Here is a 72,089-nt window from a genome sequence, read left to right as displayed (position 1 = left end):
TGCGCCTACGGCGCGAAAACCCATCTCTACGTCGACAGTAGCATCAGTCCAGTACCGCACAGCATTTTGCAGAAACTTTAAAGGCCAAAAGGAAAAAAATAACACAAAATCACATTTTTTCCACATAGGGGGGCCCTTCAAAAGTCGGTGGGCCCGGGGCAACTGCCCCCCTCCTAAATCCGGGCCTGGGTGTATGGAATGAAGCGATGGCAGTGCCCTCAATGTATTTCATGAAAATGTTAGCCACGACCGGGAAAATGCAAGAACCTATCGGCGTACCATAAATTTGGCGATTAAGAACGTTATTATAACAAAATGCAATGGACTCAAAACACATTATCAAAGCTTCTATGACGTCATTCATAGAAAGTTTAGTGCGTTCGTGTGAAGACTTATCTTGCGAAAGTAATTGAGAGATAATCTGCAAACATTCTTTGAGAGGAACGTAAGTAAATAAGCTCACAACATCAAAAGAAACAAAGCAATTATTGTAATCAACAGAGGTGTTTTTGATTACTTGTACAAACTCAAAAGATTTTTTTACGGTGTATCCTTGGTTCAACAATGGCGATTCAACAAATTCAGGTTCAACAATGACAATGGCGAAAACCACGCTGAGATCCACCAAAGCAGCGGCTAAAATCAAGAAAGCCATTTGTACGCGCTGCACAAGACCTTCTGGCAGCCTCTGGTGGAAATCCTAGCAAACAGTGGTGCCACGCGGCGTGGTGTGAACAATGGTCAAGCAGCACATCCCCACTTCGCCAAGTATTCAGATCCACGCCCGAGAACCAGCTGGGCCATGGTCTCTCTAGACTTGCCTCATCAAGGCGTAACCGTTTGCTCACTGGTGTTGGACGCTATGGTGCAGACATGCTGCGCTGGGGCTTGGCAGAAAGTGCTACTTGTGAGTGTGGTGAAATGCAGACGGCAGCCCACATTATCAAGGATTGCCGGCTATTCAGACCACCTCATGGTATGGAAGGCCTAGATTCTATCGACGACGACACCAGGCAGTGACTAACCAACGGATGCCCTGACATATAGCGACAACACGAGAGAAGAACAACGGCGATGAAATGTCAATTAAAAATTTCAATAAATTATAAGTAGGCGAACCGATAAAGGACAAACAATAAAACAAAAGATATTCATAAAAAAAGTTAGCTGCTTTACGACAATCACAGCTCTCAGAAAGAAATGACACATCATAGTTGACAAACCGATGGGTGAAAAATCTAAGCCAGAAAGAAATCACTAAACGTCAAGTCAAAGTGTTGAAAAAGGATCACAATTTTGCCATTTAGCCCAAATTGATTCCGAAATTGGATATTGTAGCAGCAACAGAGAAAGGATACAGATTACAGAGGTGTGAATGACGCAGCTGGTGTTGCAACGGTCAGATCAAAGATTACTCAAATTCTGAATTCGGCAAGACCCCCTCCACCCAATCTTCTTCCAGAAGAAATGACAGCTTTAAAAGAACAGAAATTTGACAGCTCCATCAAAATAATAAAAGCCGATAAAGGGAACGCTACGGTAATTATGGACAGTTCTGAGTATCATAACAAACTCTCTGAACTTTTAAATGACAATACTACATACAAAATTTTAAGACGTCAACCTAATCCTATTGCATCTATTGAAAAATCTGTAAACAAATTAGTTTGGCGATTTGCAACTAAACGAAACATCACTATGCCAGTTTATCATCGTCTTAAGTATAATAAGAGTGTAACTCCGAAAATTTATAGATTGCCCAAAATTCATAAAAACCACACCCCTCTTCGACCTATCGTGTCCTTTATCGGTTCGCCTACTTATAATTTATCGAAGTTTTTAATTGACATTTTATCGCCATTGTTGAACCAAGAATACACCGTAAAAAATTCTTTTGAGTTTGTACAATTAATCAAAAAGACCTCTATTGATTGCAATAATTGCTTTGTTTCTTTTGATGTTGTGAGCTTATTTACTTCCGTCCCTCTCAAAGAATGTTTGCAGACTAAACTTTCTATGAATGACGTCACAGAAGCTTTGAAATTGTGTTTTGAGTCCATTGTATTTTGTTATAATAACGTTCTTTATGGTCAAATTTATGGTACGCCGATGGGTTTTTGCATTTCCCCGGTCGTGGCTAACATTTTCATGAAATACATTGAGCGCACTGCCATCGCTTCATTCCATACATACACCACCGCAAGTTTGGGTGATTGCCATATTACTTTAGGCCGTCTGTCAGGGGACACCCACCATCAAATTTGTCTGTCAGATACATTTTTGTGAAGCTTAACACTCATACATTAATTTTCAATTGGTTTTATCCGGTAACTATTTCAGCTGACCTAGCTCAAGTTAGGGGGGGCTACCTACTTTAGGTCGTCTGTTAGGGGACACCCACCATCAAATTTGTCTGTCACATATACTTTTGTGAAGCGTGACACCCACAGATTAATAATCAGTTGGTTTTATTCGGTAACTATTTCAGCTGACCTAGCACAAATTTTTTAGAGGGTATAAAACTTGTCTGTCAGAGCCCCCCCACCACCGAAAATGTCTGTCACATACCAGACAATCATGTAGAAACAATTTACTGTACAACCAACTAAGTTTCAAGCGGTCACTTTTTCAACTAACCTAGCGCATTTTTTGGGCCATGAAAATTGCCCCCCATTCCCATACCCACCACCGGCGGCCCGGCAAACTTCCAGATTATGAGTACCCACATACCACCGGACATCGCTGTATGAATAGAAATTGGTAACTTTTTCACCTAGAGTGAAGGTCGCGGGCTCCCGGTCTAGTAAGCGCAGAAAACCCCCTCTCTCACACAGGCAGGTAGTAACAAATGGCTGGAGAGCTTTTACTGCGTGCGTGCAGTGGTGCCAAAGTAAGGGGGATGGGGGGATATATCCCCCCAATATTTTGACAGCATCCCCCCCAATAATTCAGAAAAAAATAGTTGCTATGAAGTTGTACTTCGATTTAGTTGTTTGCAAGCATCTCAAATTGCTGTTGCTTTTCTTTTATTGATGTTTGATCACAGTTCTAAATTGTTTTGGATTTGACGCTAGACAATGAAGGACCTTCATTGAAGGTATTAAGGACGAGTTGGACCAGGTCACTGGCCACGGCACTGCAGTAATGAAGAAACTGCAGAAACGTATTTGGGACTTGTGCTGATTTTGTAGCCTTTGGCACTTATAGAGCAATTTAGTATCACGCTGCAAGGAGAAAAGCTCGACATTGACTCTTGTGAAGAGCTGTTTCAGACCCTGAAAATCACTCGAAAGAAATATTGTGATTTGGAGTTTGAGAACAATTACAAAAATGCAGTTTCACTTCCGGAAAAAATTTGCTAGTAATTTTATCACGCCTTTGCAAGCACCACGGCAAAGAAGAGTCTCTGAAAGATTGGGTGGAGGCTCGATGGCAGCTCCTGCAGACACTCAACTGCATTAAGTTATAAAATACTTTACAATCAGTTCATGGATAGAGTTATCTCTGAACTGACCGAACGGTTTGAAAGTAGCCTGAATTCCGATTCTGCAAAGTATAAAGAACTTGCACGAATTTTCAAGACCGCTTAGTTCCTGAAATGGTCAAAAATTATCCAGAGCTGAATAGACAATCGATGAGTTATCAAATTGATTCATTCAGCAAGGCAACAGGAGCAAAATCTCTGTAGGCTACGATGCTAAAAAAGCTTACCAGGCATTGTCCGAGTTGGAAAAACCTCTCTTTATTCTCAAATTTAATACTCCAGCTGATTAAGATCCTCTTTTTGCCTGGTAACTCTGCTGCTTGTGAGAGGTCATTTTCCAATCTTCGTAGATTGAAAACCTAGCTGAGAAATACTTTGGGACATGAAAGGTTAAATGCTAGCATTGTTTGCAACATTCACCAAAATATTTTAAATGACATCAGCATAAATGACAGTGCTAATGTATTTTCAATGTGCACTACCGTAAGACGCGAATTCGGTTGTAACAAGTTCTTGTGATGTGTTTGAAAGTTAGCATTTTTGTCATAAATTTGCAGATGTTCTTCTGTTGCTTCGATTGCTTTCAATCTCCTGACTAGTGACTTTGTCCTATAGCGCACTAAGTGTAGTGATTCTAGTGAAGGAGAGCGCAAGAAGAAAAGTATAACTTCTGTTTTTTTTGGAAAAACAAAGTATTCATTGTAAGTTCATAGGTTCGAATCCCGCTGGAGGTACCAATTTTTCTTTGCTTGTTTCTTAATCTTGCAGCAGTCATTCACAAGAGCACTGGTAGCGCTTTTATCTCCACGATTTCTTGTCTGTATATTATTATTAGGCTGTTAGCAGCTAATTTACCGAGGTCCGGTGATTGTTTAATAAACTTAATACCAGAACCACTAAAATTGTGTATAAAGGTATCCATCCTCCCCAATGTTCAAAATCGTCTAAACTTTGATAAAATTTTGATTTATCCCCCCAATCCTCCACTAACTTCGGCACCACTGCGGGCGTGCCAACAACAGTTTTTTCATTTGTGACTTTTGTCCAAAATTGACCAATGGTTTCTTTCTTAAAATAGTTCATCAATACACTGTCGCACTGAATGTCAATAAACTCCTCTTGAAACTCAAAAATGCATAGGTAGCCTTTCTGTAGGGTATCTACATCAATAGCAAATGGATTGCGCACCCATTCCAAGGCAAATCCTTTGCATTTTTAGGGATAATCAAATGAAATTATCGCATCAATGAACCCAAATGCCTTTCTAAGACAAGCTGAACATCGTCAAAGCCAAACTCCGTCTTGCAGTAACTGTTTCAAAACAGTAGCCTAAATGATGCTGTTTTCTGGGACACGATCTTCTTTCACAAATTCAGCTTTTCTGTAAAAGCAATCAGTTTTTCAAATACATCGACCAACATTATATTTGGTCCTTGCAAAGATTTATTCAAGATAATCAGCTGCGAAAATATATCAGAAAGATACACCACAAACAAAAGCCACTTTTGATCAGCAAACTTTTCTACCAAGCTATACTTCTTGTTTATTAAAAATTCCTTCTTTGAAGAGGATGTGGGAAATGCATTAATTTTTCATTTGATAAGGTTTAAAACAATTAATTGTCCAAGTTTAGCAATTAGTTGTATTTGTTTGGGGTGGTTTTTGAAGCAACTAATTGTTACAATTCCCTAGTCTAGTGTTACTGTAGGCTACTGTTGTGCAGGGAATGGGATGGAATGGAATGGAAGACGTTTTTTCCATCTTCCATCCTGAGATTTTCTTCCATTCCATCTCCATTCCATCTTAGAAATCTTCCATTCCATCTTCCATTCCATCTCAGAAATCTCTTCCATCTTCCATTCCATCTTCCATCTTCACATTTTGTGATCTCCGCGTTGAATATGCCACAAATAAACCTAAAAACCAGAGGCTAAATTTAAGCTAAAAATTTAACAGCAGTATTTTCCTAAAGATTACGTACCATTTGGTGTTATAACTAGAAACGTAGATTGATTCTATAAATACAGAAAGAAACAACACCTAGCAAAGTTAAAGAAACTGTTGTAGTAGTCTACGTTGGCAGGCCCTGATTTAGGGGGGGGGGGGGGGGGGCAGAGAGTGCAGGTGCGCCGGGCCCCCGACTTTTGAAGGGCTCCCCTACGTGGACAAAATGTGATTTTGTGTTATTATTATTTTATTCTTTCAGCCTTTGAAGTTTCTGCAAAGTGCTGTGTAGAGCAGTATCGGATTAATGCTACTGTAGTTGTAGAGGTGGTTTTTCGCGCCGTAGGAGCGAAAATTTTTTTTTTGCACGGGGGCCCCCGATCTGAAAGTGCCCCAGGCCCCCCATCAGCTAAATCCGGCCCTGTACGTTGGAGAAGATAACAAAGTACCTAACGAAAATACTTGAGAAGCATCGCAGACAATTGGTGTAATAAAATGCATGTCTTGATAAAGCGTTAGAAAGTTAATGATGGAATTGGGATGGAATGATGGAAGATTGTCTTCCATCCCATCATCAAGATCTTCCATTCCTTTCTATCCTTGACATTTTCCATCTTTCATCCCAAAATCTGTCTTCCATTCCATTCCATCTTCCATTCCATTCCATCCCATCCCATTCCCTGCTGTTGTGTACACTTCACCGCAAAATGCGTGTGGCAAAATCATCTAGTGAAACCCGCAGCGTAGATAGAATAGCAGAAATTACGAAAACTAAATTAGTGGTAGGCAGTTTTAACTTTGCTCAAGAGACATTATTTTTTATCATCACATCTTACAGCGACCCAGCCAAATGAAACGGCGAACCAGTTTTGGGTCGGGACCCAGGAGTTGAGAAGCACTGCCTTATGGGGAGTTTCTGAAAAAATTCGGCGTATCTTAAATAAAATTAGTGTAAAAGTCGCTTTGAAACCTTTCTTGACAATAAGTAAATTTTTGCCGTTTTTAAAAGACAAAGCGAAATCTCAAGTTTGGTGTACCAAGTTTCTTGTGATGATTGCAATTTAATTTATGTTGGCCAAACCAAACGAGATCTTAAATCTCGCATTAATGAACACAAAAGAGATTTCAAATATCAACGCCCGGAACATTCTGCTCCTTGCATGCATGCCATAACTTCAGATCATAAAATAACTTGGAGCAATTCTAAAATTCTAAAAGTTGAAAGTGATTATAAAAAGCGAATGTGTTCTGAAAGTTGGTTTATCAATCAAAAGCCTCATGTGACGAATCGCAATGATGGCATCTCTTTTCCTGCGATCTACAAAAAACTATTGTAAGATCTTATTTTACGTTGTTTAAATTGGTTTCATGCTGATTGTAAAACTGTGCAGCAGTGCGTACAAAACTCGATTCATCATGATGACTCATGCCGTTCACTCTCCTCTCCTGTTGTTATTTAAGTTTCTTGTTGATGGTTAACAATCAAGACCCTTCTTCTAAGTTATTTCAAACTTTGCGCGCGATAATTTTTTGTCTAGAAGCTGAATTTTCTTTTTGCATGTTTAGTTGATTTCAGCAACATGATCCTGTGTTTTGCCATGCTAGACTGGTAGTCACTACCTGGTCTAGCCCCCTGAAGAAGTCAATCGTGTCTGATTGACGAAACGTCGAAATGAAAGCAGATTGTCACTGTATACATCTGGTGATAGTTTAGCTTAATTTGCACCAGTAGAACACATATTATTTAATTAAATGCCTGGAGAACAGCCTCATTCAATTTTCAGCAGAGTCCAGAGACTGGAGTCGCATGGAAAAGCATTGGTGAGTACCATTGTTGTTAGCATTTTTGATAAAGCATTAGATGATTCAATTAGTCCGATGTAGTACTATTAAATGCAATATATAATTATTCATAAAGTTAGATTTTAGGACACACCTGGGCATTGGCGTAGCCAAGGGGGGCGAAAGGGGCCATGCACCCCCCAAATTTTCAAAGTTTGGATTCAGAAGGTGAGCTTTTTGTTGAAAATATAATAAAATTTATATCGTTTTCCAAAACGTCTGGCTATTAACACCCCCCAGGACTTGTTTTTTTAGACACACAGAAAGACACCAATAAATTTTGCAAATCGCGCAAAGTTTGCGCGATTTACGCTTTTTTTAACTAATCCATGGAAGCAATTTCAGAATCGCTTGCTCTGTTGGGTTTTTGTGTAGCTGAGTTTTTGGTGTTCTCTAACTTTAGCCGCAGTTTTTGCCCGTTTGTGTGTAAGAGTTACCTTTATTAAGTTAATAGCTGTTTATCTGCTAATAAATTTCATACAAATATTACCCTAAAAGTGTTTCCAGAAAGCGCTATAGTCCATTATTTGAGTGTAATTTTGCAAAAATTTTCTGGGAAGCATGCCCCCGGACCCCCTAGAATACGCGTGCCTGAGGCACGCTCTAACCCCTCACCACTTTTATTGCTTCCCTTGCTCAACCCACCGGAATACGCCACTGCACATCAGGCGGCAATGTCTCAAATCAAACACTTTGTCGTTCTCTTGAATTCATCAAATATTTGGCCCCCTAATTCTTTTTCTGGCTACGCCACTGCATGACCTGGGTGTGCAGGGTAGTGATTTTTAAGTTAGTTTCGATAATACTACATAGATAATCTACTGTCTTTTCAAGGAAGTCAACTTTTTGTAGCAAGCTCGCGCGGTGCGTTTTTTTTGTAGGGAATATTTGTTTTGTTTTATATCGCCAGTTTTGTGGCTCAGACTGCTGTGTTGTATCGCAATTTTGCAATTGTGGTAGGCTAAGATATAATTAACCAAATCGATTAGTTTTCACATAAAATCTCAAAAACACACTAAATTATTTGGTCAAGTTTTTGTTAGGTCAATAAGGTCATTTTTACATTTTAAAGTAAATTGTTTTGAGTTTTCAGGTCGATGAAAACTTGCTCGAGCTGTAAGGAATGGGCTACATCAAATTTTGACAGTCTTTTTTTACTCCAAGCACAAGCATGGTCTGAAATTGAACAAACGATGGATTGCGTGTAAATTAAATGTGATTAAATCCAAAACGTCTATTACGAGATAATTTATTTTTGTGGCCCGGCAGCAAATGCACCGCAAACTTGTGGTCGCTGACCTCTTCTGTACATCACTGTTAAGTTTAAGCGTTGAATGAACATGGACGTCGCCAGTGTTTTTTTTAGGTGTTTTGGGGGACCGAAACGGTCCCCCAAATTTCTCCAGCGGTTTCCCAAAATTTGGACTTGCAACTACAGTAGAAAAGTAATAGTTGTTTCTCGCTATGTCTTAAGCAAATATGGCTATTTTTTGTTATTTAAATGAAACACTTGCGGTCTCTTAAAACTACTTAGCGGTCGCCCAAACCAAACCTTAAAAAAAAACCTGGACGTCGCTATTATAACATCACGGACAGGAAGCTAAAAGCTGCCGTGCAAGATGAGGCTCAACAAAATTGTCATATTGGAGTTTTTAATGCCAAGTTTGAGAAATTTGGCGTTTTTTTTAATGCAATTTTTCTTTTTCAGTTTGGCCTTTTGACATATTTTTGGCGTTTTTGGAATTTTTTTAGCATTCTAAATAGAAGTTTAAAAAACTTCGGTAGTAAAAATTGAAAAATGATAGAAATCATGCTGTTGACAAAATCAGCTAGCTCAAAATGTAATAGGATAATGAAAAGCATTATCAGGATGCGGGCTTTTCAAACCTGATGTTTTATAATTAATCACTGCGAATTGGTAAAACAGAGTTTTTACACTTCTATTTCAAATGTTAAAACAATGCAAAAAACGCCAATATGGCAATCCTGTTCGAGCCTGATCTTGCACGGCAGCGTTTGGCTTTCTGTCTATGATGCCAGGCGCGGATCTAGGATTTTATTTTGGGGGGGGGCTAGAAAATTTGAAAATGAATTAAAAAGTAAGAAAAAGATAAAACAGATATGAACAATCAGTGGCGTAGCCAGGAATTTGGGGGGTTTGACGGCCGGCGGGCGAAGCCTGACGGCGTGTTCGCCGAAGGCGACACCCAGCGGCGGGGGGTCTGGGGGGCCTCCCCCAGAAAATTTTGAAAAATTACTTTGAATTTGGTGCATTCTGAGAGCATTTTCAACAAAAATATGGGTATAAATATTCCTGTAAAATGTTGCTGTCCGGTGACATAGCAAAAGGATAAGATCATGTTTTCTTCGGTATTTTTTCGGTAATAAAGCTAATTGATCTCTATGTTTTCTTGGGTGTCCGACAAATTGTTCGTAAGCAATTGTTCGTAAAACAATTGTTCGTAAAATTAATTCTTCGTAAAACAATTCTTCCTAAAGCATTTTTTCGTGCACGCAGTTAAAATTTGATGTATACGAAGAAATGCTTTACGAAGAATTGTTTTACGGATTTCATTTTACGAAAAACAGTTTACGAACAATTGTTTTACGAACAATTGCTTACGAACAATTGCTTTACGAACAATTGCTTACGAACAATTTGCCTATAACCGTTTTCTTGTTGCTAATTCCTGGCTGAGATGTTTGAATGTTTGGTATTGGCAAAACTCGCTCTTTTAATGCAGTTTCGCTTAAAATTAGGCAAACTTTGGTTTAGAGACATAGCCTACAGTAGAGACTGAAAGCATCATTTTCAATATCGTGACGTCACACGCGTGCCAAAAGGGGGGTTGTAAGCCCGCTGTGGGACTAATATAAGCTGTTTAGAAGCATATCAAACCATTCAACAATTTTTCACAAAATTTCGGGGGGGGGCCCGGGCCCCTTGGGCCCCCCCATAGATCCGCGCCTGCATGATGCTATTCAACCTTCGAATTTAGTGTCGGCAATTGTCGAGGTAAATGCTGAAGTAATCTGACAAAGTATGAATTGCGTCAGCAAAAATAGTGCGGACGCAAATTTTGAACTCGTGTTGCGTACAGAAACCCAATCAGCAAATCAACCTTTTGCACACTGATTCAACGCCTGCAGACGTTGAATCAATGCAAAAAATGGCTGATGTTCGCCAGCAATTGCTTAACTGGGTGAAAAAGCGTGTCCAGTAGAGCGAAGGGAAAACTACAACTCCTGCGTGAGCGGTGGCTAGTAAGATCAAAACCATTGAATTTAAACAAACCTAGGTCAGTAAAATATGCGATGAAGACTACCCATGACGTTCTTCAAGCAAAGATACTCGTAATGTGTGAGAATTGAATTGAAAAATGATACAAAATAAGAGGTTTTATGGCTTTGGTCGCAATTATAAATATTACCCCTTTGACGTTCTCAACATTTGCTTGTTCGATTTTCGTGCTGAAAACGTCACACAATTTGAAAATGGTAATGCAAGTTACTGTTTAACGATGAAGATTTAATATTGCCGTTGGTGGTGGGTGTCTCGCTTTCGACTTTTCGAGCATTTTTACTTCATTTTTCTGTGTTTTTATTCTGTTAAAAGTTGTTTTTCTTGTGTAATCAGTTGCCTGCATTAGCGACGTCTATTACCATTATCATTACCTAGCCAACCTTACATCATTATTTTATGCGGTCGCTGAAGTTTGAGGTTGAATGCAACGATCATGGAATGTTACGTATTATTAAGAACGATTTTACACACAAAAGTCAAAAAATTGATCGCCTAAAACAGTTCTTTTTGCACTCTTGAGCAGTGAATACTATTTTCTAAAATGTAGTTATTTTGTCTCGTGAGCTGTGCTTATTGCTTGACAAGGGCATAAAGTTGTAGAATCGATAGGAAATCATTAACTTTAAAAATGCGGTTTAAATTATGGCAAATAAACGTATTCAAAGTTTTTACTTCAGCAATTGAGGACGCCATTTCGTAATTTTACGCCGGCAATGATTTTGCTGGAGTAAAAATAAGCTAATTTTGAACCTTGGCTATTATAACGACGCCCACGAATTGAGCAACCAATGAATTTGACATCTCTTCAATGTTGGTATGTCGAATTATTTTTCACGTGGCCGGTAACACTGATACCTGTTTTAAAAATAGGTTTTTGTTCGTATAGTTGTGTTTTTAAACAAGTAAAATTTCATAATTAATGATGCCTAAAGAGAAACTACACAAACTATTGTCATCACGTACAATAGCCTACGCCGCAATGCAATAATGCAAATGCGCCAGCATTTTGAAGATTTGTCGCAACAACGCTGTATCTGGCCCCAGTCATTCAAAACGAAGTAATGGAAAAAACTGATTTTTCCAGTAAATTTGGTGAGATTTCTAGCCGTAATAAATAAAAGCCAAGAGAGTCAGACTTCGAATATTTTTTCTCAAAAGTTTGTCAGTTATGTTTCAATCCATCGCAACATAGTCTTTCTATTATTCCTGTTTATAAGCTGTTTTCAAGAAATATAATTTATTTTATTGATGCATCTTACTATATTAAATGTTGAAGCTTTAAAAATTTTCAATTGTTTTTCAGGTCTCCAAACAGATGTTTTGCAAGATGTAAATGTCATTGATGAGGATATGTCTCTGTCAAGATTTGAAATAAAGGTAAATCTAAAAATCTATTGCATTACTTTCTTTAGTGAGTTAAGCTGTCATATGTTGCTAGTTCCCTAAACTTATTTTGTAAAAAACCTTTATACCTAATGGCGGTGGGGTGGCGTAACGGATAAGGTGTGCGCTCTCCAATGATGCAATCCTTGTTCGATCTGGTTGTTGAAAAACACCGCTAACTTCCACCTTGGGTGCAATAAATTGGGTGGGCGTAGTTTCTGCATGGAAGGCGGCCGAAGTCTCGTCAGTGCCAAAGGTTTAACCGTTTAACTGTCACGGGCTCTTTAAAGAGCCCAAGCCCTAAAAAATAATCACTTTTTGCAATCACCATTACTCTGGTGTTTGTTTTCCAAACTGCATGGGTCTTACTTTCTTAGAAAGAGGAACCTTGTATTGTCTAAAAGTTGAAAAAAATTACTTGGTTTGTATTTGAACTTTTTCTTCAATTTTCAATCAGTTACAGAGAATTTTTATTTTTTTGTGCAAAGTGAAGTTTATGCGGCTCTTTCTTCGCATAACACATAAACATTATCATGACAACGTCGCCTGCAAAGCTTGACACTTGCCTGACGTTTAGCGGTGACGTTTACCGCAGTTTAAATGTTTTTTTTTTTACATATCTAAACGGAAACAAAAAAGTCAAAAAACACAAAATTTTTGTAGTTTGTCAGAAATTTTAGTCATTTGAGGCATCTTTTTAAACGAAATACACAAAATTTGTAAACATATTGTAAAAGACTGTTGAAAATGCAACAACTGTAATGTTTTGATTTTTTTTTCTGGCAATTACCGTTCTCAAAATACGGCAGTACAAAATCAAAGCCTTGCTCAAGCTAAATTCTAAAAAATGCATCAACGAAAGGGTGGCAGTTAAAGGGTTAGCCTAATGTGAACCTTTTCTTCTCAATATTGCCCAAATCTTAGAATCGAGAATGGAACCACCTTTACTTTTACCCCTTTACCTAATGTTTCTTTTTCAACAAACTCTCAGTTTTTAGTGAATAAGCCTCTGTTTCGGCCTTTTGGGCCTCACCAGTGCCGTTATGACTCTTTATTGAGTGCTTTCAGTTTTATTTTAAAATTTAGCAAAAAAACACCATTCAGTTACAGTAAAATGTATTTCAGGTTTGCGACAAAAGCATTGACTGACATCGAGGTACAAAAAATGCAGCAAGCCAAGACCCACATGTTACTTGATTCTCTGGTGAAAGCACAAGATGATCATCAGCAGGGTCTAAGCGAGCCTCCTAGTGATCTTGTGCTTCCACTCAACAGCCAGGATGATGTGCTGTGCAAAACATAGAAACATTTCTAGAAGATAAAGATATAAGAAAACAGTTGGTGAGTTACTTCTAAAATATCAAGTTCCAGCTGCAGAAGGCCATTTTGTCTGTTTTTGTAGTTGTTAAGATCGTCTTGTTTAAAATAGGCAACATCTAAAATTATAATATTTTACAGGTTATGTTCTTTGGATGCATTGGAGGAAAAGATGTCTTCAGCACTGTTCAGAGGCTCATGAGCCATGTCATGACGAATACATTGGCAAGAGAGTTCAACATGACTGGAAGAAATTTTAAGCGTTCGTTTCGAAAATTAAGCCTTCTCGAAATGATCCAGGGTGAGGAGATTTAATGCAATATTGCATGAAAAAGGTTTTTATTACAGTGACGAAAAAAATCACAATTTTGTATTTGTAACAGAAGTAATTCGCAAAAACTTTGAAGAAATGATTTCAAAGTTTATTTGTAGCAGGATAATTCCCATTTTCTTTTCCAGACTGTTGTAATCAACTTAACTCTGAGTTTATCAAGCATGGAAGATGCTTTCAGAGCTTTTTTCAATGCGATTAGTTCATTACTTTACGGGAAAAAGTTGCTTGTTACGTGGCTTCAGCAACCGACCTTTTCCACAATACATATTGGTTTGGACCAGCTATTTGCAAATTATCCGAATGACATTATTATTTTTAGATGGATTACGAAGAACCCACAACTTGTCCACAGCAACAAATTCAAATATCGATGCAGCTATTTCAGACTGGTGGAAATACGCAAGAGATTGGGATAGTGGGCGTTTGAGAAGAGGAAGACAGGAAATTTGATTTCAATTTGCCTCTTATGCCCTTTTCTGGACCGCTGTTATATTTAACATGTTTTTTGTTTTTGCTGTGATAGTTAGAAATAAAAACAAACTTAACTGCCATCTGTCCTACTTTTTGCTTGTATGAATGCCTTTTCTAGCAATGTTGTACCGAGTGGAATGCTAGTATGATAGGTGATAAGGTTTACTGCGAATTGAGGCCTCGATCCCACGTTTTCGTGGTCATCATTATCAGCACAGATTAACCCGAAAAAAGTGAGTTAACTACACGCCACCATGTGGTCAAAGTTTAGAAACTTTTTCGATTTGGTAAAGTCGTTCTGTCTATCCTTTCTATCCTTTGTCAAAGTAGAATGTGAGCGTTTGATCGTAGATTAACAAATGGATGGCCAACGCTAGGCCCACAAGTAACCAAATCGTTTTCGCCACAGAGGAGATGATTGTAAATTGCGTCATTGATTCCACGTCGATCCAACGAAAGCGTTTGGTCGTAGGTTGGCCAACAGTGCAGCAACGTTGATTCCACGATTAAACAACTCTTTTTTGCCACAGTGAGGATAGTTGTAAATTGCGTCGTGGATCCCACGTCGAACCAACGAAAGCGTTTAGTCGCAGGTGGCAAATGGTCGGGAAAGGGTTGGCCAACAGTGCATCAACGTTGGGTCTACGATTAGCCAAGCCTTTTTTCGCCACAGTGAGGATAGTTGTAAGTTGCGTCGTGGATCCCACGTCGAACCAACGAAAGCGTTTGGTCGTCAGGTTGGTCGCAGGTGGCAAATGGTTGGGAAAGGGTTGGCCACCAGTGCGCCACCGTGGGATCGACGTTTAGCCAACCGATTTTTGTGACTGACGATTCGCCCACGTTGGACCGCTGGCCAAATATCTTACGCGCCAACGTCGGAAACCAACGGAGGGCCCACGGAACGCTTCCGATGGTCCAACGTTGGGCCAACGACACGTTGTTGTGCGGGTTGTTAATATAATTGGGATGGAGATGAATCGCATTTCTGGTTTTTTAATGTAAGATTATTTCGATTACAATCACAAAAAAAAAATCATCATTCTAAGTCTTGCAACTTGTATTTAAAAAAGTACCGTACCGAGTACCGTACCGCGGTACTTTTTGAAAATAGTACCGGTGCCGGTACCGCAGTACTATTTTTGACCAGTACCGAGTACCGGTACCGCGGTACTTTTAAATTGTACCGTGCCCATCTCTGTATATAATATATTCTATATATGGAAAATACATAGCAAAATGGTAGGCTACGGTAGCCTACTGTGAGTTATAACTAAATAATAAAGACCTTGTAAATTTTATAAGAACAATGGACGATCGACCGTTGTGGAGAATCTCCGTAGTCCACGGCTTATTCAGGCAGGGCCGATGATGATGATAGGCTAGTTGTCAATGTCATAGGCTAGCCTAGGCCTGCTTCATCAGTTTGCATCAGTTTAGTTTGTTTTTATTTTTGACCATCACAACAAAAACCGGTTTGTACCAAATATAGCAGTAATCTAGAAAAAGATATAAGCGACAAAACGCGGGTGTTATAGCGTGCATGACACCAAAGCAGGCAATCAGGTAAAAATATGGCGCGGTCGCAACACCCGCTAGGCTGCAAGGGGACCAAAATTATTTTGGCTCTAGGCCCTAGGGCCAATAAATGGTTTAACACAGCACTGTTCAGAGTACCGGTAATCGAAAGTATCGTGATCCTGAATTGTTAAAAAGATTGACCTTCGGCCTCAGAAGCTCAAACCATACAAAGAAGACAAAAAAATGTTATTTTTAATAGACGTCATCGCGATTCAAGCTCAGCTGTTTTTTTTGCAATGGAGATCTTGGATGTACTGAAGCATACAATTTTGTGTCGAATCTTCATTGGTCAATATTTTTGCGTTACAACCAACCAGACGAAGCCACTACAGGTTTGACGTCATGACAGCGAGTAACGTGGATTTTCATATCCTGGACAGTGGTGCCACGGCTTCTGTTTTAGCACAAGATCTTGTGTTTTTACTTTTGATCTTGTGTTCTTGTGCTTTCCGATCGATTTTTGGCTAAATCTTGTGCTTTTTGATCAAAGTCAAATTAATCGTTGCTACCATGGTTTGAGTTTGGTAGAGAATTAAGGACTGGAACTAAAAGATTTTGGTAACTAGGTTTTCGGTTCCATATGGTACTTAGGCAATTAGGCATATTGACCAATTTTACTCATTGAGTTATCAGGCCTGACAAGATTAGCTAAAAACTTGATCTGAAGAGAGTACAGTATGTGCTTGTCGTCAAACTCAGAGGTTGTGTTGCTCGATGCTAGATAACAAGAGTAGCGAAAAGAGTACGGTACATCAGCATCAAATAATGACAATCATTCACCAAGTCCCAAAACGAAAAAGTGGTATAAACAGCCCTTTAATCGTCACTGGTTGGATTATCCTGATTTTAAAAGTTCGATACAAGAAGACAAAACTGATTGATATGTAGCCTTTTGTGAGATATGTAATATTAAATTTTTTGATATGAAGGACCGTAGAAATAAAAACCACTGAACTAAATTAAAGACCACGAATAGAAAGAGAACTTTAGTAAGCATGTATCTTCTCTAAATTGTTGATTTCAGAGTCATGTTATTCTTCAAATTGGCACAAAATGGGTCGCAAAGGTTCAATTTTGCAATCTTGTGCTTTTGTATCCAAATCTTGTGCTTTTTTTTCTTATATCTTGTGCTTTTTCCAAATTTGCTGTGGCAGCATTGATCCTGGATTCCTGATATGGTCGCCTGGTCGGATTTGGCTAGAAGAATAGATTTAGAAGTGAGATGCAGAAAGCTATGTGTTGTCGTTTAGCATGTCTTGTCAGCGAAACTTGAACACGCTTTGTACAGCAAAGGTAAAGCAAAATCTGTATTTCAAGTCCACTACAAACATGACCGACAGAGAGGTCTTCATGTATGTTTCCTAGCGTTATTTCGACAAAACTGTTTTGTGTTGAGCATTTGGTTTAGTGTGGTACGGTAATGCCCTAGTGACGTATGGTGACCATGGTCTCGGAGACTATGGTAACTCCGCCTTCTGTTTTGTTTAAGTTGACCAAGAAAATAACTAATTTGCATTATATTTTGCAAAACCATACTGCACCACCCAGATTGCCATTAGCTGACATAGTAGCTGTTTCTTTGTAAATCATGCGATTTGATTGAATCTATATCCTTGGCCTTTGCTTAACTGACAAGGCCTTTGAGAGCTTAATCCTGGCAGTTTTGTATACTTGCCAAGGCTTTGAACCACTGGCATAGGCCCGGTCACTGAGATTGGCAGTGTGAAGTTTAGTGTTGTTGCCAAGGAATTATTCCATCCATTAGATGCTGCTGAATGGAGAGTACGGTAGTCCTTAACGTCCATTGCTAAAGCACACACCCTGAGATTCAAACCAGCACCGCTTGATCTTGAAGCTTTTTCAGTCACGAAGTCATGCGCTAACCTATTTGTGAGCAAATTGTGAATGATTCTAAATGCCTTGTTAAAAACAACATTCAAGCAGTAAAGAAAAAGTCTTTGTGAGATGGGTTAGCACTGACAATTGCCTGGTATGTTGCAGATATTTCTATTTGATTACGTTTGAGTGTGTTTAGTCGTTAACATGTTACAAATTTTATTCATCGGGTGCTTGATTCTTGGCGCACTTGCCGAGCCAGTGGTATATTTTAAAGAGGATTTCACAGATGGAGGTGAGGTGGTTTAAGTGCTTTTACGTACCTGTCAGGATCTATTTTACTTTGCAATTGTGGTTTGCTGTCTGTCTTGTGCTGTGCCACTTAATAAAGTGTACCGGTATTGTATCATACAATGTGCAATATTAACAGCCATGAAAATTTTTGAATTTGTTATACAGTATAATTTTGTTGGTATAAACATGTAAAGTAGTCTAGTTTTAATAAAGATCCTAACAAAGATCTAGCTCCTACTTTGTTTACGCTTTAGATGAATTTTTAGTTTGGGTTAAGTTTCAATTTATTTAATATTAAATGCAGATGAGTGGGAGTCTCGGTGGGTGACATCTGCTGCAAAGGATGGTTTAGGAAAGTTCCAATTATCTGCTGGAAAATTTTTTAATGATGAAGAGCAAGATAAAGGACTTCAGACTAGCCAAGATGCAAAGTAAATAAAGTTGCGTTTTAAAATGATCATTAAACAAATCTATAAAACTACAGCTACCGCAAAATGACTTCGGCCCTTTTTGCGTACAGCAAAATTTACGCCAGTTTGTAGCTGTGCGTTTTACATCAGATCATACGACTAACATTAAGCATTATGACAAACAATGCAAAGATTGTGAAAAATGTGACGAAGATTTTAATAATGAAAAAATATTAAGAATGGTCGACTGTTTTTATTGAAAGGTTTTATTGTATACAAAATGTTAGTTTTTCTTGAAAATTTAGAAAGGTCCGAAGTCATTTTGCGGTAGCTGTATATTACTAAAATTATTGTAAATAAGAATGGAATAATCGTATCCCCAACCCTGCAAAGGTTTCTAATACCTTGAGATTGTTGTTAAGTTGGGTTGTATCTTAATCTGATGTTTTCAATATAGTACAATTTACTTCATGTTTAGTAATTGTTTTCTGATTGTATTAACAGATTTTATGCAATGTCAACTACGTTCGATCAATTTTCAAACAAAGACAAGACCCTAGTTGTTCAGTTCTCGGTTAAGCATGAACAGTCAATCGATTGTGGGGGTGGCTATGTAAAAATTTTCCCATCAACTGTTGATCCTAAAGAAATGACAGGGGATTCTGCTTACAACATCATGTTTGGTGAGTTTTGACAGATCTTCTAAATCTATAGTTATTGCACTACTAACACTTATTTAGAAAATCTGTAGTAAATGCATGACAGCAAGCTGGTGCACCCGAATTGCTGCGGACCGAGTATGAGCAGGGAAATCGTGTGGCAGTGTAAATGCAGATCCAAAAGTTCATTGGAGAATGTTCGTGTATCACCTTTCCTTTGGATGATGGGTGTCCATAGGGGGTCTGCTACTATTCGGTGAGTCCGATTCGGTGAGAGCTTTTTTCGGTGAGAGCCCTATTCGGTGATTTTTTTGAATTTTTTTTTGAAAATTATTGGGTACCGTAGCCTAATTAAAACCCCAAACCCAAAAACCCAAACCCCCAAAAAAACCCAAAACTCCCAAAAAACCCAACCCCCCAAAAAAAGCCCCAAAAACCCAAACCCCCCAAAAACCCAAACCCCCCCAAAACTCCCAGAACCCCCAAACCCCAAAACTCCCCCAACCCCAAAAACCCCTAACCCCAAAAACCCCCAACCCCCTAATCCCTAACCCCTATCCCCTAACCCTATAACGGCAATGATAATTAGGCTACGGCGCGCAATAATTTAAAAAAAAACTCACCGAATAGGGCTCTCATTGAAAAAGGCTCTCACCGAATAGGGAACTCACCGAATCGGGCCATTCCGGTCCATAGGCGCCGACTTTTATTTTTGCATGGGGTGGCGGATAGCACAATATGGCAACCTAAAAACTTTCAAACTGCATGTTTTTGTTTGATTTTTACTAAGCGTGTTTCGTAGATGCAATTGTCTTTTCACACCTGATTTGTAGCTCGATAATTTACAAAGCAACTTTAAAACAAAGCACAGGAGGTATGTCGTAAATTTTATTGTTATGTTGCTGCTCTGACATTTAACATTTGGCAAAAGTATTTTTGCGAACAGCAGCTCTGTCAATCCAACTGTTAATCAACTGGTCAAGTTGTAACCGTAAAGCTTCAGCTTGGTAAGCATTTAAAATTAGGACGTGGTTCAATCGCTGTTGCGTCATGGTAGATCGCAAGTAGGTTTTTATGCGCCTGAGTGCACTAAACGATCGCTCTGTCTCGCAGGTGGTGGAAGGCAACGATAAGTATATTTTCACAATGCAGACCACGTTTGGAAGCATTAATGAAATTGTTTCATTGCTTGCAAATAGATCAAGCAGTTGCGACAATCATATGGACTCTATGCTGTAGATTAAAATTTTTCAAAAAAGATTTTTGAGGGAGGCAATGGAAAGATTGTATTTTATTGATTAAGAAATCCCATTGTAAACCTAACAAATGTAACAATGACTTATGACAAGTAACAAATAAAACGATCGCAACAACAACAAGGAAAAAAACTCGTAGCCACGTCCACGTGTTGCGTAATCTTCACGTAGCTTGCTTGATGTTACGCGAGTATCATGCTTGTGACAAAAACAATCATTTTCTTCGCAATACTGTATTGGTTCACCTCTTGCTTTACGTTGACTTGAAGCGAAAACCAATGATCAAAAAAAGATTTAAACGTCCGTTCAAATTACATTTATTTGCAGTAAGTAATGTAACCTAAACGGGGTGGCTGCCACCCCGCCAATGCGGTTACGGGGCGGCGTGGCCACCCCGTAACCCCGTAAGTCGGCGCCAGTGTGGGTGTCTATGCTATTCATACGGTACTCCCTAGTCTCAACAGCCAGGTAGGCTGGAACAAAGTAAAATGAATTATCAATTTATTTACAACATTTCCTTTCTGGAAAGGAATGCATTAGCCAGAGGGTGATGTAGGGAAGAACATTTAGTCACTTTTCTTGGAGATAATCAGGTGTTTCAAAATTCCATCACAATTTCTATCCTTGATCTTTACACATGGATCCAACATTGTGATGAGTTCACAGATTTAAACTCTTGAAGTAAAAATGTCTAGATATGAAAATGTTTAGTATTTGGGGTCTGGCAATAAGGCTAACTGGCAGCTAATCCTTCCAGCCGGATGTTAATGACAGGGCTGTGGTCTTAGTCTGCCAGTCATGAATCTCAGAGTCGTATATTTTTTGCCCAATTCCACTGCTCTATTGAGGTTATGGAGCTGGAGTCGTAGAGTCAGAATGATTTTGACTTGTCCTGAGCTCGGAGTCGTATAATTTTCGCCCCACTCCACGGCTCTAGTTAATAATAATTGCTGTTCTCCAATTAAGTAATATACTGTAGTACCGGTACCGTTTTTGTCAAACTAACACACCAATTGTTTTCACACGTCTACAAGTGGCGTCTATTACAATTGCTTCTTCAGTAGCTATTTGTTATGTGTTTATGTGAATACAAGGTTATCTTGCCTACTTGTAATTTTAGAGAAATGATTGATAATGTCTAGATCAGTAAGATTATTTTACGAGACTAATTTAGTTACTTATTGTATCATAAAGGACCTGACATCTGCGGGCCTGGAACAAAGAAAGTCCATGTAATTTTTCGATACAAAGGAAACAATTTATTAGTGAAGAAAGACATTAGATGCAAGGTACCGCTGTTGCTTGCATTGACATTGATAGTTAAATGTTGTCATGGCTTTGTCTTCCATTTGGACTTTGTTGAATTATCAAACTTAAGCATGAACTGATGCTTTCATTTGGTTGTAAATTAAAATTCTTCCTGGTCTGCTTCATTTTTCTAAGTACTAAAAATTTTTTACAAAGACAATCTTCAGAAGTTCATAATCAGAAGAAACTTTGTTAAGTTTTAGGGTATGTTACCCACTTTGAATGAGAACATTGAAACTCTTTCATTGAATGTCAGGATGATGAAAGTACACATATTTACACGCTGATTGTCAAGCCCGACAACACCTATGAAGTTCTTATTGATAACCAAAAAGCCCAGTCAGGATCGCTAGAAGAAGATTGGGATTTCTTGCCTGCAAAAGAGATTAAGGATCCTGAAGCAAAGAAACCAGAGGACTGGGATGACAGAGCAATGATAGACGACCCAGAAGACACCAAACCCGAGGTAAGGGTCGTTTACTAGTTTCCTATTTTGCACTTCCATTGATACGTTGTCTATGGTCTAAGTTCGTCTTCAGCACAAATCTGTGAAAGTAAAGGCGATCATTACTTGATAAACTGATAGTTCAAATTCCTTACTACACAACGTCTGTGGTAACTTCGTATCCAAGCTTCTATCCGTCTTCCTTCTCGAACAAATATAAATAAACATATTTTGGTTCCTCTGCATATTATTAAAAATGCAGTTTCTCCACTTAAACCTATTTGGCACAGTCTTTATGTGGTCCGATTAAGTGCTTCACTGCATCATTGATTCAACCGTGTATCCTGTCTATCCACAAGGAAAAGCTTCGCTTCAAGGTTCTCTATAAGTTAATTGTATACAGGTTGTAGCGTAGTAGCCTAGCCTTTAGTTAGACTATTTGTAGCATAATGATTGTTCGCAATGTCGTTGATAGAAGTCTCATTATTACAGGACTATGATCAACCTGAACACATCACTGACCCTGATGCCAAGCAACCTGAAGATTGGGATGATGAGATGGATGGAGAGTGGGAGGCGCCTATGATCGATAACCCCGATTACAAGGGTGAATGGAAACCCAAGCAAATCGATAATCCGAATTACAGTGGTAAATGGGTTCACCCAATGATTCCCAACCCCGAGTACGCCGCGGACGATCAACTCTACTCCTACGATGACTTTGGTGTGATTGGCTTGGACTTATGGCAGGTGAGATGAGTGGTTGGTCATCTTAGCTACCTTCACTTGCTTTCCTGGCGATCAATATTAGAACATTTAAGCCAGCAAATGTTAGACTTTCTTTTACAAGAAATATTTACATTTAGTTTTGAGTGCTGACTTAACAATGGTTGTTGAGCGCGCTAACGCTCTTGTGTCATCTGCAGGTCAAATCTGGAACCATCTTTGACAACTTTCTCATCACCGACGATCCTGAGCTGGCTAAGACCGAGTGCGAAAATATTCTCTCTACCACTGTGAAGGGAGAGAAGAAGAAAAAAGATGCTCATGATGAGGAAGAGAAAAAGAAGCAAGAAGCGGAGGCAGCAGCAGCAGGAGATGATGATGAGGACGATGATGATGCAATTGGAGATATTGAAGAGGTAAGAGTATAAACGAATTTTGGACAACATAAAAAGTTTAATTTTCACTTTTGCAGGCTTGGGTGTTGCAAAAACATCATCGTGTGGACAATACATTAGCCTACTCTACATACTTCATTATGGCCAAGTAGGCTCCGCGAAACTCAATTAAGTTAAGTTTGTAAGGCAGATTGATTAATTATTAAAAAAAGGGGCGATTACTTTAAACCCGTATCAACGTAAAGTCAATCGGGGATCCGCGTAAAGCAGATACAAAAGCATCAAAAATTTAAGAAAAATGTGAACACTATAATATAAACGACGACCTTTTAGAGTACATGTTAATTGTATGAGTACATGCATAAAAGTGAGACAAAGTCCAATTTGAAATTCTTCTGTCGCTAGTTCGAATCATGTAATTGTAACAGGAGGCTGTCTTGACTGGTCCCAGGCTTTGGCGTATGTCAGCTTGACTGACCCCATTGTTTGTTGAACTACATTTAAATACTTCGCCGAATGCTTAATCTTTTCGTACTTTTTATTGTTGCAACTAAAGTTTGTCACTTTACTTTTATAATGTAGCCTATGACCTAATTACCTTCGGAATTTGCATAAAAATTGTCATTATTACTGCTCTTGGACTAATTTCGTAGACTAATTTGTTCCTTGGCAACCACATAACATTTTTAGTCATTTTTTTTAAAGTGAACTGCTGTAAATTTTACTGTACTATGCTGTTGATAAAGTTGTACCGAAGAGGGTTCAATACCCGAAATCGCGATATGCAACAAAAGAATTTCAAATTGGACTTTGTCTCACTTTTATGCATGTACTCATACAATTATCATGTACTCTAAAACGTCGTCATTTATATTATAGTGTTTACATTTTTCTTAGAATGATTAATGTGTGAAGATTTAAATAGATATGTTAATCTTTATTGGGTGTAATAAATTGGTTTGTATCGCTTTATCCACACGTGACGTCTTGATTGGTATTAGGAGGACGAAGATGATGCTGCTGAAGCAGAAGATGAAGCTGCTGAAGAAGAAGAAGCTGCTGAAGAAGAGGAAGACTCCGAAGAAGAGACAGTCGGCAAAGATGAGCTGTGATCGCAAGGCCAACCAAATTTTCATTTTCCTTTCAAATTTTCTGTCAGCCCCTCCGTTTAAATCGTGATCCTCGCACATGAAGCGTTCGCCAGTCGTTGCGTCGTTTGATGAAAATGTAACGCAACATCTTTTATCAGTGGCACAAGGTTTCCGCTTTAACAAATTAAGATTATGACGTTAACAGAACATCTGGCAGAGTTAATTTATTGTCATACGCGATCACACAAAACACAAGATATTGAAGACAAGTTGTTGAACACCAGTTTGATTGTTTGCAGTATGATTGTGGCTATGAAGCACTTGGAATGCATCCACGATAGCGATTTTATTTGACGTCGTATTACCGTTGTATGACATAGATTATTGGGTTTAAAAGCAATGAAGCGAAAGTAGATACATTTTTGTCACGTCACAATAAATCTATGGCCCCACCTAGTGATTGTCAGGGCCGTGTAGAGCAGCCAATGCAGAGCAGGTGAGACATTGGTCGGAGTTTTACACTATTTAGGAACCTGGGTCAAGTTTGGGCCTGATTGGGTTTCGTTTTGAATTTTTATCCTCGGACTGACAAAGCCTTGAATGTTTTTCCTAGTAGTTACGCATTGTTAAGGCTTTTGCCGGGAAATTTCATCCATTAGGTGCCGCTGAATGGAGAGCAGTTCTAAAAATGTGTTGTTCAAGCGCACACCCCGAAAGTTGAACCAGCGTCGCTTGATCTTGAAGCTTTTTCGTTCATGGAGTCACGCGCTAACCAACTGAGCTGTCGGGGCGGCTAGTGGAAGTATAAAAGTCATGAAAAAAGAATCCAAAATCTGGTCTATTTTGCCAGTGATGCTTTAACATACAAAATATATATCTTGTACTTGAAACAGTAATTTTTTATGAACATTAAAAAGACAGGAACTTTCAACTACGGTACCTAGAACAGTGGTTTTCAACCTGGGCGGGCCGCAAGACGTCCAAAAATTCAGTGGATCGTTTTCAATTATACTGTACTTTACCAGAAAAGATTAAAAACTGTTTTTTTTCAGTCGACCTGGGGTTGGCCTATTGTTTAAGCCAGTGATTCTTAACCGCGGCCCATTGGTTATGGTCAACCGTTTTCCTGCGGACCTCGTTGATGCAGAAAAAAAGCATTATCGTAGTCGAAATATAGAAAATAGTTACCCGACGAGTAGATTGCGCGTTTACTTTCTAGTGATCTACTGTACATGACCAGCTGCTTGTTAAGTCTAGAGATTGTTTATAAGGGTGGGTCGAAATTTGGACTTTTTCTCCGATTTCATTGCTACAAACTTTTTTTTTGCGAATAGTCATAAAACGAAATTCCTGAAAATTTGAGCTTGATCGGACATCCTCTTCATTTCTAAAAATCGTGATTTATAAAGGTACCTGAAGCGATTTTTTCGAGGCTTGAAAATGCATTGTTTTTAATAGGGAGTTGTTTTCACGAGATTTGAAAACGTCATAACTTACTTAATTCTTATTGTAAAAAGATGATTTATGCGTCAACAGATTCAATATAATTAGGAGAATCCAATTCATTGTGAACTGACTCCGAAAAATGATGACGTCATTAAACAGTAATTTGGAAATAGCGATAAAACTGATCATCCTACATGCTTCATTTCTAAGTTATTTGATAATGAATTGATGTACTTTTCAAACATAAACATCATGCTGATACTTGATGACGTCACCCACTTTATTAAGATAAAACTGTTAAGATAGCATCAAGAACAGGTGGCAAGATTTTTGTTCGCGAAGAACACTACAGTGTTGTTCAGAAACCTGGAAATCAGTATTTAACTGTTGTCAGTCCAATATCAGGAACCGAACAGCTGAAGATATTACAAATGCTCTCATGGACTGTATCAAAAAATATAATATGGTGCATTGTGTCAAAGTAGTTGGGTGTGATTCCGTGAATGTAAACACTGGATTTAAATCAGGTGTGATAACTGGACTGGAACAACGCCTTGGTCATCGTGTGAGTTGGTTTATATGCATGTTGCACAGTTGCAGCCAATGAGTTACCCCTTCGACACGTCTTCGCTACATTAGATGGACCTACCAGTGGTGACAGACCATTTAAAGGGCCAATAGGGAAGCTTCTAAGTAGAGTTGAATTTGAAGAAGTCAACCCTTTATTTGTGCCTGTGAATATGGGGCCAGGAAATCGTTTGCTACCGGAGCACATAGTAAAAGATCTATCGACTGATCAAAGGTGTCTACGAGATTACCAATGCCATTAGCCTTAGGAATGACTATCATCATAATCCATCGTCGGTTTGTTCCCCACTAGTGGGGGTGGCCGATTGTTTCCGCGCAGCAATTGTTTTAATCCCTTTTCTCCATTTCACCCTGTCCCTTGCATCTTCCTCCTTCAGTCCGACTTTTATAATTCATCCTTCACTTGTTGTTTCCACGTTCTTCTTGGACGACCGCGTTTCCTCTTCCCATCCACCTTTAGATCTAGTGCCTTTCTAAGAAAACTTCCTCCCTCCTTATCACATGTCCATACCATCTTACTCCATTTGCCCTTGCCAGTTGGTCTATGGTCTCTCTCATCTCTAGCATATCCAACAATTCTTCAGTCCTTTTTTCCCTTCTCGTTTTCACCCCACACATTGCTCTCACCATTGACCTTTCCGTTCTTCTCAGGGTTGCCAGTTCACTCTCTCTCAATACCCATGTCTCGCTACCATATAGCATTGTAGGCTGCACACAGCTCCGATATACTTTTCCTTTCATCCTTAGTGAAAATTTTCTGCCATGCAACATTTCCCCACATTCCCTGAACTTTGCCCAGCCCAATCTTGCCCTTGTTGTTACCGCTGCTTCACATCCACCACTTTCATTTATCCGATCACCCAGATAACAGAAGTCTGTCACTGTTTCGATGCCATGGCAGAACTCATCATCATGGCCTTCCACTTCATTCCTTTATTTACTGCATTTCCCACAAACAAAACACTTCGCCAATCTTGTTGCGGCTCTCTTGACATTAGCACATCTTGCATGTACCCACTTTCCACATTCCTTGCATTGCATTGAATTTCTCATCACTCTCTTGCCACATATTCCACAGGGATCTACTTTGCTCTCAACAACTGTTCCTTCTGCTTCACTCACCATCACTTTTGTTTTTTCAAGATTCACCTTCATACCCTTGGTTTCAAATGCTTCTTTCCATTTCTCAAACTTTCTCTCCAGTCCCTCCATACTATTAGCCTACTTGTCAAGACTATGTTTCATCTAAACTGATGTACGCAAAGATTGGTCCGTTAACTCATTCGCGGTGGCTAATTTTCACTTCACGTTGCTACAAACTATACATCAGTGATCACAAATTGCCAAGTGACATTGCAGAAAACTTGAAAATAATTGTTGCGCGTAATATAGTCATTCAATGTGCCTCATGTTCATGGGCTCTATCCAAGGGGGGGTGAGGGGGGTGAGCAATACAAAATCACCCCCCCCCCCCACTCATTTGGCTTTGAAAAGGTTTTGTGATATTTTATTGACCGAATTTTGAAAAAAATATTTCGGCTGTTGTCACTTTTTTGAATTTTTGATTTGACAACCCTGAACCTTTGACAACCAACCCTTGCCCTCTCGTTCACTAGAATCTAGAATAGCAAATTTATGACAACAATACTAACTTTCAAATATATCACAAGAACTTGTTACAACCGAACATATTGCGTCTTACGATAGTGGGCATTGAAAACTCATTAGCACTGTCATTTATGCTGATGTCATTAAGAATATTTTGGTGAATGTTGCAAATAATGCTAGCATTCAACCTTTCCTGTCCCAAAGTATTTCTCAGCCAGGTTTTCAATCTACGAAGATTGGAAAACGACCTCTCACAAGCAGCAGAGCTTACCGGGCAAATTAAGAGGATCTTAATCAGCTGGGATATTTGAGAATAGAGAGGTTTTTCCAACTCGGACAATGCCTGGTAAGCTCTTTTAGCATCGTAGCCTACAGAGATTTTGCTCCTGTTATTGCCTTGCTGAATGAATCAATTTGATAACTCATCGATTGTCTATTCAGCTCTGGATAATTTTTGACCATTTTCGGAACTAAGCCGGTCTTGAAAATTCGTGCAAGTTCTTTATAGCCTATACTTTGCCGAATCGGAATTCAGGCTACTTTCAAACCGTTCGGTTAGTTCAGAGATAACTCTGACCATGAACTGATTCTAAAGTAACTTATTTTAATTGATTGAGTTTCGCTTTTAGCAGCATGATCGTTGCTTACTTCACAGTGTAGATTCTAGCGATCTGTTTAAGCCTGATGCTGCATATTAGTTGTGGTAATATCGAATTACACGAGCTTTCGGAATACAGTTCCCTAGTCATGTGCTATGACGAATGGTGTTGAATTCAGTGAGTGCTTCTTTCATGTGGCTCTTTGGTTTAGCTTGAGGCTGCCGGCTGTTGAGTTTCTGTGTTGTTAGGCGTTATTGCTGTGAAATCTTGTTGAATCAGTTGTTAGTAGATTAGGTGACGCAGTTCTTCCCTTTCGGCACGGTTGTTGATTTTTGGATTTTGCCTGCTGATGAATATGGCCTCTTTGAAACGTAATTGTACCGCGTCATTTTCTCCGGCAATAATTTTAAATTCAAAGTCGGCGTGGCACTGTTGTTGATGATCAAAGATCGAACTTTTATCTGAGCTAAGGTGTTCTTTGATGCGGGAGTGTAGTGGGCGGATTGTGCTGCCTATATAGCTTTTCCTGCCTTTTTTGCATGTGATCTTGTAGACACAGTTCTTGGTGGTAGGGGAGGGTGGGGTAAGATGAGCACCTTTTTGCTTAAGTCGCTTTTACAAAACAACGGTTTGTTTTGAAAAATTTTAATAGGATTAACTTAAAGCACTAGTGAATCAGCTACATTTTAGATTGAGTTTTATCACCTTGCGATTTTTATATTTTTTTATATTGATACTTATTCTCGTGTTGCTCAACTTACCCCGGCATAAATTGTATGGGGTAAATTGAGCAATGACCTGGGGTAAGTTGAGCAATTCGATTAAGTTGAAGCATTCCCTTGTCAGTTTGTTTGTATAATTGGGAGGCATTATGCTTTACAACACAACACTATTTTTTTATCCAATACGAACCTAAAAAGACACAAATTCAACAGTTCAAACATTAGGCTAAATAAGCTAAGGCTATTTCTTTTGGGGTAAGTTGAGCAACTTCTCCAAGATACTTCAACTAGCATTGCACATTTTACCCCATCCTGATTTTTGTGACAAAATTACAAATATTTAAAAAACTACAAGACTATCCAACCTGAACGATTTATTGAATATCCTCACACTTTATACCTAGGCTACCAATACAAAAAAAACAGATTTGATTTACATAGTGTAACAATAAAGTTATTCAGTTTTTGGCAAAAAAACAAAAATTTTGAATTTTCGACATAAGCAATATAATCTGATATAATAATTCTCAGTGGACATAACAAATACATTAAATGAAGTGGCATTATGAGTGATATATCCAGAATAAAAAAAAAAATTCCGCTTGCTCGTTTTTCCAAAAACAGGGGCTGCTCATCTTACCCCATTGCACACTTTACCCCAGTCTCCCTTACACATGTCGTCGTTTCGTAGTTGGCAGTTTTTTTATTTTATAATGCAGTTGAGTGTCTGCAGTAGGCTATAGTTGCCATGGAGTCTCCACCCGATCTTTCAGGGACTCTTCTTTGACGTAGTGCTTGCAAAGGCGTGATAAAATTAGCAGCAAATTTTTCCGGAAGTGAAACTGCATTTTTGTAATTGTTCTCAAACTCCAAATCACGATATTTCTCTCGAGTGATTTTCAGGGTCTGAAACAACTCTTCACAAGAGTCAATGTCAAGCTTTTCTCCTTGCAACGTGATACTAAATTGCTCTATAAGTGCCAAAGGCTTCAAAATCAGCACAAGTACCAAATATGTTTTTGGAGTTTCTTCATTACTGCAGTGCTGTGGCCAGTGGTCTGATCCAACTCGTCCTTAATACCTTCAATGAAAGTCCGTCATTGTCTAGCGTCAAATCCAAGACAATTAAGAACTGTGATCAAACATCAATAAAAAAAAAACAACAGCAATTCGAGATGCTTGCAAACAACTAAATTGAAGTACAGCTTCATAGCAAATAATTTTTTTCTGATTTATTGGGAGAAGATGCTGCCAAAATATTGGGGGGAGGATATATTCCCCCGGACTTCGGCACCACTGCCTTCCAACACATACTTTTTGAAACGACTTGGAACCCCAGTGCATGTTGATGAACAATAAAGCCGACGCCACTACGGGGGGTCTGGGGGGCGTAGCCCCCCAGAAGTTGAAATAACTATGACGATTTTATCCCACTGTCTAAAAATCACCCCCCAAATTCTAAAAGTGGATAGAGCCCCTGCTCATGTTGGTTCAATATAAAATGTGAACCATTGTACAAAGACGGACCTAAGCATATCCTTAAATCATTGCAGTGCTGTTCACTTTTTCCTGATAAAATTCGAGACAATGCGTTGAAATATGTTAAAAAGAATGCCTATTTTGCACACCCGGAAAGGCAGTGTGGAACAAATCTTTAAAGAGCAATATTGTTATTTAAAATCAAGCGAATCATAACTAATTGATAACGATCCATTATCTATCAGAAACACGCAATATTTTCCAGAAGTCATCATAGTGAAATGTAATTTAGTAATGTAGATGACGTCATCAATTACGTCATCAAGCACCAGCATGATGTTTATGTTTAGAAAGTACATCAATTCATTATCAAATAACTTAGAGATGAAGCATGTAGGATGATCAGTTTTATCGTTATTTGCAAATTACTGTTTAATGACGTCATGGATGCCGTCATCATTTTTCGGAGTCAGTACACAATGAATTGGATTCTCCTAATTATATTGAATCCGTTGACGCATAAATCATCTTTCTACAATAAGAATTAAGTAAGTCATGACGTTTTCAAATCTCGTGAAAACAACTTCCTATTAAAAACAATGCATTTTCAAGCCTCGAAAAAATCGCTTCAGGTACCTTCATAAATCGCGATTTTTAGAACTGAACACGATGTCCGATCAAGCTCAAATTTTCAGGAATGTCGTTTTATGACTATTCGCAAAAAAAAAAAGTTTGTAGCAATGAAATCGGAGAAAAAGTCCAAATTTCGACCCACTCTATTGTTTATACTGTTCTCAGGGAGACTGCACTTGACACTACAGATAGACACGGAAGGAGATGGGAGGGTGGTCGATTCCCCCCTGAAAAAAATGTCGCTAATTTGGGCAAAAATTGCACAGTTATATGGGCAAATCAATCTTACCATGATGTTTCGACGTCTCACCAGTTTAAAGAAATTTTTATGTGACATTTATCCTGTATAGAAAGCATTTAAAGTGTACCAATATTTTCAACTGAAGTCGCTTACCCCCTTTGCTTTTTCTTCGAATGTTGTGTATAAATTTAGTTGTTTGCGTGACGCAAACCAGACATACATTAGTATGTCAACCAGACATTTGTTGACAAGGGCCGGGGAGCACTTAAACCCAAACTTAACAACCAAAAGTGCAATGAAAAAGCACATCAGATTAAACTCAGTTTATTTAATCTACATTTTGCATCGCATTGTAACTTGACGAAACGAAATAATTGAAAAAAATAGATACGAAGAAGAATAGGCCAAAGACGCATTTAATAGACTACGACCTATTCTATTGGATCGCAAGCTTTCTATTCCTCTGAAAGTGCGACTTGTCAAAGTGTAGGTGTGGTCTGTTCTTCAGTAGGCTAAGGTTGTGAAACATGGACCTTCAACACAGAAACTAGGCGTAACATTGAAGCAGCTGAAATGTGGTTTTACAGAAGAATGCTCAGGATTTCATACACTGATACTGATCACATCACAAATGCAGAAGTTTTAAACCAGGTACATCAAGATAATGAACTATTGAACAACATAACTCAAAGGCAACTCAAATTTTTCGGTCACATCATCGGAAAAGAAGAATTCGAAAATCTTTGTCTGAGCGGTCGCCTTCTCGGGAGACGTGCTCGTGGCAGGCAACGAACAACATTTATATATAATTTTCAACGAAATACATCAATCAGCCAACCAAGAACACTTTGGTTTGGGACACTGCACGACAAAGGAAACATTGGAAGAATTTATGAACCAAGACAAGGACATCGCCCACCAGGACAAGAAACAATAACTTACACTGGATATCAAACCTCAATCGTCTTAGGCTACTCTGTGATGTGCAGTCTAACCATAGAAAGAGCTCAACACCTGCTCTCCTGGGCCACATCGAAACGGGCTTTTGCCTGAGGATGGGTTTCTTTTATGTCCGGTTTTCTTTCTCCATCCTATTATTATTATTACGACTGCTCATCCACATCAATATTGGAACTGGCAAATTCAATCCACAACACTTTTCATTAGGCTGTCATTCATTATTACATGTGTGCTTCTCTCTGTTTTTGTTTTATTTTTTGCTATTTGTTTTTTGGGTTTTGTGGCCGTGCTAACTACTGATATATAGCCTACTACATGATTTTTCATTCAGGCAAGTTTTAAACCTTTCAAGGTTTTGTCACCTTTTCCCGTTCGTTAACGTGCTGGTAGGTTTATATCGATTTTTGTAGTTAGTATCTTTTTCGTCTCGGACGCGTTAATGACGAAAAATAAAATGATTGATTGATGATTGACTGAACTGAGCATCTAGTTCATCAAAGGCCGCATCGGCTATGATACTGTAGTAGGCTACTAGTAGTAGTAGTAACTTGACATCGCTGTTTTTACTTATTTTAGGCGATCAAAGTTATTTTTCAAGTAAGAGCTTCAGTCACACGATCAGGCCTGGATTAACCATTGTGCTAGGGTGTGCTAAAGCACAGGGGCCCCGCAGACAGAAGGCCCCACTTTTCCTAAAAATGAAATAAATAGAACATTAATCTAAAAAATTATACTTTTAAATTATTATCTTAAAAAGGCTTATGGAAATAAAGCAAGTTTTTGTCATGAAAAAACGTACTTCGGTCTACAATGACACAAGAGCGGTTGGCTAATCTGAGCCTTCTCAGCATAGAGTGTGATAAACTGCGACTTCTCAATTTTGATGCTATCCTAACAGACTTTGCAGCAAAGAAAGACAGAGAAAAGTCGTTCGGCTGAATTTCATGTTAGTTTTCTAAATCCTATTGGTAGTTAGTAGTGAATGAAAGAGCAGTTTAGAATAGAAATTCAGAATAACCTTTCATTGCAATTTGCAGTGTAGTGTGCAGTACTAACAGTGGTCCCTTGCTACAATGTTTTCCCTTGCACGGTTTCGTTGATTTAATGTGTGTGATTTTGCATCCATTATAACGTAAACATTGTTGACTTAATTTGCACATGCTTATTTAATCATCGATCACGTGCTATTTCAAAGTTATCTAACTTAACCAAGCAAGGCTCGGTTTCCTCTGCAAGCGAAACCAGCTTACTTCCATTACGCTCCACGTAAGCTGGTAAGGGCCCCCATAAAATTCATCAAAACAGGGGCTCCATTTGACCTTAATCCGGGCCTGCACACGATGCATTGACTGTGATTGGTGTAAACTGGTAAATAGTCAATTGATGTTTTTCTTGCTAATTGACGGTCCGGTTATCACTAAGGCTTAATTTCATTTTGTTACTTTTTATAAATGCAGCAGAGTTTTGCAAAGCACTGGTTGTAATGTGTGTTTTACGAAGAATGTATTGTAAAATTTTATTACAAAATCATCGTGCATTGTAAATAATCCAATCAAGATAGGAAACTTGCTGCTATGTGCATAGTGCACAAAACTTATTAAAAATTATTTTATTGCATTTTTAATGAGTAGACTAATGCTTTGTACAAATATTCCACTACATATTGAAAAGATAACTAAGATCAAAAACGATTATTCAGGGTAATGCAATGAAAACTACATCGGTCTTCAGTCACCTGTTAGAATCGCACGTTGGCAAGGTCTGTTTATATAGATTGCTATGATTCATTCATAGCTACATAGCTCTTGCGTAGAATATAATGTGACAGCGAACTACATAGATGGTCTGGATTGTCAGGCATTGAGCTGTCACATTGTGGATTGTTTGAAAAACAGTTACGTAATTTTTACGTCATTTTACTTTCTGTTGTTCCTGAGCAACATTATGAAGAAAAAGGTTAAAATTATCTGCTCTCACAAAAACACATGAAAAATTTCCTTTTGTGAAAAAAAAACATTGTTAGAAATTTTATTATTAGATTAAAGAGATGTTAAGAGGATGTAACGAAATTTCTAGTCAAAAGTTTATATCAAGTAACTTGCATGATCAGCACAAAAAGTATCAATAAATTATTCCATTATTTTTGTTTCGTTCCAGTAAACAGAATTCAAGATATACAGGATAGTTGCAATAAAACACAGAACGTTTTTTTATTACTCCTGAAAGCAACGATCGTTAGACACTTGTTGTTCAGTCGTTTTTTGTTGTAGGTCCGAGATTGATGTCTGCTGACTTCTTCTCACCATCAATACAGCCCCACAGCACCCATAGCAATACATCAGCCACAATAAACAACGCCATGCCGAACCAGGCGAGGATGTAGCCGTAACGTTCACCGGTTGATGGTGCTAACTCCATCACGTCAGGAGAAAACAATTCCTTTGCCCCTTGCTTTGTGAAAATGCCAGCACCAATCGCTGTGAAGATAACTGAAAACAAGATGAAGACCACGTTAAGCATCGTATGCAAGATTGTTGTATCGGAAACAAGAATCCATAGATGAACGGAAGGTCAAATTACCAAACAAGCAAAGAGTACGTTATGCAAAAGTGTTGCCAGATGTTTTTCAAACTTTTTGAAGGAATTATTATTTCACACTAGCGGTAACCCAAAACTTTGCTGTAAACAGCTATTCTAAAATCTATTGAAAGCAATTTTAATATCCACTGATCAAACTATCATAATTTTTGCAAATTTGAATTCTCTTACGCATGAAACGTCCCAGGCCAACCTTTTATTCACTTTAAGTTTTGTACATAAATTTACGTTTTCATTGCAAGGTGACATTTTCACAAAATGCTTTTATTTAATTTTGTACACCTTTAAACTTAAACTTCAAGTTAGTTTTAGACGGGCAAGTTTTGTGCAACCACTTCTTTAAAAAAAAAAAAATTCTAGAAGTTTTAAAAGTATCTGTGGCAGCACTTTACTCTTCACTTGTCAGATGCCGTCACTACCGTAGCCTAGTTGGTGATCCGGTAATTCTATGAATCCTTCATCAGAAGAAATGGGCATTAAATAAGACTGACCACAAGTTTTTTAAAACCACAACTTCTCTTTTAATAGCCCTAGCTGTAACCTGGTTGAATATAATCTAGGCCTATGTGCTAGACCTTATAAGCAACAACGCATACCCCAGTATTGAATTGGATATATACTAGAGCCGTTGCACATAATATAGAAATAAATGTCTAGCGCTTTAATGAACTTTTACTATAGCCTATACTTTCCGTGTCATTGTGCGTGTTTAGTTACAACTATAGTAGTTGCCCTTTGCATTACGCCATTTTTATTTTGATTGAAAAGTATTGTTTTCTTTTGACTGTTGTTATAAGTTATTTGTGCAGTTGCACTTTAAAGTTTCGACTCATAAATTATAGTTTCAATTATTTCATTCTCATGAGCAGTGGCGTACCATGACCACTTTGACAGGGTGTTCAGTGACGGCAAAGCAACAGTGGGGGTCTGGGGGGTCTCCCCCAGATAATTTTTAAAATTAACATTGAATTTGGTGCGTTCTGAGAGCATTTCAGCACAAATTCTGAACATGAACAGAACTGACAAAAATAATGTTGTCGGAATGGAGAAGAATACAAAATAGATATTTATTTGACAGCGCCTATTGAATGAAAGACTTAATAATATCAAACATTAAGTTGCATTTCTGAAGTCACATACTTCAGTTCAGTTTTTTATTTCCGACCATCAAAACGAACAAGTGATTGATTGATTGAATCTTTATCCTCGGACTGGGAAAGCTTCTTGTAGAGCTTAATCCTGGCAGTTTCGCATACTTGTAGAGACTTTGAATCACTGACGCAGGCCTGGTCACCGAGATTGACAGAGTGAAATTTCCGATTGTTGAAGTCTTGTTGCCAGGGAAATTATTCCATTCATTAGATTCCGCTGAATGGAGAGCAGTCCTTAACGTGCGTTGCTCAAGCGCACACCCCGAGAGCCGAATCAGCGCCGCTTGACCTTGAAGCTTCTTCGTTCCAGAAGTCACGCGCTAACCAACTTGCCATAACACAGCAGGAGTCTGAAAAAACGCGAAAGTTGTTGCCATAAGCTTTGTTGCAGATTCAGACAAGCTAGTCCTAATTTACTGGCACTTGGTGCATAAAAAACATTTTATCTTATCTTGTTTCCAACTCTGATCACCTCAAACTCTAATCCAACAAGCTAAAACTTGCTATGCCTGGGATTCCCCCAATGATGCGCCAAGGTGTTCAGATCAGCGAGTGAACAGCCTGGCTGAACTAAAACCATTGCTGTTTTCGCTGCCTTGTGACGTCATTTTTCTTAATTGTTTATTTTAAATAGCACTCGCCAAGCTGTCAGTGCACACCCAGCTTAAAGGTAATGACCGGAAAAAATTAAAGGCAATGACCTCAAACGTTGGAGTATTAAAATTAGAAGGGGAAGAGTTTTGCAATTGAAAAGAAAGCAATCAGCATGCAGCAAGATGTTAGAATATCATGAAAGTAAAGAACATCGACAACCGATGGAAATTTTCTTTTTTTCTGGAATTTTTGGGGTGTTCAGTGAACACCTTGAACACCCTAAATATACGCCACTTGCTCATGAGGTATCATATTCTTCACTGAAAATCAAAAGGTCCGAATTACGTTAAATTTACTGCAATGCAAGTGTTTTCTAATATTCTCTGGTTCAAATTATATTTTTGTATGCGTTGTATTAAACATGGATAGGCCTAAATATTGTACATGTAATGGCGTAGCCATGGGGGGCAACTGCTTCCCTGTAAAATTTTTGCCTCACTTGCCCCTCCCTGTAACAATGGTGTCCGACGTTTTCTTCGTAAACAGTTCTTCGTAAAGCAATTCTTCGTAAGCAATTTTTCGTAAAACAATTCTTCGTAAAGTTAATTCTTTGTAAAGCAATTTTTCCCAAAGCATTTATTTGTGCATGCAATGGAGATTTGATGCATACGAAGAAATGCTTTACGAAAAATTCTTTTACGGATTTCATTTCACCAACAACTGTTTACGAACAATTGTTTTACGAAGAATTGCTTACGAAGAATTGCTTTACGAAGAATTGTTTACGAAGAATTCACCTATAACCACAAGCTCATTCGCGAGACGTTACTCACGGAGAACTGTTTTCGATTAGAATTTCTTATCTCATAGTGCAGCAGAGTAGCTCGCCTAATTTAACCAGATTCGGTTAAATACATCCGTTTTCCACGATCCGGCTGAAACCAATATGTCACAATTGATCCACTCAGGTTTAAACATGCTTTAGCCAACTGGTCTTGACCTCGGAAAAGCAACTGAGGTGGTTAAAGTTTAAACAGACGAACTTGAGAAATATCAAAGCTAAGAAACACAATTAGATTCTATGTGGCAGGCTATCATTGACCAAGGTGTGAATGCTGCAGCATCGAAATAAATATTGCAAGCACCCTACCACTTGCAGGCAGGATCTAGGTGGTACTTTTGGACCGGGGCCCGGATTTAAAAGATTCCGCGCGACTTCAAACATTACCAAGATGTTAATATAATCAGATCTAAAGGAATTGCCGTCAGAGGTTTAAGCAGCCACTTCAGCCGTCAGATGGTAAAGTATCGGGCTCCCTTCCGGGTACCTGGCCCACTTCGGCTTTCTGGTGGTAAAATAGCTACTTCAGCCACCAAATAGTAAAATAAAAATTTAGTTTAGTCTAGTAGCCTATAGTGATTTCCCTAACCACGAAGTGAAAATTTAGTGAAATATAACCCGAAACACGAGTTTCAAAATAAACAAGCTAATGTTTGTTTAAACTCAAAAACTGAAATGGCACAGGTAAGAAGATTGCTATCGCTATTTCTGGACTAAAAATTAGACGAAAACTGCTTTTCAGATTGCAGCAATCCTCAAATGTTTGACCTAGGCCCAAAAACATGTTTGGGCTTTATTCGCGCAATACTATCACAGACAAAAGACTTTGTACCTAACCTCGTGTACATCGACATCAAAAAGAAAAGGTTAGCTGCTGATCTCGATCAAAGCAATTAAACTTGTTGATATATTTTCAAATAACCACAATGATAGGAGAATCATTTTGGTGTAAGTATAGGCTAGGGCAGGTTGTTTTTATTGCCTACTTAATTTTTTTATGTAAATACGAACTGATGTGTTATCTTGATTCAGCATATTAATTCGTTTTTTAGAAACTGTCATTTGTGTCGCCTTCCCTTCAATTATAACCGAACCAGAATCAGAAAATGCAATCCGAGTGACCAGTCGGAGGCAGAAAGTTAATCTTTTATCTTCAATTAACATTAAATACAAGCCTAAATTTTAAATCAATTTGTATTGCCTTTTTTTATGATGTCACTAAAACCTTGCCCCTCCTAAAAAAAGTCTTGCCCCTTCCTTACCCTCCCCTCCCTTGTGAAAGGGGTCTAGTTACGCCACTGTGTACACGTGGTTGCAGATAAGCGGACTTCAATATTACATCTGTGATAATGAAAATTATGATTGGCTGCATATTTTGTAGCATAACTTTACCCTTTTGCATGCAAATCTTGCCACTGAATACCGAGGTGATGAATGTCACGGCAATGGCTCCCACGCTGATGGTCTTATCGCGCAATTGGTCGTCGATCTGCTGACTACAAAGCCGTCGTCAGACGTTCAAAAACAAAATCGAGAAGCACACAATCTATTGTGAACAACAAAACCGGGCGCAAATATCAATTCCATAAAGGGCCATTCTTGCCTTCTCGGTAACCTACTGTAAATCAGGGGTTATCAAACTTGTGGCGCCGTAAAATAATTTCAAGGAGTCGGTAAGTGTATTAAATGGAAACAGCACTTTTTTGGTCCATTAAATGTTTTAGCAGAGCTTAGCTTGAATTTTTAATTACATTGATCTATCACAAAAGTGTCTTCTTTTATTCGAAGCACATAAGGCCATCACGTGATCTTGTCACAGGTAAAAAGGTACGTCTACACGACGACTGTTTTCTTGCTTAAGCTAGCAAAACTTCTTGTTTGTTTAAGATAATCGCACTTTGTGCTGCTTACTTTTAAGAAACTGAGCGAGTAAGCGAGTGCCCGAGAAAAAATACGCTCCAGAGCGAAAAACTGGGCGCTTAAAGTGCCCCTGACAGGTTGGATCCAAGTATAGTAACTTTTTAAAGCATTTCCTTGCGCAGAATCATACTTAGCGAACATTTTAACCATAACCTCGTAGCTCGACTGGTTAGGGCGTAATTTACATCAAACGACGGCTCCGCAGCGCCACCACAGGCGAAACTCCATATTTCACTGCTCTGGGACGACTTTGGTGGTATTACGTCATTGTAAGTCGGCGTTCTTAGCGACGGATGAAACATACGTTTCCTAGATGTGATTGCTGGATCACAGTTTAGTCGGAGTTGGTACAAGCGGTTGCTTTTTTCAAAGATCTGTTGTTTTTTACAGTTTAATAAAACTGTACTGGATACGTTCCTACAAAACCTAAAATATACTTGAAGTGAAAAATGAAGAAATTGTACGAATCATCATTCATATTTAATTCATCATCACTATTCATAATAAATAAAAGTTCTCTCTCTCTCATAATGTGCCCTCAGTACGTACATAGCAGAGTCTATACATGTAAAAGCCTAGTTTACCTGTACAAGGGTACGTTTTTGTAAACGTTGTTGTTTAGAAGTGCTGAAATCATCATCAGCAACTGGTTGCATCTTTGCTGTTATAGATGGTAGCCTATGGCAGATTCCTTCAAAATGTAAAGTTTGCTCAAGCCCATTTTTACTTGAGTGGTATTAACAAAATCATCTTCAGTGAAGTGAAGAGAACAGATATGACTAGTTTTGTATGGCCCATCCTACTTTCGAACACTTGAAGAAAACTTGTACCATTTTCTTCTCAGCACCTTGTTTTGTGGGAAAGCGTAAAAAGAAACCACACGGTCTTTGTCACTGACACTGTCACATATTTATTTATTATTTATTTGCGTCAGACAAAGCTGTCCACATCGAAAACAAAACAACGAAATACTGTAATACACAAACTGAAAATGCACAAAGATCACAGAGAGCCACCTTGGATGCCGTCGGTTTAAAAGCTCACTAAATAGGCTATCTACTGTCACAAATTTACATATAATGAGCGTTGGAAGAATTGAAAGCATTCAGAACGATAAAAATAATCAGATGACATCATGTCTGATATAAAGCGATTTGAGGAGTGTATGCAATCGGTTAATAAACGAAAACATGTTTTTTCCTCAATAAAGCATCAAACGTAGTTACATTATTCATTACTTGATATTTTCGGGCACTGACCTAACGAGGCAAATTGTGCAATATTCTGAAAGAGTCATTGTAAGCAACACGTAATCGTTTTATAATAGAAGATTTAAACTTGTTCCACAACTGGGATAAGTAAAACGACATACAATAAGAACGAAATAAACTGTTTTTTACAGCGGGTGAGCATTTAGAAAAATTGAGATTTTGCATTATTTGCAGCACAGTACTGAGAGCGTACTTGCCTTGAAATATAATTTTCATCTGAGAACTATCAATAAATACACCCAGATATTTTACAGAGTCTGTGAACACAATTTCAGATTTACCTAGATGTAGCAGAGGAGCACGTAAAAGATAAAAGTTTTTTGGGGAGAATAACATACCAAATGACTTTTTAGAATTGAAAGTAATTTCATGTTCAACAGCATACTTGTGGCAAACATCTAACAAATTTTGTAAGCCACACAAACTAGGCGAGATGCAGTAAATGTCATCAGGAAACATAATATGACTTAGACAAGAGTTGCCAACATAGCAACCAACTTTTGTTTTATTGAGATAAGAAAGCTGATCAATATATACGGCAAAAAGATAGGGGCTTAACACCCCACCTTGTCAGACTCCGCTGGACACAGTAAATGATTGGCACAGGTGACCTTCCCACCTCACTTGCATGGTTTTTTACTATAAAGGCACAAAGGTCACCAGTATTCCAATAAGCGAACAAAATAGATAGGCAGTAGGCACGTTACATGTGATAAGCGTTTTAAACAATAAATGATGATTGACTTTGTCGAAGGCTTTTGAAGCATCCAAAAAGACAGAATATACAGGAGTGTCATGACTGATATAACAGGACACTGGTTGTTTTATTAAAAAACACTCATTTCAGTACTATGACCAGACTTAAACCCAAATTGATTGTCACTGGTATTCCAGAAAGGCAATAGATGATTCACATAAAACGTTCAAACAGTTTTGAGATTACTGTGGCTAGAGCAATAAGTCTATAGTTACCTGAATCTTGAATGTCGCCATTCAAATTCTTTACAATCGGGACTAAGACAGTGTTTAAGCAAGAATTTGGTACAGTGCCATGACTAAGACACATATTAAAAAGTACACTGATATAAAAACAAATAATCAGCATAAACAATATGTTCAGCTGAAATTTTGTCAGCACCAGCAGCGCGGTTTATGGCAGTTTGACAAGCAAGGAACCAATTGTGTCCATGTTGCAACAAAAGTTGTAATATTTATCCCTAGAAGAAATACATGAGTTAACAAATTCTTTTTCAGTGTTGGTTTTGCTAGAATTTAGCAAGGAGCTGTAATGATGTTTTCACATCTCAGAAATTGCTTCAGGACTTTGTGCTCCACCAACATTTACAGGAAGAGAACTCTTTTTGCAAGTAGACTTTTTTACTTTCTGCCAAAATGACCTATGTGAGCTGTCCAAGTTGAGTGCTGAGGCAAACACATTTGCTCTATGTTGTTCAGAGGCATGATTACAACGGCGAAAGGCTTTTTTAAACTCCTTTTGTTTGCTCTGCATCAACTCATATAGGTAACCATTTCACTGTTTCCCATTTTTCACCTACATGATGTAACTTTCTCTGGCAGTAGCATGAGCTTGCTTAACATGATTATTCCAACCAGGAACAGAAAATATGTTACATTTCTTCTTTACACCAACAAAGATTTTATCAGAAGCTGCTTTGAGAGCATCAGTTATAAAATTATAGAAAGAGTCTATTGAGGCAACATGAGAAGCATCTGAACAATGAGAATTATTGCATTTAATACTTTCAGTTGGCAAGGAAATTTGGGATAGATATTTTTAAATACAACAATACACATGAACAGCAATTTTTAAGCATTGCCTCAACCATAAATTAAAGGTAGCCTACTGTTTGTGAGATACTGTTGTTACACTGCAAATGGCTATAGCCAGATTAAGACAAATAAAAAAGCATCAAAATTGGGTGCTGGTTTAGGATCGGCCGCCTTGGTTAGTGACGTCACAAAAATCTGTGACGTCATGCAAAAAAACGCAACTACTTGTAGGAAGGGTGCAAAAACGCGGAATAGAAGAAAAAGCGGAAAGCTTATTGATTTTTAAATATTTGTAGGCATTATTATTGATCTAGCGCTAACTTAAACTGTTACTATTTTGTACCAATTTGAATTTTTACAATAAAAATACTTGCTTTATTAACGTAACAACTTTCACGTTTATATGTTATCTACAAAACGAGCAATCGTGGTTCAGTATAAGCAGCCCACAGTTTGCTGTGATCGATGAATACTGCCTCCACCAAATATGCTGTAGCTTTCTCATTTCTGCTCGGATTTTAACAATTTTACTATCGTTGGATGGCATTATGCTTCATCTACTCGAATGGATTAATTGCCAATCTAAAGTAGGCATTGCATTTATGTAGCGCTAACTTAAACTTTACTATTTTGTACCAATTCTCAGCAATTCATTTATTACAATAAAAATACCAAACTAACACAAATTAAAAGAGTATGTCTTGGTTTATTCAAATGTTAACTTTCACATTTATATCTAATCCACAAAACGAGCAATCGTTGTTCAAACGTAACCGCTCGACGAAGCTTTTTACCAAAACAATGCAAACACAAAGCGATCAGTTTCGAGTGTTCATTACAAGCCGCCCACAGTTTGATGCGATCGGTGAATAGTGCCTCCACCAAATATGCTGTAGCTTTCTCATTTCTGCTCGGATTTTAACAATTTTACTATCGTTGGATGGCATTATGCTTCATCTACCCGAATGGATTAATTGCCAATCTAAAGTAGGCATAATATTTATGTAGCGCTAACTTAAACTTTACTATTTTGTAACAATTCTCAGCAATTCAATTTTTACAATAAAAATACCAAGCCAACACAAATTAAAAGAGTATGTTTTGTTTTATTAACCTAACAACTTTCACGTTTATATGTTATCTACAAAACGAGCAATCGTTGTTCAAACGTAACCGCTCGACGAAGCTTTTTTCCAAAACAATGCAAACACTAAGCGATCAATTTCGAGTGTTCATTGTAAGCCGCCCACAGTTTCATGTGATCGGTGAATACTGCCTCCACCGAGTATGCTGTAGCTTTCTCATTTCTGCTCGGATTTTAACAATATTCCTATCGTTGGAAAGCATGATGCCTCATCTACCCGAGTGCATTAATTGCCAGTCTAAAGTAGGCATTACATTTATGTAGCGCTAACTTAAACTTTACTATTTTGTACCAATTCTCAGCAATTCAATTTTTACAATAAAAATACCAAGCCAACACAAATTAAAAGAGTATGTCTTGCTTTATTACCCTAACAACTTTCACGTTTATATGTTATCTACAAAACGAGAAATCGTTGTTCAAACGTAACCGCTCGACGAAGCTTTTATCCAATGCATTTTTCAAGGCAATTCGATCGTGGTTCAGTATAAGCCGCCCACAGTTTGCTGTGATCGATGAATACTGCCTCCACCAAATATGCTGTAGCTTTCTTATTTCTGCTCGGATTCTAACAATTTTACTATCGTTGGATGGCATTATGCTACATCTACTCGAATGGATTAATTGCCAATCTAAAATAGGCATTACATTTATGTAGCGCTAACTTAAACTTTACTATTTTGTACCAATTCTCAGCAATTCATTTATTACAATAAAAATACCAAACCAACACAAATTAAAAGAGTATGTCTTGGTTTATTCATATGTTAACTTTCACATTTATATCTAATCCACAAAACGAGCAATCGTTGTTCAAACGTAACCGCTCGACGAAGCTTTTTTCCAATGCTTTTTTCAAGGCGATTCGATCGTGGTTCGGTATAGCCTAAGCCGCCCACAGTTTCACGTGATCAATGAATACTGCCTCCACCAAATATGCTGTAGCTTTCTCATTTCTGCTCGGATTTTAACAATATTCCTATCGTTGGATGGCATTATGCTTCATCTACCCGAATGGATTAATTGCCAATCTAAAGTAGGCATAATATTTATGTAGCGGGTAACTTAAACTTTACTATTTTGTACCAGTTCTCAGCAATTCAATTTTTACAATAAAAATACCAAACCAACACAAATTAAAAGAGTATGTCTTGTTTTATTAACCTAACAACTTTCACGTTTATATGTTATCTACAAAACGAGCAATCGTTGTTCAAACGTAACCGCTCGACGAAGCTTTTTTCCAATGCATTTTTCAAGGCAATTCGATCGTGGTTCAGTATAAGCCGCCCACAGTTTGATGTGATCGATGAATACTGCCTCCACCAAATATGCTGTAGCTTTCTCATTTCTGCTCGGATTCTAACAATTTTACTATCGTTGGATGGCATTATGCTTCATCTACCCGAGTGCATTAATTGCCAGTCTAAAGTAAGCATTACATTGATGTAGCGCTAACTTAAACTTTACTATTTTTTACCAATTCTCAGCAATTCAATTTTTACAATAAAAATACCAAATCAACACAAATTAAAAGAGTATGTCTTGCTTTATTACCCTAACAACTTTCACGTTTATATGTTATCTACAAAACGAGAAATCGTTGTTCAAACGTAACCGCTCGACGAAGCTTTTTTCCAATGCATTTTTCAAGGCGATTCGATCGTGGTTCAGTATAAGCCGCCCACAGTTTGCTGTGATCGATGAATACTGCCTCCACCAAATATGCTGTAGCTTTCTCATTTCTGCTCGGATTCTAACAATTTTACTATCGTTGGATGGCATTATGCTTCATCTACTCGAATGGATTAATTGCCAATCTAAAGTAGGCACTATATTTATGTAGCGCTAACTTAAACTTTACTATTTTGTACCAATTCTCAGCAATTCATTTTTTACAATAAAAATACCAAACCAACACAAATTAAAAGAGTAGCCTATTTCTTGCTTTATTCAAATGTTAACTTTCACATTTATATCTAATCCACAAAACGAGAAATCGTTGTTCAAACGTAGCCGCTCGATGAAGCTTTTTTGACAATTTTACTGACGTTGGAAAGCACGATACTGCATCTACACGAATCAATTGGTTGCATGTCCATTGTCCAAGGCAGTAGCGTATTTAGGGGGGAGGATAAAGGGCGATGGCCTCCCCCTAATGATCAGGTAAAAAAATAAAATACAAATTTTGCAAAAAAAAAAGTTGTAGCGCAATAATTGCTTGGATGATTCATCCTAGCGCGGGGAGCGGGGTATACTTTTTGCAATGTAATGTATCAACAGTTTTTCTTCCTTTTCTTGACAATTGCATGGCACAAATTCACGATAGATTCAATGAGCACTGCTCAGCTTTTAAAGTCAGCACATTTCTTCCTCCATTGATTCATGAAGATGAGGACTGCACGATCGACGAGATTTTCGACTTCTACCATGGAATGCTGGATGTTGAACCAAGCAATTGCTTTGCAGCTACTATTGAATTGCGAAGATGGAGAGCGAATTGGCTTGCAGTTTCTGTGGATAAACGACCTGCGACTCTTGTGGATGCGTATCAAGCGGCTGAACAACTCGGCACTTATCCGATTATCTATAAATTATTACTTCGAATCTTTGCTGCGCTTCCAGTTACAACTGCCTCCAATGAGCGATGTTTCAGTTCACTAAAGTAGCTGAAAAATTATTACCGCACGACCATGACCGAGCCACGTTTGGATGGTCTAGCTCAGATGTATTTAAATAAGGATATTGTACTCGAGCATGATGCAGTCATTGATATATTTGCCAAGCACAGCCATCGCATTAAAATGTAAATTGTCATTGCGAATCGCAGAGAATGTTCAAAAGGTATTCGAGGTCGGGAGGACTAACTTATTGTTTATGTTCTGAAGTGTTTCATATCTTTTGTTGGTTCATTGATCGGAACAGTAACTTACTTCTGCGGATTCGCTCTTGATTTTGGACCCTCTCTCCCCTTATCTGACAGTTTCAGCTAACCCCCTCCCCCCGTTCTGACGCATCATATGACATTTTGATATACCCCACCCCTATTTAAAGGCTCAAACAAGTCTAATTTCAACCCAAGTAGAATAAATTTAAACCAATTAACTGCCAATTAACTATAGATGAAGCATAATGCCATCCAACAATAGGAAAATTGTTAGAATCCGAGCAGAAATGAGAAAGCTCCAGCATATTTGGTGGAGGCACTATTCACCGATCACATCAAACTGTGGGCGGCTTGTAATGAACACTCAAAACTGATCGCTTTGTGTTTGCATTGTTTTGGTAAAAAGCTTCGTCGAGCGGTTACGTTTGAACAACGATTGCTCGTTTTGTGGATTAGATATAAATGTGAAAGTTAACATTTGAATAAACCAAGACATACTCTTTTAATTTGTGTTGGTTTGGTATTTTTATTGTAATAAATGAATTGCTGAGAATTGGTACAAAATAGTAAATTTTAAGTTAGCGCTACATAAATGTAATGCCTACTTTAGATTGGCAATTAATCCATTCGAGTAGATGAAGCATAATGCCATCCAACGATAGTAAAATTGTTTGAATCCGAGCAGAAATGAGAAAGCTACAGCATATTTGGTGGAGGCAGTATTCATCGATCACAGCAAACTGTGGGCGGCTTATACTGAACCACGATCGAATCGCCTTGAAAAATGCATTGGAAAAAAGCTTCGTCGAGCGGTTACGTTTGAACAACGATTTCTCGTTTTGTGGATAACATATAAACGTGAAAGTTGTTAGGGTAATAAAAAAAGACATACTCTTTTAATTTGTGTTGGTTTGGTATTTTTATTGTAAAAATTGAATTGCTGAGAATTGTTACAAAATAGTAAAGTTTAAGTTAGCGCTACATAAATATAGTGCCTACTTTAGATTGGCAATTAATCCATTCGGGTAGATGAAGCATAATGCCATCCAACGATAGTAAAATTGTTAAAATCCGAGCAGAAATGAGAAAGCTACAGCATATTTGGTGGAGGCAGTATTCACCGATCACATCAAACTGTGGGCGGCTTGTAATGAACACTCGAAACTGATCGCTTTGTGTTTGCATTGTTTTGGTAAAAAGCTTCGTCGAGCGGTTACGTTTGAACAACGATTGCTCGTTTTGTGGATTAGATATAAATGTGAAAGTTAACATTTGAATAAACCAAGACATACTCTTTTAATTTGTGTTGGTTTGGTATTTTTATTGTAAAAAATGAATTGCTGAGAATTGGTACAAAATAGTAAAGTTTAAACCATCAGTTAATGGCTCCAGTGTTTATTTGTGAATTAGGGTTAACTGATTCGTATAGATGAAGCATAATGCCATCCAACGATAGTAAAATTGTTAGAATCCGAGCAGAAATGAGAAAGCTACAGCATATTTGGTGGAGGCACTATTCACCGATCACATCAAACTGTGGGCTGCTTATGCTGGACCACGATCGAATTGCCTTGAAAAATGCATTGGAAAAAAGCTTAGTCGAGCGGTTACGTTTGAACAACGATTGCTCGTTTTGTGGATTAGATATAAATGTGAAAGTTAACATATGAATAAACCAAAACATACTCTTTTAATTTGTGTTGGTTTGGTATTTTTATTGTAAAAAATGAATTGCTGAGAATTGGTACAAAATAGTAAAGTTTAAGTTAGCGCTAGATCAGTATAATGCCTACTTTAAACTTGCAACTAATGAATTCGGATAGATGCAGTATCGTGCTTTCCAACAATGGTAAAATTTCTCAAATCCGAGCAGAAATGAGAAAGCTACAGCACATTTGGTGGAGGCAGTAGTCATCGATCACAGCAAACTGTGGGCGGCTTGTAATGAACACTCGAAACTGATCGCTTTGTGTTTGCATTGTTTTGGTAAAAAGCTTCTTCGAGCGGTTACGTTTGAACAACGATTGCTCGTTTTGTCGATTAGATATAAATGTGAAAGTTAACATTTGACTAAAGCAAGACATACTCTTTTAATTTGTGCTGGTTTGGTATTTTTATTATAAAAATTGAATTGCTGAGAATTGGTACAAAATAGTAAAGTTTAAGTTAGCGCTACATAAATGTAATGCCTACTTTAGATTGGCAATTAATCTATTCGAGTAGATGAAGCATAATGCCATCCAACGATAGTAAAATTGTTAGAATCCGAGCAGAAATGAGAAAGCTACAGCATATTTGGTGGAGGCAGTATTCATCGATCACAGCAAACTGTGGGCGGCTTATACTGAACCACGATCGAATTGCCTTGAAAAATGCATTGGAAAAAAGCTTCGTCGAGCGGTTACGTTTGAACAACGATTTCTCGTTTTGTAGATAACATATAAACGTGAAAGTTGTTAGGGTAATAAAACAAGACATACTCTTTTAATTTGTGTTGGTTTGGTATTTTTATTGTAAAAATTGAATTGCTGAGAATTGTTACAAAATAGTAAAGTTTAAGTTAGCGCTACATAAATATAGTGCCTACTTTAGATTGGCAATTAATCCATTCGGGTAGAGGAAGCATAATGCCATCCAACGATAGTAAAATTGTTAAAATCCGAGCAGAAATGAGAAAGCTACAGCATATTTGGTGGAGGCAGTATTCATCGATCACAGTTCACAGCAAACTGTGGGCGGCTTATACTGAACCACGATTGCTCGTTTTGTAGATAACATATAAACGTGAAAGTTGTTACGTTAATAAAGCAAGTATTTTTATTGTAAAAATGAATTGCTGAGAATTGGTACAAAATAGTAACAGTTTAAGTTAGCGCTAGATCAATAATAATGCCTGCAAATATTTAAAAATCAATAGGCATTCCGCTTTTACTTCTATTCCGCGTTTTTGCACCCTTCCTAAAAGTAGTTGCGTTTTTTTGCATGACGTCACAGATTTTTGTGACGTCACTAACCAAGGCGGCCGATACTAAACCAGCACCCAAAATTGTAGTCCTATGAAACTGCAATTTCAATTGAATTGAGATGCTGTTTGATAAAAATAAACTCAACCTATTTGATCAAAACCTGGTAGTAATAGTAAGTTCACTTTTCTATTTCGGTAATTCTTAATTTGCACATGCTTTAGACCAACAGAGCCCCACACATTCACGTTTTGCAGTAGCGTACTATACCTAACCAAGTCACCACAGATTGTATCCTTCCAGCTTACGGTGACGTCACAGCGATGTTGCCGTTTTTATTTTCGCAATAGAATGAGTGTCAGATTCGCCGATGTCAACGAAAGTTTGCAAGCGTGTAACTTAGTAGCCTGTTGATATTTTTTACAATTTTCTGGTCAGGGAAGTTTGTTAGTGTCACCTTTTTGGTATCTTAGGTAAATTTCGCAAATTTATTTACCTGTCAGGGGCACTTTAAGTGAGTTCTCTTGCTTAGAAATCTTTTCGCGGCAAAACCTCAGATCTACACTCAGTAGTCTGGCTGCTAGTCAAGCAACTGGGAAGTTTGTAGTTGTTGTTTTGTATTGATGCTTCCAGTGTTCTCTGGCCACACCTGTTTCTAACTTTTTAACTTCACTAAGGTGTCGGAACACTTCTTTCTGAAGTAAATTGCGTGTTTGCAACCTTATCTTTTTGCAGCATTTTTTACACAAGTTGAGTTCAGTGGCTTTTATTTCTGACCATGACAATCACAACAAAAATAACACACGTTAACATTTGAAAGCAATTATTAAATCATTGAATGACTGCAACAACTCAAAGTGCCAGCTCACTGCGACTGCCGACTAGTTGTTAAAAAACAGTTGGTTTACTTCTTGCTTTGGCGCAAACTTTTTGAAACGTGACGTCATTGCGGTTGAAATACTCACGTGACCGCGTTCAAGCAAGCAAAATCTTTTTTTGAGATTGTGAGTGTAGACGAAACATGCTTAAAAACCAGCTTAAGCAAGAATTTCTAAGCAAGAACACTTTCTCGTGTAGACGCACAAAGCTTTCAAAGTAAAGATTCCCTCCATCAATCAGATAAAATCATTCCAGCGTGATGTGGCGGTTTTCAAATTTTTTGGGACTACGTCACACCAAAAAATGTCGGAATGCACAGCGTCATATTGACTTACTACGTCATTACTTTATTAAATATTGTTTTGTACGAACTTTTTGTTCGAAGCTGCTACGTTGAACCATGGCCACCTGGAGATGCGGTCTGATTTGTCACATTTTGCAGATTTTAATTTTCGCTAATGCTACTGTCTGGCTGAAATTTTCTTAGGATTTTTTACCTTTTGCTGACTTGTAATGATAAAAAAGCTTTTTGTTGTCTTGGGAAGCAGTAGAAAAAGATAAAAAGTAAGTTATAAACCGTCTAATCAGACTGTTAGCGAGTGGTTAACAGTCCGACTGAAATTTTATGAATCAATTTGTTTTTCAACGCCTGATGAAGTTAAAACCCATTTTGTCACCTGGAGAACACAGTAAAGAAAAAGTTAAAATACAATTTCTTGAAAATTTAATTTAGACAATGATCAAAAGTTGGTAAAATCTGAAACAAATTAAAAATCTGACAAATCAGACTGCATTGTAGGCTTTTTGATGGTAGGCTACATGTTACAGTATCTAGGTAGCCATAGTTACCGGTAAACAAATTATAGCTTACGTGATAGAACTGACTTTGAAGTTAGCTGTATTCTAATTAATAAGGCTTGATATTGAGACTGTTGACCGATCCTTTGGTACTTAGACAGTGCAGACAGACCGAGTAGTAATAGACAAAGGATCGTCGCAGCATAATAGCAGCTCAGGTAGTCAGGCAGATCTCCTCCATCAGTTTAACTCTAGAGAACTTCAAAGATATTCTAATTAATGTATGTCAGTAATATGATCTACTTTTACTGCAATGTGAATAATGGTGATCTCAGTGTGGAATGTTGTCCTTCTGAATTTATGTCGCAAATAAATGTCGCTATGTTGTTCAGTAAGTGGTTTAGACGTTTTTGGAGGCTCCTCTTTTTTACAGATATCCGCTTTTTGCCTCTTAAGCCTACTGCTCCACCATTTAGGGTCGGATGCACCAAACGTGGTTAACTGCTGGTTAAGTTAACCAACCGGTTAACTTTCATTTAACCAAAATGTGATATGCACCAACGCTGACAATGAGTTAACCGCAGGTTAACTTGGCTGACTTAACCGAAAAGTTAACCCAACAGACGATGTGGGTTAACCATTGGTTAACTTGATGAAGTTGTTTGTTTTCGCTTCAGTTAGCTTACTGGTGCTGATTGCTGAGTTTAATTATCATTAGCTGTATATTTACCACATGTTTGTATTCAGTAGCGTAGCCAGGAATTTTGAAAGGGGGGGGTTTTGACGACCCAGCGGCGGGGGGTCTGGGGGGCCTCCCCCAGAAAAGTTTGATAAATTACTTTGAATTTGGTGCATTCTGAGAGCATTTTCAACAAAAATGTGGGTATGAATATTCTTGTAAAATAGTGCTGTCCGGTGGCATAGCAAAAGGATAAGATCATGTTTTCTTCGGCATTTTTCGGAAATAAAGCTAAATCTCTATGTTTTCTTGTTGCTTAATTCCTGGCTGAGATGTTTAAATGTTTGGTATTGGCAAAACTCGCTCTTTTAATGCAATTTTGTTCAAAATTAAGCAATTTTTTTTTTGACTGAAAACATCATTCTCAATATCGTGACGTCACACGCGTGCCAAAGGGGGGGGGTTGTAACCCCCAAAACCCCCCCCCCCCCCCTTGGCTACGCCACTGTTTGTATTATATAATCAACAAGTTTGTACATCGCGACATCAACATTAAAAGTGAATTTCAATAATTCAGTTATGGTCACTGTAAATTTTCTTTTTCAGCTTTCTCTAATTTTAATTTCAGAATTTTCATTTTCATTTCATGTTCTTTCCTCTTCCAATCAAGTTCTTTCTTCCTGCAGTCGATTTCATGCTCTACCATTTCCATTTTTCTTTTCAACAGATCATCAATTGTTATTTTCTTTCGTTTGTGTAATGATTCCACAATCTCTGCACCGGTACTTGCTTCTATGATTTGTATGGTGTTTATGAGGGTAGCCTACTGTTTGCCACAGGGCTATCATGTATGAACACCAGTTCCACTGGGTCTGTTGCTTCTTGTGAACATTCTGCAATAAAAAATTTGACATCACAAAGATTGTGCTTCAGGTGTTAAGTAAAATTACTGTTACAGTCACTTGAATTTGAACTAGCAGAGTTTATTAATGGTTCCTTGATATCTGTGAAAGCATTGACTTTTTTGCATATGATGGAAGGTTGGCATGGCACAACTTTCCACTACCTACACCAAATATAAAAAAAAGTTGGGGGCCCCAAAAACCAGGGGGGCTGAGGTCTGTGTCTCATGGTTAATTGGGCCCTGGTTACAGTGAAGTAATTCAGCTATTTACCTCCACAATCCTGTACTTCAAGATTCCCAGCATCAAGCACTGCGTCGTCATCATATTGAGTGGGTAGAGGATTTATTTGTTCGGCTATCATACCTGTTCCACAAATACAATATTGTATTATACTAAGCATTAAGGCTGCATGAAAATAAAGTGTTGAAAATGTATGCATAAATCCACTCACCTTTAACTTCATCCAAAATCGGGTCATCAAGTTTCTGGGGAGGACCACCACCAGTTTTGTATAGCTTAGTGAACGCCTTAGGTCTGCTGTGCAAATGAATTAGCCTATTGTTAAAGCTACTACGTCATGTTAAACGTAAGAACATAGCCTACGGTATCAAATGGAACGACGCGCTGCCATGCTTTCTTGTATTTGATAAAAGTGACTGTGTAACCTTTAAAATGATATTAACAAAACACGTAATGCCTCTAAGAACGCAATAACAAACTGTTTTCTGGTTGACTGCTGCTGATGACTCAGCAAATTCCGATTGTTCGCGCGGTTACCTAACCAGCGGTTGGTGCATTCGGTGGTAACTTTAACCGGCGGTTAAGTTAACCGGTGGTCAGCTAACCACCGGTTAAAGTTAACCGCCGGTTAATTTAACCACGTTTGGTGCATCCGACCCTTAGTCTACCCATGCTATTATTAGGCCTACTCGCTGCGATTTTAATTTCACTGTTTTCTCTTCGAAAAGTGTGATCCATGGAATAAAAATCAAAAACGTAAATAATAATCAGGACCGTGCGAGCATCATCAAGGCCCCTCCGAAATCTACTAGTGACCCCCTATGTTTACTGTTTAGTGATGGAGCTCAAAAACAGGACAAGAAAGCGTTTGGTTAGGGCAACAAACTCTTTTAACGTGTAGAATAAATTTAGATTTATTCTAAGTTAAAGAGCACCGCCAACAACCTCACTCGTAGGTCAACTACACTTTTCTTGTCAATGCCCCAATTGTACAAATGCCCTAGCTTCCTAGCTAATGTAGAACTGGAGAGGGTTTTTGAAATAAAGGGCTGTAAGGTATGTCTATTTGTAGACAAAAAAGTGCCTGTGTTGAGGTCAATGGAAACCCAACCATATGTATGAATGTGTAAACAATAAATGCTATTAATACAACAAAAAAGTGCTGATTGCTAAGCAAGAAAGCCAAGCAGAGCAAACTACATCGAATTCAGTTACTATTTTTAAAAAAGCTCTACAGGCTGTTTCACCCTTACTGGCATCATCAAAAGGTTCTTATTCAAGTGTGTGCAACCTTTTATACTGCCGCGTCAAATATGTGTATTCGTGTTGGATCGCGGGCCGAACTTGCATTTCTCATCGACTATTCTTACCACGCAAAGAAAGCAATTGAGTTTATTTCAAACCAACATTAAAGTTTTAAAATCTATTTAACATGAACTTTGAAACTGACTTGCTTTCCCAACCACTCTATCCAAATTATTTTAATTGAAATCGCTGCAAGGAAAGAATCGGAAACCTCCATTAGTAGGAACAAAACCGAATGTGGATGATGATTAAGTGCTGGCTATCCGAGGTCTACTTTTCAGGTGTTCGTTTGTGAGTACTGATGGATGGATAGATTTGTGTTATTTACATACGGCATTCAAGTGTGCAACTATACCAATCAAGAACAGTAGATCATACAACGAGCTTTTATTTTTCATTTAATGAACTGGTTGCCCTTTATTAATTTTGAAAAAATGTATGAATTCCAACTTCAGATTACAAAATCGTCTGAGCATGCTGCCCTTGCTTAGCTAAAGCGCTTCCGTGAAGAACAACAAGTCTCTTGAGTTGCTACGCAGAGTTGAGCTCATCCAAATTTCCAAAAACAGAATTAAAAAGCTTGACAAGTTTACTGGGTTAATCTGTTTCATTTCATAGTATTCTTGGCCTTGGCCAGAAACCATAGCCTGCCGCTGCCAACCATTTTAGCTTCGAGGCCGCATTTGGTCCGAGGGTCGCAGGTTGCACTACCCATGTTCTTCATCATCATTCATTCGGGCGTACCCGGACACCATCAACATAGTTTCTCCAAACATTTCTGTTCCTCATCAAATTTGACAGTTCATGTTTCTGTAGTCCAGTGTCTTGTTCTAATTGATGAAGGAAGGTTTTGCCTGTCGATCCCTTTTCCTAATGCGCCATAGTTTGGTTTCCAAAGAAGAATATCACTAATTTCCTGTTGGCTTCTAAAGTAGTGACCTGCCAGCTTTTGTCTTCGTCTTCTGATTGTCTCAGTGAGAGGTGGAAGGTCACCGTAAAGGTTTTGATTGTGACGTGTTGCTTCCAGCTAATGTTGAGTGCATTTCTTGGAAGTTTAGTGTATAGCAGCCATTGAAGCGATTCTCTTTGCCTTCCGTTAGAATCCAACTTTCAGCACCGTAAGTCAAGACGCTCTCAACTGTTCCTCGAAAAAATTGCATTTTTAGGTCTTTTGTAATGTCTGATTTCCAGACCAAATTTAATTTATTAGCTGCTACCCAAGCCTTTGCTTTTCAAGGCTTTATACTTATAGCATTGCATGAATCATGACTTCTTTTGATGTGAGTTCCTTGTAAATTGTGATTGGTGCCGTCTTGATTGTAGGGTATAAATTCTGTTTTAGTTTCATTCATTTGCAGTCCAATGTCTAATGCAGCAGATTTTGTCGATTTTTTCAAATTATTCATATCGAATTCTATTTGAATAAGAAATTTCTAATGATTCCAATAAAGGGGAAACAGCTTGTTGATACTTTTGGTGAATGGCAATTGGCAACTATATTTGAAGTATGAATGTGTATTGTGTATTTAGATTTGTTATGATACTGCTGTGGTTGACTAGATGACCGCTAATGGTCTAATGGCGATGTGATGTAATCTAATTTTACGCAATATGATCTTGAGAGTTTTAATTAATCTTTCATATGCTGTAGATCAGTGGTTCTCAACCGGGGGTCCACGAAGCAATTTCAGGGGGTCCGTGAAAGTTTCCGAGTTTGCAGCATGATTGATAAATTACGAAATTTAAAAACTGGTTGGTTGTACCATGGCCACCTAAAGATACGGCCTGATTTGTCACATTTTGCAAAAATTTTCAGGTTTTTCTAACTTTGGGCGAACGTTTAAACAATTTTTTTTAAATTAGATTTTTACACTTTCTTTATTCTTTTTCCCAGATGACACAATAGGTTTTAACATCCTCACATGTTGAAAAACAAAGAAAATTTGATTTCGTAAATTTTAGTCAGACTGTTAATTTTCAATAACAGTCTGATTTTGCGTTTTTCAACTTACTTTTTCTCATTTTCTACTGCTTCCCCAAGGCAACAAAAAAGTTTTTTGTCATTAGGAAACCGCAAAAAGCAAAAACATGTCAAAAAATGTCAGTCAAGCACTAGCAGTAGCTGTAATCAAAATCTGCAAAATGTGACCAATCAGGCCGCATTTCCAGGTGGCCATGGTTGTGCTTTATTTGTGTAACTTATTACCGTGATGTTTAAACTGTGTTTCCCAACGAACTGGTGATAAAGGTTTGGTTTCCTAACTAAAAAATATCATATAAATGAATTAATTTTTAAATAAGGCAATGTTCAACTTAAATCTTTTGAGACAGCAGTCTATTGATCAATGCTTAACTGAGAATATACAAACGTTATTCAGCAGTCTTTCACCACTCACAGTTTTCAATGACTGTGATTATAACAAATTAATATTGATTAGAAATGAACATATAGATTACTGATTTTTGATGCTATGTGCCAACATAATGCTCATAACATAACTTCGTCAATGGTAGCAGTCGTCATAAGTGCGTTTGCGAGTTCAGCAAATCATTCTAAGTGTCGCTTCGAAACTTATGAAACATTTGATTCCATTATAGGAGAAGCGATATAGGCCTACTAAAATTTCAGATAAATTTTTTTTAAGGGTCCGTGACCGCTTCGAAGGTTCCACAAGGGGTCCGCCAAAACAAAAAGGTTGAGAACCACTGCTGTAGATGGTAGGCCTATAGACTATATTAGTTTAACGTCAATAAATTTTCGTTAATTGTATTTTATGACGTATAAATTAAATTGCTTATACAGGGTGGTTCACAAAAATGTGACATATTTTGTTTATCTGTCATTTCCATAACAATTAATTCTACCTCTTGATTTTCAGGTTAGTTATAGAGTACAGCTATAAGTTTTATGTGTAGCAGTTTGGAGCCGGGATATCAATTTTCAGTGGCTGAGCGGACAAAAATCATTGAACATTACTTTTCGACAAAATCTGTAATCTTGACCCAGAGACATTTTCGTCATGACTTTCCTGGAAGGAAAACACCGTCTCGGAATACTATCAAACGCTTGTTGGAGAAGTTCAGAGACACTGGCAGTGTGACTAACAACAATAAGAACCATAGTGGTCCACCTTCCACCGCAAGAACCCCCGAGAAAGTTCACGATGTTCGAACTTGTGTGGAGAAGTCTCCACGGAAATCCACCAGAAGACTTTCTCAGGAAGTGGGGATTTCAAGATCTTCTGTCAATAGAATTATTCTTGCTGACTTGCAACTTTTCCCATACAAAATTCAGCTTCTTCAGACTCAGCAAATCAGTGAACTGATTAAGAACAATCCCGGTCTTTTGGATGTGCTTCTTTTTAGCGACGAGACCCGCTTCCATTTGAGTGGCCATGTGAACAAACAAAATATGAGATTTTGGGCAGAAGCACAGCCTCATGCGCATGTGCAAGCACCCTTGAGTGTAACAAAAGTCACAGTTTGGTGTGCAATAGGACGTAATGGCATTTTTGGTCCTTACTTTTTTGAGGACCACGAGGGATGCCAGGTGACTGTTACCACTGAACGTTACATCAAATTGCTCAGACGACAATTCATTCCAGCAGTAAGGAGGAGAAGGGGGACCGACTTGAATACAGCTGTATTCCAGCAAGACGGTGCCCCACCGCATTGTTCCAATCGTACCCTTGAGTATCTGCATCAGTACTTTCCTGGGGATCGATTGATTTTAAGGAGGACCAACAACCCCTGGTCGCCATATTCACCTGATCTTAACCCTCCTGACTACTTCCTCTGGGGATATCTGAAGGATAGAGTCTACCAGGACAATCCTGATACCATTGACAGACTGAAGGAAAACATTAGAAGAATTCCAAGGGACATGTTAGGGAAAGTAATGGACAATTCAATGTGAGAGTGGCAGCGATGATTCAGCAGCGAGGAGCATGGATCGAACATATTATCAAATATTGAAATAACTCAGAAACCAGTTTGTTTTTTCAAAAGTGCTTTTGAGGGCAAAAACTTATAGTTATGACCCATGTCCGGCTGAAAGGATTTTGAAAAATCTTCAGATTTGTAGAAATTATGAACAAACGAAATGTGTCACATTTTTGTGGACCACCCTGTATATTTATAAAGTAAATTATTTTTTACATAGATAAATGTTTTAACTACATGTGACTCTCTAAAACACGAGTAATGTCTGAAGTTTGAAGCACGACCACGAAATACAAAATGATATCAATTGTTTGTTACACTTCGTTCAGTTTCCTGCATTTTCCACCGATGTACAAAGATCAACTAGTCTATATATTGAAAAGAAGAAACTGAAAATATTAATCCCCCACCTGTGAAAATATATACAATGGCGACTGACAGTTTAAAGCTTTTCTTTGGACAACTTTTTGGCAAGAAGTTTCTTACAATATCCGCAACCATCCCACCAAACCCGGTGATCACTCCTAATATCATCAAAGCCTGTGACGCTTTCAGCCATTCTGGTACTGGATGTTGCAGTAAATCTTCTACAAACAAAATCATAATCTTAATAAATAAACATTCATGACCAGTGGTGGCTTGTGATTATTTGTAATAAAGGAACCGCAGTCTTGATTCGATATCGGCCGATGATGATTTTAATAAAGTTTGAGACGATGTGCAAGAAATATTGGTGAACTGATACATCGCCTATCAATCAATCAATCAATCAATCGATGGTTCATCTGCCAGAAACAGGAACAGTGCATGGTCGAAATATACAAGTTGTGTATACACTGCAAAAGTGACACAAGTTCCTATGCGACAGGGAGACAACGAAACGACCATACGGTCTACTAGTCAATTGCCACTCCACAGAAATGACAATTTTGTCACATCAGACACACAAAAAAATGTAACAGAAAAATAGATTATTCCCTCGCTTCTAAATACACAAAAGGAAAATAAATAAAGCCTTAGCTAAGCTAAAAGATTCTCGCTAACCTAAGTGTCGTTACCGTAGGCTTGAGGCTGGTTACTTTTCATTACTGTGTGATTGAATCAGCCTCCCAGTAACTTTATTGTTCAATCACAAACATGCAAATGTCTTTCTCATTACGATTCACCAGTGGCGTAGCTAGGGGAGGGGGGTGAGAGGGGCGGACCGCCCCGGGCGGCGCGTCTGGGGGCGGCACTTTTAGACTACGATTTTTGATTTTGATTATAACACTGGTCAACACAAATTTTTTGGCAGACAAAGTTAGAGTGTTTTTGGGGGTTTTGAAGGGTGCTGATTCCGAATGTGGCCTTACTTTTTCCCAATTGGCTCTAGTTTTGGAGATATCGCATAGGGTCATTTTGACCAAAATCCCATATTTGAGCCTTATGCGCTTGATAAAAAAAAAAAAACAGTTTAACCATATTAGATATTTCAGAAATGCAATTTAATGGTCAATTGTGAACAATAAAGACAGTTTTAAGTTTAAATACAGCAACATCACGAACTTTTTAGGGATATTCGATTTGTCATACTTCAAAACTTGATGTTACCGATGTCATATACACAAAATACACAATCATATACAGTAGTGTAAGTACATAAAACACTAAAAAATGTTGCATTTAATCATTCAATCAACCTTGTATCATAAAATTTAGATAAAAGGAACCACACTATCTTTTTCATTGTAAATTGAAAACAATGGTATGAAACACAATAAGATTAAAACAATTAACTAATTTGCGCCGAAAAAATGTCTCTTGTAGGATTTTCGCTTGTGAGAAACTTTTGGGCAGTTTCTCAAGAGGTTCCAGCAATAGTCTGCCATCATGTGCTCATTCCATCTGCCCTGATATCTTTCTTCCATTGTCTTGATGTCTTGGTGGAACCTTTCCCCCTGCTCCTCACTGTAATCACCAAGATTGTCAGGAAATCTGTCAAGGTGGCTGAATAGGAAGTGAACTTTAATGCTCATGTTAGTTCCAAATTTTCCAAATGCAGATAATATCTTCCGAACTAATTCTCTGTAATTAGGTGTTTTGTGATTCCCCAAGAAGTTTTGTACTACATCCTTGAAGGAGTTCCATGCAGTGAGTTCATTGCTTTTCATGTGACTAGTGAAATCCGAATCTTTCATCAACTTTCGAATCTGAGGTCTATCAAAGACACCAGTTTTAAGCCTTTCATCGGAGAGTCCTGGAAATTGAATGTAAATGTACTTGAAGCAATTCCCTCCTTGTTTAATGCTTTGACGAACTGCTTCATTAACCCTAATTTGATGTGCAGAGGAGGAAATACAATTCTATCCCTGGGAACTAAAGGTTCATTGATTACATTGGCTGTCTAAACTTGAAGACTGGTGCGTTCTGGCCAGTTTTTCTTGCACCAGTGCTGGGTTCTCGCCCTGCTGTCCCACAAACACAGGAAGCAAGGATACTTGGTATATCCACTTTGTTGACCAATTAGAAAATTGACCATTTTTATGTCAACACAGATGAGCCACTTATGGGTATTGTAGTCAAGCTTTTCAAGGACAAGTTTGATGGCATCATACTCCTCTTTCATCTTGGTAGAATGTCCAATTGGTACAGGAACAAAATGTAGGACGGAATGTAGGACTTTACAGTAATTTTTAAATTAGCTTTCGTTACTATCAATCAATCAATCAATCAATCAATGTTTTATTTATTTGTCAGTAACAGGAACATAGGTACATGTTTGAAATATGCAATATACACAATACAAAAGTTACACAAGTTCCAATACCGACAGGGAGACAACGAGACGACCATACGGTCTACTTGTCAATTGCCATCCTACGGAAATTACGATTTTGCCATTTAAAATAAGCTTACAAGAGAAAAAATAAAACGTTGAAACGTTCCCGCGCTTCAACAACAACATACGCAGAAAAAAAAAAACATATTGATGATAACGTAGGCCTAAACCATGCCTAAACACAAAATTCCATGAAGCAAGCAGCGAATAATCAAGTTTCCGAAGAAACTGACAAGTTGGTTTCCATAACATATCACTTACGATGCACTGTAGCTTTGTAAAATTAACGTTTTGATCTCTGTTTTGAAACAATGAAATGATAAGTTTTTTAGCCTACTTGGAACCTCTGACCAGAGCATTGGTCCCAATACCTGCATGGACTTTTTGCCATATTCTGTGTTAGATCTATTTATAAAATAGTTGTTGCTTGTTTGATATCTTGTGTTATGCTGATGAATAGATGAGGCATTTGTAAATAAATCACAATACGTTGACGGATACTGAATACTGATTCATATGAACTTTGTACATATGTTTTTTTATTTCAATGTTATGTATGTCTTTTAGTTTCAAGATGTTCATTTTGAAAAATAAAAAATTAGTGTGAGCATAGTAATTTTGTTTCGTAATTATTCTTATAACCTTTTTTTGTAATTTTATTAATGGATCCAGTGCACTGTCACAGGCCTTTCCCCAACTTGAAATACAATATTGCAAATGACAGTAAATCAAAGCGTGATACACATCTTTTAAAGTGTCTGTGTTGACATAATTTCTGAGTTGAAGCAACGCCCATGAACCTTTTGCTACTTTTCCACAAATTTTATCTATGTGATATTTCCATGTTAATTTGTTATCTATGTAAACGCCAAGGTATTTTATTTGGTCTTTTTGTTGAATGCTTGTGTTACCAATGTTAATGTTAAATTTTTTTATGTGTTTTGTATTTGTTATTAGCATGTATTCAGTTTTTGAGAAATTTAACGATAATCTATTAAGCTTCAACCAGTTGTAAACTTTTTGCATTTCGGCATTCACATTGTTCTGCAAATTTATTTCACATTTGTCGCTAATGGTAAGATTGGTGTCGTCAGCAAATAGTTTAACATTCATGTTTGTTGAATTTGGTAAGTCATTTATATAAAGTAAGAAAAGAAGGGGGTCCCAATGTCGATCCTTGGGGCACACCGCAGGTAACCTGTCTTGAGTTTGAAGAGATTCCATTGACGACCGTGTGCTGTAGACGATTGCTGATATAGCTTTTTAACAATTGTAATGGAAGGCCTCAAAAACCATATGTTTGCAGTTTCTGTATGAGAATAGTGTGATCAACTGTGTCGAAGGCTTTAGCTAAATCAAGAAACACAGAGCAAGTTGTATTTTTATTATCTAGGTTAGTTAAGATGTTATCACAAACGTTTGACACAGCTAACGAAGTGGAATATTGTGGTCTAAATCCATACTGATGTGGTATGATCAGGTCTTTTTTTGTTAGATAATTGTACATTTGTTCATACAGGCATTTTTCGAATATTTTGGTGAAAGGGGACAATAGTGATATGGGCCTGTAGTTGGAACAATTTTTTCTGGAACATTTTTGAAGATTGGGGTAACTTGAGCTACCTTTAGTACATCAGGATATACACCTTTATCGATACACTCATTGAATAAGTTGGTGAGGAAAGGGGCGATTATTGGTGAGGATAGTTTGACAAATTTTATAGGTATTCCATCCTGTCCTGTACTTCTAGAGACAGAAAGATTATTAAGATGTTTTAATACTTCTTCTTGAGTGACAGGTTTTAGGAAAAAGGAGAATGGGACACTTTGCAATTTCAGTAATGAGCCAGGAGACGGCAGAGGGATTTTAGATGCCATGGAAGGACCAATTTCTGTGAAATAATCATTAAAACAGTTACTTATTTGTGCAGGGTCAGATATTTTTTTATTGTCAGTGCTAATTATTTCTTCTGGTATGTGAGCTGTGTGCTTATGTTTGTACCTGATGATGTCATTTATGGTTTTCCATATTTTTCCAGGGTTGTGCTTGCTTTGCGTAATAAGAAAACTGTAATGCATTTTTTTTGCTTGCTCTTTGGTATGAGTAAATACATTTCTGTACTTTTTGTATGTTGCTTGTGCTGAAGTGTTTGTTGGATCTTTTATTTTTAAGTGATATAGTTTGTTTTTAGTTTTGATGGAGTTCAAAATTCCTTTTGTTAGCCATGGTTTGGTCTTGAGCTTTCTTTCTCTTCGAGACAACAATCGTAAAGGTGAATGCTTGTTTAAAGTTTCATTAAAAGTGTCGATGAAATGATTGAATTTGTTATGAACTGAATCATTCCTTTCTGTATATTGGTTGGTCAAGCTATTTTCCAGGTCACAAACGAATTCATCAGCAACAAAGTTTTTCATATTCCTTATTTTTTGTGTGTACTTTTCTTGTTTTGGTTTTATAGAGTTTATCACAACTACAATCGGAAAGTGATCAGAAACATCATGTATAAGAACATGGCATTGAATTTTATTAGTTTGGTCATTGCTGTATACATGATCGATTAAAGTTGAACTTGTGGAAGTTACACGGGTTGGAGATTGTACTAATTGATTGCAGCCTAAAGAGAGAAATGCATCACAGTAATTTTTTACAGCAGAATTTTTTGTCTTTGCTAACATATCAATATTGAAATCACCACATATGTAATATTCCTTTTTGAAATTGTTTAACGAATCAATGCACTCACAGAATTTGTTTTGAAACTCAATTAGCTTATTTTGGGGATGCCTGTATACTACACCAACTGTGCACTGTCTATTGTTTGATAAAGTAATATCCACCCAGAGATCTTCTCATTCCTGTAAGTTTAAACTTAAATTATTAATTTGATTATACTTTATTGAACTGCTTACGTATAGCCCGACACCACCTGCTTGTATTTTAGCATCAGTTTGTTTGTTATTAAAGTGGACAAAATTATAGCCTTGCAAGCTAACAAAATGCAATCGATTTTCATTCAGCCAGGTTTCTGACACAGCAATAAGGTCCGGTGCTTCTTGCATTTCGACAAGTAGTGATTCTAATTTTTCAAAGTTGCCAACTAGGCTTCTCATGTTTACATGTAAAATCGATAGCTGGTTCCTATTAATATTGTTAGTTAAAGAGAAGGAGTTTTTTGAATACAAATTTTTACAGTCAGCAGACATTGCAACAAACAAAGTATGACCAACAGATGAATACACAAACACAACCAATAACGTAGGACACGAAAGGTTACAAAATGACTTTGCAACAAAACAGATAAAAAGAAAAATCACCAACACCTGCATTTATAACTTGTAGTCAGGATAATCAAAGAATCCACTTATGTGTGACGAAATAGGACGGTGACCAATAAGCGTCGAAAAAGAACAAAAAAACAGGTCTGGTTTAAGTGGTGTGAGCATGCGAGAAATAGGCTACTTTGGAAAATAAACAAAAACACTATTATTGAGTTATGAAATATTTAATTTAGCAAGGATTTTGGAGATTGACTAGGCACTGCAAGTAATAATTTAAATTTGAAACTAGAAACTAAATTAAATGACGATACTTATTTTAGTTGATGAAAGGTAACTCAGGGCAAAATTTTGTCAAGCAGTGATATAAAATCAAATGAATTGAGTTAAAATGATACCTGATTAAAAATATGCAGCTCAAAAAGAGAATTAAGACTGGCGAGGATTACGTAGACGTAGCCTAATTTAGTCGGTTTATGATCTCGATCAATGTCGGAATAGGTAAAGATTTGAAAAATATTATTATTACGTCACAAAGTATGAAACTAAAATTAAACAAAAAATGGAGTGGTAACGTACAATAATTAACTGTCCAGATTTGATATTTTTTCTTTTCTTCTGAAATTTGATTTGTTTCCAATAAATGAACCTCTTTGGTGTTGATGGTTGAGCTTGTGCTGAAATTGGTCTTGGTTGGGTTGAAGGTTAGGCCTACTTACGGTTGGGTGAAAAATATTGGCTCGGTTGAGAAAATGTAAAGAATGTCAAAATGAGTCCTTTTAACTTACTTTGCTTTAATGCTTTGTCTTCTAAACTTGGTGATTTCACTGGCAGCAGTGATTTATCTTCGTAAATGCAAAACAAACAATGACTGCTGACTTGTTAGTTAGCCTAACTGAAGGTGTTTTCAAGTTTAATTATCTCTGCAACTTCCTGGTTGATTTTGATTATTTTGGTGTTGATATGACTACAATCAAATTTTCTTCTTGTTTCTTCTAGAAATAGCTTTTCTCCAGGCCTTAATTTTTTTTATGAGTCCATTTTTGATTTGGGCCTGGAGAGAGAAATTTTGCTGCTTACTTTGAAAAGCGCGGGAACTTTTTGATTATTATACTAATTATTATGTTATATCAAATAAAATTGATAAGATTTACGTCCTTCTTGGTGAAAAGTTTAGGGGGTAAAATAATACAGGTAAATACACTAATTTGGGCTAATCTAGGGGTACAGGTATCTTCTAAACTAGAGTCAATCTGGCAAAACCAATGTCATATTCGTAATCAGCGACCTTGAAAACCCCAGAAAACACTCTTAGATGTCCTGCCAAAAAAAATTTTCTCATTTTGTTGACCAGTGTAATATGATAAAAAAACGCATTTCATTTTCACATGCTTTTTCTTGAAGGGGCGGCAAAATCTTAATCCGCCCCGGGCGGCACATTCCCTAGCTACGCCACTGAGATTCACAGATGGCATCGTTTGACTTGCAGCCAATCAAGTATAAAACTTCAATGCATTTCAAGGCAATGTTTTGCTTTGTACAAGTTACATCACAATAAGCAAACGCTATGCATGTAGGGGTGGGAGGTTAATCCGCTTTTTTTCAAATGTAACTTTAGCCTTAATTTACAGTATATTCCAAGGTAAGACTCTTGGTAAAAATTGAATTAAAGCTTCCGGCCATACACCCTCCGTAAACCCTGAAAATAATTTTTACTTAAAATTGCCTTACAATGTATGGACGTTATGTTTTGTTGATTGCTGCACCAAAGCACTTTAAAAATGTTGCACGACTGTCGAAAACAGTTTTTCTAATTTTGGCTTCATCGTAAAACATGGTAAAGTGGTCATTTCGCTTTTTGTGCATAGACTAACTATGAGCATGCGCAAAAGCGTAACATAAATACAAACAGTTTGTGTAAAACTAAGCCGCCGTGAATTGACCAAAAGCTATCTCCAAAAACTATTTTTCAAAAAATAAAGTCTTATTTAGCTTGTTTTGTAATGATGACTGATTTAAACTGATAAAACGTCTTTGTCTTGTGTTGCGAAAAGTTACTTTGCATTTTCGATTCAAGCCCTCATTCTAAAATTCTCGGCTCAACCTTGTTTCATCTGGCAGTCTATTGTCTCTGCTGATTTCAGTTTAATCACGGAGATCGACTTGTGCTTGGTTACTACGCTTCTGCTGCAACAAGCAATTGAAAACCCCAGGCTGACAACTGCTGCTCAAGATGCTTCAAAGGCAATATTGAGTGTAAAGTTGTTTTAGGATGGTGGTCGACGAGAGGTGGTTGTAGAGGAAGCTATATCAAAAGGACACTAGACAATGCACTAATACTGTGTAATAATAATAATGTTATGGTTTTTATTTATTGTCGCTCTACAACAGCTAAGGTCTTTTAGCGACAGGGCTCATTTTTTATTTATATCAGGTTTACGTTGTTATCACATTCAGGGCCTGATTAAGGCTCACCGGGGCCCGAGGCACAGTAGGTTTAGGGGCCCCTGTTGGCAATCGCTTTCAATGCAATACCATGTAGTCTCTGCGAATGATGAAATATGGGCTAACAGATAGTTCAAGCAAAACTATAACTTCATAAATATTAATTTAGCCAACTTACCTTCAACTTTCTAACAGTATGAACACTCTTATACTTGTTACAAAAATTATTGGATGAAAAATCTCTTTAACAGATTGGAAATTGAGCTCATTTCAATTTCATACTGGAAACACTAGCAAAATATATGCTACATTTGAATTTGAACTAGCAGAGTTTATTAATTGATCCTTGAAACCAGTGCTGTGTTAAACTCTTTGTGGGCCCCGGGGCCAGAATAATTTTGGGCCCTCTATCGTCAAGCAGACCTATAATATTGTGTATATTTTCACTGCACCGACATGGAAATGTAGTTCATTGCAATAGACTTTCTCACCAGTTTAGAAAACAACACAAGTGTAAGTAACCGCAAACACAGGTCTATCATTTCTTAGCTACACCTTTGCTCAGAATGAAAGCCCAAAGTGTTAACAATTTCTAATAAAAAAATTGTAAACAAAAGCAGTGTAAAGCGTTTTGAGGATCAGGTGTTCAATTATTTTTATTCAACATTATTTCATTCCAAGGCAAAGCTTTCATAATTTTATGCAGGCATTCAAGTCTAATTGAAGTTTTTAGGGTATAGTAGCCTAGGTTAGTGGCAAGAATAAACAGGTCCCTTGTGTTAAGAATGATTTTTGTTTTGTACCGTACAACATGTGATATGCCAGGCTTATAAGGTATTTGAAGATAAGAGCAATTTCATGTGCATATATTCAGAAAAAGTGAATTCAGAAAAAGTGAATACAGAAGAACGTTTCTGCTAAAAGTACAGGACAGGTTTTTCCTGCTCGCAACATCACTAGTCAAGGATATTTATAATTAGGGTATCGTAAATGTTAAAAATGAAATGATAATTAAACTATCTAAATACTATTTTGCTTACACCTAACTGTGAATTCACAAAGGGCCTAACCCCATTTTTTTATTTTACTTTTTGTGCTTTCCGATTTCTTTCAATGAAAAGAAATTGAATATGTGAATTCAAAAAGGGCCTTCCAGTTTTTTTTATTTCACTATTTGTGCTTTCCGATTTCTTTCAATGTCTTCTAAACTAAATGATACTAAAAAAAACAGCCAAATTTTTCAAACACATCGGTAAACGCATAAAAAATACTCTATCAATTTTTACATTGATTTTGAAATGGGCCCAACTACAGCAATTGCACTTCAACTTCTTTATAGTTTCTCCACAGAATCCTCACTGAGTGAACTTTTTAGGTATGATGCTTCTTACCAGTATGTTTAAGCATATAATCATTATCGAAGTTTCACCTCAAATGTAAATGACCAAAATAATCAAAACAGTTGTGCCAAAAACACTTTGTGGCAATTGGGCCCTTTTTGAATTCATATATTCAATTGCATCAAACCTGTTATATGTTAAATACATTTCTGCAGATCATGTTACTAACGTTATCGCATTTTAACTTTGTTTTTAAAGATGTTTCGTTGTAGTTAGGGCCCAAATTTGTATAATAGGGCCCAAATTTGAGATGTTTTAGTATAACAAAGGCCTAAATCATCTTCTTAATGGACAAGTACATGCAGTGAACTTTAGCAACTCAAAAATCACTTTACTGAAACGCAAAAATCTATTATTTGTGGGCCCGAGGTCCGGGCCCCCTTTACACAGCACTGCTTGAAACCTATAAAAGTATTGACGCCTACGATACTAAGGTAAAAAAATTGGGGGCCCCCAAAGCCAGGGGGCCTGAGGCCTGTGCCTCGTGTGCCTCATGGTTAATCGGGCCCTGATCACATTAGTACCCGACTTATTTTCACTGCGTTATGCAGGATAGAACACAATCGGTACCGTTTTTAAAGTCTTCGGTTTGACCCGACCTGGAATCGATCTCAGATCTACCAGCACCAGAGCCGAAGGCGAAACCACTCGGCCACTGAGCTGGTACTAATACTGTGAAGTGAACGTTCAGAAGGCCTTTCCTTAAATCAACTTACAATGCACTCCAGGAAGCATTCATGAATGAACTATGTAGCTCCTGTGTTGTTTTTTTTGCGGCATTATTGTGTTCCCTTGTGTCTTATTGATGTTGTGAAAACCTGGAGGTCTTTAATCCCTGTAGTTTTGCTATAAGTTAAGTGTGTCATAATCAGGTATTTGAAACGCTAACTAGGTATATGTGTGCTTCTTAGGAATTTGGAACGCTAACTAATAATTTGAGCGCATTCTTGCAATCGGTAGTTTGATACATATACACGTAGTTTTACGTCTTTTTAGCGTTGTGGATCTGCTGCATGCCACAGTGCGTTTGTGTGTCGTGATTAAAAACTTTTCATCAACAGTGCAATCTAAAGTGTAGCGCGCTAATGTGACGAGTAAAAACATTTCACTCTGCCACATCTAACCATCAAAGGTAAAAGCACCCTGCATAAAATTGTCGGTGTATTTTCTTATCGCATCGAGAACTCAACTTCTATTCACTCGCCCTCAGGTTGCAGCCTATTTGTGGTACAGAAAGTAACTTACCCGTGATTGTCAGACATGTGCAACTTTCGCACCGATAGAACAAACCAACTGTGCAGTGATGAACGTTGTGCCAGTTGTATGACGTCACGGAAATTAGTAGAAACGCGAAGCCAATCCATTCGGAAACGAAGATGGACAAATTAAACCATTCTTCCTTCGTAGCCATGTCCAGTATTTCCGCAACTCACAACAAAATATTTTGTGTAAAATGTAAAATCTAAAATAAAATACTGAATAAGAGGGTGTGACGCATGGATACGCATCACTGATGATCCTAAACAAGAGTGAAACTCGAGTACGGTGTCTTCCATGTTCGTTCGATCGGGGCCTTAATAATAAAGTAATAAATAACGTTGAAAGAGATCAAAAACTACTATAGATGAAATTCTGTTTTTCCTGAAAAGTTACTCAGAAGATGTTGCAGGAAAGTTTATTTATGAGCCGCAAGAACTGCATTCAATCCTTAACAATTTCCACAGTTGATTGGCGATAACTTTTTGTCTTTCTGGTTACAAAAAGTTACTTTTTGACATTGATTTAATGTCTCTAGAGTTTTCTTTTAGTTGTGCAACCGGAAAGTTGAGCATCATATATTTGTTAAGGTCAATAAAAACTTGCCCCTGCCAGTGCCTTGAATTATCTTGGAGTAACACCGGACTGATTGGGAATAACCACCAGAGACTTAGTCAGTCTGAGGATAAAGATTAAAAACCAACCAACATGTGTGTCTGTGCTTCTTCAAATATAATTCCAGTCGAATAAAATCAATTATTTCTACCAGCGCCCGAGTTCTGCTGAATGAAACTAATTACAAAGACATATTTGTGGATACTTGTTCTTGATCATTGAGGAAATGAAACAACGTATAGGCCTACTCAGGTGTTGAGCCTAGCATCTCATGGATAAGAACATGGCTTCAAATTACTTATTGATCTGCAGTTGAATGGTAAGACCAACAACCCAGCAAGGTTTCTTTTCAAAAACGAAGTCTAACAAGCTTGTGAAAAAGAAAAATTGAACAAACGTGATATTTCTACCCAATTATTAATTATAAACACGTGCATTTCCAGTTTTAATTAATTTGAAATAAATGCTTCGGTAGTTATTGGCAGATCTTGATTATAAAATTGGTTCATGTTACCTTGAACCTACATGTCAAACATTTGAGAGATTAATTTGGATACGGCATCAATGTGATCACTGAGCCTCCTCATCAAAATACTTCTGAAAAAAACAAGATAATTCATCAAGAAAGAAAATTCTAAGGATTGAAACAATAAGAGAACCGTACTGTAAAAACATCAAGGAATAAAAAGGTTTTTCAAAAAAGCAAAAGTTGTATCAAAACAATGACTTACACCAGGGGTGTGCAACCTGTGGCTCGTAAAGAAAAATTGTGCGGCCAGCGGAGAAGTGTCAATTTTGAATGGTGCATGGCCCATGAATTTAGTTTAGTTTAGTATGTGCAAGCAATTTTTAATTTATCTCCTTGGCCTTAAAAAACCTATACCTGAGTCCAATTTATGATCTATGTCTATATGACGTACAATGGTCTAACTCTAACTGCTAGCTTGTGCAAAGCGAACAGTGTTGCCAATTTGAACTGTCGAACTGCGCGCTTGATATTGGTTGCAAATTATATTTGATATATTCTCTTTGCCATTCAACACAGACGCTGACAAAGCACCAGCTGATATCCAACTTCAACTAATCGATCTCTAAGTAAAGACTGATTTGAAAGCAAACCATTTGGAAATAATTCTTGACGATTTTTACTGAAAACATCTCAACTCAGATAAATTTATGGCTTTAAAAATGGCTCATTTTAACTCAACGTATTTGTGCAAACAATTTTTTTCTAAAATGGGCGTCATGAAATTCCCCTATCGATCGGTTTTGACAGACGAACACTTGGGAAATGAACTTCGAATTGCGAGCACTTCCATTAAAGCAAATTTGGAAAAAAGTTGTCGGGAAAAAAAGCCTGCTGCAAATTTCTCATTAAATTCGTTTAAGGTCGGTGTGACAATAAATTTAAACAGCATTTTTTTTTAAATTTATGCGTCTTAACTTATTATTTCTGCAAGGAGATAACCCCAATAATGCCATAAGATCTATAACAAAAAGAAACTATGTTTTGTGCCAGCAACTACTAAAAAGCATATGTTAAATAAACGTGCGGCCGCAGTTTCACCCACTTATATATATTAGGGTGCGGTAAAAAATTAAAATTTTAGAATTTCAACAAAAAGTATGTCTTAAATGGTGGCCCTACACCTAAAAACATGTCTGATGGTTTTTTGGAGTTGTTGCACCCCTAACTGTCCGTGCAACCTTGAAAAGTTGTATGCGGGGGGGACAAAATCATAAAAAATAGCATAACTCATAATCCATGCGTCGTAGAAAGTTAATTTTTGGCTCTATGGAATCAGAAACACCATGTTTTTATTTGTTCCAAGAGAACTTTTAACTCTAAGAGCAATAAAATTTAAGTTACGTGTAAAAATCGAATTTCAGGCCCAAGAGAACGAGAAAAGTTCAGAACAGAAATCAGAGTAAACGAAGAGAACTTTTTTCAGCTGGTTGATGCGATTTATTTTGATGGCAGAAAGGATTTAACTCTAACCTTGGTAAAAGAACAAAC

The 72,089-nt window shown here is 37.6% G+C and overlaps 2 protein-coding genes across 3 annotated transcripts; one reads left to right on the top strand and one right to left on the bottom strand.

Moving 5' to 3' along the window:
• Nucleotides 1-17,656: 17,656 nt before the first annotated feature.
• Nucleotides 17,657-24,534, top strand: LOC145782005 (calreticulin-like). Of its 2 annotated transcripts, none has more exons than XM_082593732.1 (8): nt 17,657-17,788; nt 18,092-18,218; nt 18,702-18,880; nt 21,307-21,401; nt 21,677-21,886; nt 22,358-22,615; nt 22,792-22,986; nt 23,988-24,534. In XM_082593732.1, exons 1-8 carry the CDS (start codon nt 17,701-17,703, stop codon nt 24,096-24,098), a joined length of 1,263 nt encoding a protein of 420 aa, XP_082449858.1. In that variant the 5' UTR covers nt 17,657-17,700; the 3' UTR covers nt 24,099-24,534. The 2 variants fall into 2 exon arrangements, with proteins under 2 accessions (XP_082449858.1, XP_082449857.1); XM_082593731.1 differs by having other exon boundaries at nt 22,792-23,007.
• A 9,314-nt stretch (nt 24,535-33,848) lies between these two features.
• LOC145782526 (uncharacterized) lies at nt 33,849-69,658 on the bottom strand. Its single transcript, XM_082594329.1, has 3 exons — nt 69,446-69,658; nt 58,672-58,848; nt 33,849-34,842 (listed from the first exon to the last, which is right to left on the bottom strand). Exons 1-3 carry the CDS (start codon nt 69,609-69,611, stop codon nt 34,604-34,606), a joined length of 582 nt encoding a protein of 193 aa, XP_082450455.1. The 5' UTR covers nt 69,612-69,658; the 3' UTR covers nt 33,849-34,603.
• Between the last annotated feature and the right edge of the window lie 2,431 nt (nt 69,659-72,089).

This window comes from Aplidium turbinatum, chromosome 13 (assembly GCF_918807975.1).
Source record: "Aplidium turbinatum chromosome 13, kaAplTurb1.1, whole genome shotgun sequence".
Classification (NCBI taxonomy): domain Eukaryota; kingdom Metazoa; phylum Chordata; class Ascidiacea; order Aplousobranchia; family Polyclinidae; genus Aplidium; species Aplidium turbinatum.
Note: the sequence above shows the minus strand (reverse complement) of the source record. Positions and strands in the feature narration are given on the sequence as shown.

What these genes read in the sequence shown, in the direction of transcription:
- LOC145782005 (XM_082593731.1), top strand. Translation starts at nt 17,701, where the DNA reads ATGTTACAAATTTTATTCATCGGGTGCTTGATTCTTGGCGCACTTGCC. An exon ending in TGCTTACAACATCATGTTTG is followed by an intron (nt 18,881 to 21,306) that starts GTGAGTTTTGAC and finishes TGTATCATAAAG; the next exon opens with GACCTGACATCTGCGGGCCT. An exon ending in TTGGCTTGGACTTATGGCAG is followed by an intron (nt 22,616 to 22,791) that starts GTGAGATGAGTG and finishes TGTCATCTGCAG; the next exon opens with GTCAAATCTGGAACCATCTT.
- LOC145782526 (XM_082594329.1), bottom strand. Translation starts at nt 69,611, where the DNA reads ATGGCTACGAAGGAAGAATGGTTTAATTTGTCCATCTTCGTTTCCGAA. An exon ending in CACATGTCTGACAATCACGG is followed by an intron (nt 58,849 to 69,445) that starts GTAAGTTACTTT and finishes TTTTGTTTGTAG; the next exon opens with AAGATTTACTGCAACATCCA. An exon ending in CATTGTATATATTTTCACAG is followed by an intron (nt 34,843 to 58,671) that starts GTGGGGGATTAA and finishes TCTTGTTTTCAG; the next exon opens with TTATCTTCACAGCGATTGGT.